The sequence below is a fragment of the Daphnia carinata genome, chromosome 4, assembly GCF_022539665.2.
Source record: "Daphnia carinata strain CSIRO-1 chromosome 4, CSIRO_AGI_Dcar_HiC_V3, whole genome shotgun sequence".
Lineage (NCBI taxonomy): Eukaryota > Metazoa > Arthropoda > Branchiopoda > Diplostraca > Daphniidae > Daphnia > Daphnia carinata.
This window is the reverse complement of record NC_081334.1, coordinates 173,376-241,230: the sequence shown is the minus strand read 5'-3', so window position 1 is coordinate 241,230 and position 67,855 is coordinate 173,376. Positions and strand designations below refer to the sequence as shown.

The window sequence follows — 67,855 nt, the reverse complement described above, 5'->3', positions numbered from 1 at the left end:
TTCTTCCTCCAATGTAAAACAGGTCAATACCGGTCCACTTTTTACTGTCTAAACGGCAGTTCCTCTGAATCCCTTCCGGCTCCTGCAGGAAGACTGCCGCTGCGCAGCTCTTCATCCTCCCTTTCCGATCGATAGGCTTCAGGAAAGGGCGTACACTGCCCATGTAGGGTGCACATCTTCGGGCCTCGTCGACGTTGAACTCGACGAACAGTTGACGGTCTGGCGATACTCCCAAGTATGGGGCCAAACCTTCGTAGGAGTGGGATACTTACTCCTCTTTGCTGGATGCTATTGGCATGGGAAACACACTGTAGATCTGCAAGGCGTAATTGAATTCGAACACCGGCAGATGAATAAACAATCGAACGTTCCCACTCACAAGCGCCGCCTCCACCCTGGCTTCCTGGTACGCTCTCCAGCCATTTCCTCCTTGTAATGCTGGTGTTAGTCCCCAGCCTTGGGGCAAAGCTTGTCGAACCGAATCCAGCGCTTGAGCCAGTACATTCGGAGGACAAAGGAGTGGTGACAATCTCCCTATAGCTGCATCCGCTAGGCCGGTTTGCCAACCGTGTAGGACTTCGGCCGTCCAGTCCAGCGCTCTATTTGCTTTCTCCACAGACCTTGTTACTTTTTGCAGGAACAGTAACTCTCGAGCCAGGTGAGTCCAGCTATCATTGAAGACCTTCCTCAGCTGTGCCTGTTCTCGACGCATCTGCCCCGCCACTGCCATGAGAGCACTGATTTCCGACTCATGCTCCGCCAGGTGTCCCATAGTCACATTTAACAAGGTCGCTTGCTCCTGGAGCAGGTGCACCACCTCCAGACCCCTCTTGTCGAATGACTCGAGCTTCGAGTGCACGGCTTCCAAGTCCTTCGTCGTGGCGGTTCCAAAGAGCCAGTTAAGAAGCTGGCCGCCCCCGTCGATCAATCCGCGCTTCCGCCGGGTTCCGTCGCCTTTCAAAGCTCGTTCTAGTTCTCGGAATTCCCGCCTCCGACGCTCCGCTCTTGCCTTGATTTCAGCCAAATCAAGCGCCGGACCTTCCAAAAACGGTTTTACTTCCATAGGGAAATTCCCCGTTACCGCTTTGCCGAAGGCACTCGACATATCGTCTATCCAAGCGGTAACCAATTTAATTACCTGCTCCACCCGCTTGGTGGGCACGTCGTAAATGACAACCCATTCTGAGTCGCCCAGTGCCAAAGTACCCTCGGGGTGAAACACTGCACCCTCGGTAACAACGAATTTTCCCTTCATTTCGTTCCCTTGAACCAATTGGCCTACGACACAGACCAATGTAAAGAACAGCATGTTCTTCATCCATCCGGGTGCCCGTTTCTTCCTGGTAGGACGACCCGTCGGTGCTTCCGCCGCCGAGTCCATTGCGGAACCTCCTTCGTCTTGTAGGCCTTCGTCCAGTTCGGCGATCGGCTCCAATGGACGGCGCCTCACTCTCCCCCTTTCTCTTTTCGCTGGCTGTTCCACAGCTACTCCAATAGGGTCGGTGTCAGGTGTCACTTCACTGTCAGCTTCGGGTATCGGCCCCGTGTCATTATCGGCACGCGCCCCACCCGCTTCCATTTCGGCACGTGCCTCTCCCGAGCCGGTGTCAACACACTCGACACCCGACTCGGTTTCGGCATCCACTACCTTCTCACTTTCTTCTTCGCTATCGGACTCGTCGTCCGATTTCACTACAAACTTCTTCATTTGAGACACATGCACTACAATAGTTTTTTTCCCACTTGGTTTCCGAAGTTCATAGTTTAGTTCAGTAACTTGTCTGACCACTTTATAAGGACCCATGTATTGATGCAGCAACTTCTCCGCGAGCCCCTTCTTTCGCTCTGGACGAAAGAACGAAAGATTAACACTAAATCACCAGGTTCGTACACTGGTGGCACACTCGCTCTGGCATCATATTGCGTCTTTTGCCGTTGCTGTACTATGGCCAGCCGGTCCTTGACGTCCTCTCTCAGCTCCATCATTGCCTTCATCAGGTCTTCTGCGTCGACGAGTTTTGGCTGGTTTGGTCCTGTCGCCGCCAGAAGATCCGCCGGAATCACTGCCTCTCTTCCATACACCATCATAAAAGGCGTATGGTTGGTGCTTTCCTGTCGGGCAGTGTTGTAGGCAAAGGTTACAAATCCGAGGAATTCGTCCCAATCCTCGTGGCTTTCATCCACGTACATCGCTAGCAAGTCGCTAGCGTCTTGTTCTGTCTCTCCACCAGGCCGTTTGCTTGTTGATGGTAAGGCACCGTCATGCGATGCGACAGTCGCAGCAATGCCAACACTTCGCGGGTGACTGCGGCTGTAAAACACTTCCCTTGATCTGAAGTCAACTCCCGTGGAAATCCATGTCGAAGCACGACATCCTCGACGAAGAATTTTGCGATTTGCCGGGCCGTGGCATCCGGCAAAGCCCGTGCTTCCATCCATTTTGTAAGGTAGTCTACTGCAACCACAATGTTTGTGTTCCCACTGCGGGATCGTGGGAATGGGCCAGGGACATCAATTCCGATCCTCTCGAAAGGTCCTCCCACCTGTGTGATCTCCATCAGACCCTTCGTCTTTCCCTGATCCGGCTTCCGCGTCTGGCAGCTTTTGCAGCTCTGGACATACCGGGTAACAGCTCTGTCCATTTTAGGCCAATAAAATCTTTGCCTAGCCTTTTCCAGGGTCTTTCCTTGCCCCAGATGCCCTGCCGTAGGTTCATCATGAACCCACGACAACGCTTCCTTCCGCCGCTCCGGAGGCACACAGAGGCGGTCGAATTCCTGACCGAATCTGATCGTCTTCAGGTACAGCAAGCCTTCCTTCAGCATAAAATTTCCAATAGTCTGGATGAGCAAGCTTTGCTGCCTTCACCAGCGCAGCTTTCAACTCGGCGAAACTGTTTCGTTCCGGTTCTCCCCAACGAAACACACCCTTCCCCTCCATTGTCGTAAGCGGGTACGCCACCTGGGCGAAATTTGGCACGAACTTCCGGTAGAACGAACAAAGGCCTACAAAGCTTTTGACCCACTTTCTCTTTGCCTTCTCATTGGCATTGAGGTTTGGCCCCGGGAACATTTCAATGGCCTTACAGTGGTCCGGATCCGGCTCTATTCCGGCCTTGCTTACCACGTGGCCCAGCATTCTCACACGCTTGTTCCCAAAGGCACACTTTTCTATCTTCAACTTCAGATTGGCCTTCCGGAAGCAGGACAAGACTTTTCCCAGTCTCTCCAAATGCTCCCCTGCGTCTTTTCCAAAGATGACCACGTCATCCATGTACACCAAACAATCGGTCTACTTTAATCCTGCCAACACCATGTCCATCAGTCGTTGGAAAGTGCTCGGAGCTGAGCATAACCCAAACGGCATCACTCGGAACTGGTAGAGGCCGTCAGGTGTAACAAATGCTGTCTTCGGCTTATCGGCTTCCGAAACAGGGACCTGCCAATATCCGCTTTGTAGGTCTACCACACTAAACAAAGCTGCTCCCTCCAGTTTGGATAGAGCATCGTCTATACGTGGGAGTGGGTACACATCCTTCGTTGTCACCTCATTTAGCCGCCTGTAATCAATGCAGAATCGCCACTTTCCGTCCTTTTTCCGTACTAGGACGACTGGTGACGACCAGGGGCTTCGGGCCGGCTCTATAACTCCCTGTTTGAGCATTTTGCTGACTTCTTCCTTAATCAATTCTCGCTCCCTCCATGCCCGTCTCCTTGGCAGCTGTTTAATCGGCGCTGCCCCACCTGTTGGAATCGCATGCTCGAGCACATTACACTGGCCCAAGCACTCCCCACTGTCCGCAAACACATCCTGAAACTGTGTGAGCAGATCAATTAGGTCGTTCCGATCCTGCGCCGCCAGAGTTGACGCTACACACTGATCAAACGCCGCTGGTTTCCACGGTTTTCCCGACCGGCCCCCGACCTCTTTAGCTGCATCCCTCTCCTCACTTTCTTCCAACGAGAGATTGCTCGCCTGGTCAATCGGCATTAGGTGACCGATGGAAGTTCCCTCGACGATCACGTGATCCACATGGTAAACATTCATCACGTGAACCACTGCTTCTGGCTTCGAGCAGTCGATGAGAGCATGGCCCGCCGAAAGTCCACTATTTTGCAACAGCTTCTTCGATGGTCTCAGTAACATAATAGCGTCATTTCCCGCTTCAGGGATGGACACTTTTACTGGCACCGCACTTCTCTTCGGCACCGTCACACACACACCGTCACTGTCACTTTCTTCACGGTTTCTTTCCCACCGCTTGCCTCCATATGGATGGCTCCTAGTTCCACTATTGGCAGGTTACTAAAGCAGATTTTCAGCTCTCGGAACAGCTTCAGTAAGTTTCTCCCCATGATAAATTCTGGTCCAAATGTCTTCAGGACCAAGGCTTCACCCTCCACGGACGCGTTTTTATTCGTGACCGTGAGGGAGACCTTCCCCCTCGGATTCATCGGCTGTCCATCGGCCGTCACGACCATCGGTCCTTCCCACGGGACTATTTTCAATTTCAATCTACTCGCCAACGATGGTGAGATAACTGAAATCACCGCTCCCGTGTCGACCAAAGCATCGACCGGCCGTCCACCAATCCAAATTTCTTCGGTCGGCTGACGATCGCCATTGGTCATTTCCGAAGACTGGTCTCCGCCAACCACCGCACAGGCTGCCTTAGGCTCCTCCCCCTCGGGCTTCTTGGGCTTCACCGCAGTCTCCTTCTTCTTTTCCTTCTGACAGTTTCTCGCGATGTGCCCTTCTTCATCGCAATTAAAACAGCGAAATGGGTTCTTCTTCTTTGGCTTTTTGTTCCAATCGCATTTCCCGCCTTCTTTTTCCTTTTTCTTCGAGGGATCCTTTGCCCGGGCTAGCTCGTCCCGCAACTCCTGGATCTGGCGCCGTAGGTCTTGCATTTGGTCAAGGTCTACTGCTCCCACGGCAGGCTTCTCCCGCTCTCTACGCCTATCCTCATAGCCCCTCTCGCAGGCTGTTTTGACGGCATCCGCGTGAAGCCTCGCCTCTTCCAAGAAATCTTCACACGTCTTGATGCCCAACGCGTAAAGTCTCTCATAAAGGGTTGGGCTCAACCCCCTGAACAGGTGATCTATGCGCACTTCCTCAGCCATATCCGGCTGGACAATGCGGCACATGTCCAGGACATCATGGTAGTACTCCGTGACGTCCTCGTCCTTGCCTTGGACCCTCATCCGCAGCTTCCTTTCCGTCTGCCGCTTCAGATTTACCGCAACGAATTGTTTGAGGAACAATGTCTTGAGCCCTCGCACTTCTCTGTAGTGCTCCGGTTCGTCATCCGTTTCGGCTATGCGAATCTGCTGGTCCTCCCAGTTGTCTGGTGGGGCGTTTCTCGCCTCAAGGCCTACAATCCATTTGTAGGCAGGCCCTTCGAGCGAGACGTCAATGGCCCCTGCTAGATCGTTATTGGACCAGCGATTATGGCGGCCGATCCTTTCAAATCGGTCTATCCACTCAATCGCATTCTCTTTCGGCGTGCCCCGGAACTTTTCGGGCTCCTTGTAGTGAAACATTGGACGTTCCGCCATGTCTTCCTCTTCTCCCAAGAATGGATCCCAATCTAGTTCGGGCTCCTCCAGAGACTGTCGGCTCGGCGATCCTCCGACGCTGAATCCGCTTCGTCCCTGTCTCACTGTTGTCGCTTCCTGCGGAGTACTGAACGCTCTAGGTCGTAGGCCTTCGCGCGGGTTTCTTCCTCCCAAGCCTCTCGCCTCCACCGGCTGGCTACTATGGGTACCCGACGAACGGTTGATGACCCCAGTGGTATCAGCTTCCACGACAACTGCGCTTCTTCCGCCGGTCACGTCTTCTGCTCGTGCCGACGACCGCCGCACGTCCTGGCTCCCGGTCAGTAACCCCTTCGTTCCACTGGAATTTGGGTCGCCCGACTTCCTCCGCTGCGACTGGGATACTTGATCGCCTTCGACAGTTTCCGCCTCCGCTGAGACGGCCTTTACACCGGTACCTTCCTGGACACTGGAGACTGTCACCTGCGGAATGAGCGACTCGCGGTCGTCAAACTCTGCTTGACGTGATCGTGATCCCTGATCACGATCAATGACCCGCCCTACTTGTCGCTCTTCGGCTTCCGCCCTGGTCCGTGCTTTTACTCCTCCTTTGTTCCCTACCTCCCGAGCCTCTTCGTACTGCCTACGTGCAGCTATCGGCCCGACTGCCTCTTCCGACGCACCACTCCCTGCTTCCGGATTCCCAGAATCCTGGTAGCCCTGAGCGTCTTCAAATTCCTCGCCCTGTGGCTCAGAATCTGACTGGAATTGCGCCTGATCTGGGACTTCCCGCGGTAGGGACTCTTCACTGAGCACACACGTACCTTTTTGTCCCAAAGTGAGCTCACTCACTCCTCCAGGAGGGCCTCTTGAGCGGCCCTTTGCCCGCACCGGTGCATCGTTTGCTCCCTGCAATCCCGCTGTCGACCGTGCTAGGGGTGTTGCCGCCCTCAAACCCGAGTAATAGGTTTGAATCTCCTTGGCTGCCTCTTCTGCCGCCCGTCTACGGCTTCTTTCTCCAGCGGCTGTGACCACTCTTCTCCCGTGTGACATTCACACGAGGATCCTCTGCGATCCCACTGCCAAATCCACGCTTTCCCCAGACCGTTGCTGTGGCCTCGTGCCCGGCAATAAATTGCCGAGTTCGACGTCCAAAGACCCCTCACAGCCAACGCCTACCCGAGTTAAAACGTGTATCTTAGCAGTGAAAAAACAGGAGCATCTCCACCATGTAACAGTTTCACTGGATTTATTTATTCGTAGACAGGTTACAGCTTTACACGACAGCACTACACGACAACAGCACTAACACAGCTTGCAGCTAAACAGACTTACTACACTGGACTGCCCCTTTAGCCGGCCTCAGACGGGCTCTTAAGGCCTATGACATCCGGCCAGATTGGCAAAGTCCATTGACATCGCACATTTAGGCCACTTAGCATCTGATGCTAAGCGCCAAAGTACATTGGCGCTACATTATCATAGGCATATTGCATTGAACGTTACCTCTAAATAATGCACAATGTTTAAAAATACTTTTTCAATGGCAATTCTAAAGTGAACTTCTTCATCAGGAAGAGAGCAGGAGGATCTTGGAAGAGAGCAGTTGTAAATAATCCCATTCATCTCTAAGTATATATTGTCGAAATCTGATATCTAAATATAAGAAAATGTCACGTTAACCAAAAAAAAAACAACTGTAAATGTAAACTTGCCTGATATCCTTTTGCTGCCTCACTCGTGCAGACGCCAACTGAATTGAAGCTTAGCATCGACAGGTTACCCAGTGTTTGCCATATTTTGTTTGGTGTTTTTTAAGTAATTCGCAATTATTATTTGAAACAAATTTTACAAACTAACAGTAATATTTTAACAATCTCCGTGCAAAAAACTGCTTCAATAATGAAAGTTGTTCTATAAAAGGATTTTTGAGAAGAAACCATTCACCGGTGTTTAGGGAAAGACTACTGAAATGGCAAATAATGGTAGTTTCGAATTCCCAATTTTCGCATGCGGACTCAGAATTTCAGTCATTGTTGAGTTGTATATGGTGAAGGTTATTGTTGGTGTTGTGTGTGTGCTATTTCAGGAGTTTTTGGTGCAACATTTAGTGAACTTCGCGTTAGAAACTTTTCTCGTTTGCAACTGATTTAGTGCATCTTTTATTCTGTGGGCTATGGCCGTCTCCCGAATCAGTGTTAACAGTGTCAATCCTGATTGTTTTCTCTGCGTAAGTGCTTCTGACGGACCTGTCCAGCGGTCCGCTCTGTTCCTGCCCAGCTGCCCGCCTCTGTTCCTACTGAGACCCCTTCATATTTTGGATTTTTCAAATGGAATCTCAAACCGTAAGTACATTATTCATTTTACTAGTGCTGGGCCGATCCCAGACACAGTGTATCAGGCTCGGAACGGATCGGCAACGGTTCGAGTGCTGGCATTGTTACTATAAGTTTAAGGGCATTGAGACTTGTCACCTCAATGGCCACAGGTACCGGGATTGGTTTCACAGTGTCGTCGTGAAACCTATTGTCTGGCCAAGGTCAGTGGACCTTCAGTTAGATAGATATCTTAGTCGGGACATAGGCCGACTAGGATTAGAAATACTTTAGAAAGAGTTATTTAACTATTATTTAAATTATGGGGTGTGTTACTTTTCCATGCGTGATGAATTGCTTTGTTTCTTCACTCCACTTAATGCTTTTATTAATTCTTTTCATTTTTTTTAACTGAACTTTTTTAAAGCCTTACTAATTTCTTTTTTTCTTTGTGGGTTTCGAAAGGGGGCTTTACCCGATAATTTTTTAAACTGTTTTTACCAGTCGCTCTAATGCTTCTGTTATTTCTTAATTACTGTTTTTGGCCATTGATCTTTGTTTTTGTCTTAGTCAACTTTCTTTTATCGTGAGCGTTCATAAGGGGTTTTGGCCAATGATGTTTTAATCCGTTCTTCAGGACGCTTGAAAGCTTTTACTATTTCTAATTATTTTTTTTGGCAATTGATCTTTGCTTACACGTAATTAAATTAATTTTTTTTCTTGGTGTTGACAGGGTGCTTACGATTCCGAAGAGGAGTCCCCACCTCCAACTTCTTTGCCCCTGCCGTCTCGTATAGGTAACTACTAAGTAAAATTCACATAATATACAAAATAAGACTTCTATTAGAATTCCCAGTTCCGCTTACAATTTTAAACTAACGCTCATTTTGGTTATTTTTTACAAGGCACACCAGTTGAGCGTTCGTCAAATTCATTACTTGATTTTCTACCTTACATAGTTACAATAATACAATAATAATGTATGTACTAACAAGGAAAAGAGGTTGAGAATGAATAATGGTAGTATATACTAGTCAAACTTATATATACAGTTTTTATGTTTTGGATTTTTATTTTTATTTTGTTTGTTTGTTTGTTATGTAGACTGCAGAGGAAATCATTGGTCATCAAATATTTCAAATGCTTCTGAAAATCACATTCCACCCATTTCAAACAGCCCATTATTGAAATGTAATGGAAACTGTGATAACAATAGACTGCACAGAACTTCCGAAAATCATGATGGTAAATCTATTAAAAGTATAATGGGTACAGTGATAGATTTAAATAGTGTCTAATATTTTTCATTATAGGGGCCGCGAAAAGAACTCAACCAATAATAACAGAACTGAATGCCATCAAGGTGACAGGCTTTACTGCGCAACTGCAAAGAAAAGAAAAAAATAATGCGAGGGTTGTTTAATTTTATGCAATTGATTGGTGTTTTTTTCTCGTTTGAAGTAAACAGTTAAATGTTATCTTGCGGTATTTATGTCATCATTCTCAATACAAAGAAATTTCTCGTAACAATACAATTGTTTTGTTTTACTTAATTCATTACTCAGTTCTTGGAAGCGGGGGAGGGGAGGATTAGAAGAGCCATCTGTAGTCAGGAATGCCTTCAGCTAGCAAACATTAGTGTGCTCATGAACCCTCAACTTCTTTCTTCGTTTGCGTTATTTGCCATTTTGGAATTATTTTAATTGGTAAAACAAAGGTATTTTTGCATAATTGATACATGTTCAAGGCTTGTCCTTTTCCCGCCCAGCAGGACGTCCCTCGGATATCCATCGGCATATTCCCGGGAGGTCTTGTAATATTCAGTCGGTATCCGATGGACATCCAACTCGGAGGTCAGGCAGTTCCACGGATGCCCTTAAGATGTCACCGTTATCCAAATAGGATATACCACGGATGTCCGTGGGACCGAATTGTGCTATGTGGGTCAGCTGTACGCCTCCTTGTACACACAACGAGAAAATGGATTTACAGGTTAGTTTTTTGTTTTCATCGTTTCGTTTCGTCTCAGTCATCGATTCGTGGTGCAATTTAACAAAGCTTAGCGAGTGACTAGTTACATGTTTAAACTCTGGGCGGCCATTTTTGAGGCACGAAGATAGTGGAAATAAGACGTTCAACACACATGTTATCAAAGTTCGTGCTTCTAACTGTTTCGTAAATCGAGGCGTTTGCCTCATTGTAGCCCATTCAATCACTAATGGTCTTTAGAATGTATTTTATCTACGTACACGATTCGGCATCGCATCGTGGGTTAATTTCTTTGTTTTTCCTTAGTTATTCGAGAACAGGTAAAAGTTAAATTTGCCAATCATCGCTCGTTATTGATCACATTTATGTCATGGCTTAAACTTTTTTTTGTTCTATTATGTCTCTCTAACAAGCATTGATGGTTCAATGGTAGAATGCGCGCCTCCCACGCGCGTGATCTGGGTTCGATTCCCAGTCAATGCATTTATATTTTAAATAGTAAATGTGGCGTTATTCCACATGTCATGGTGAAGTTATCTACAGAGATCTGTCAAATTCAGTATAGTAGATAGAGCGCGTCTTCAAATATTGCTATCTTGTGCATGTTTTCCCCATAATGATTGCAGAATATTTCGATGGGCCTTTGATTTCTAGGAGATCGCATTTTTAAATACCATTAAGGATGTGAAAGTTTGCTAGAAAACAAGCCTAAAAACATGGTGATGTTATCCACTATTTCATTGCTAATAATTGACAGAATTTCCAACCAATATTACGGCGAGTGTTACGATAAGTGTTTTTTACTCAAAAAATGTTCACGTGAATGTATGGGACTTAACGTTTTACGTTTGTTTCAAAATGCTATGTGCATCTGCCCAGGATTGAACTGAGGACTTGTTGTGTGTGAGACAACCGTGATAACCACTGAACTACTGATTTTGGTATTAAGTAATTTGCATTAGATGACTATCTTCTCACTTACGTGCAACAATGGATTACCCACTTGTCTACTACCTTCCCCCTTTGTTATACAGATATCAAAAAGGAAAACCCACGGAAGCCGTGCAGCTCTGCGGATACGGATTTACACTTTATTGTGGCAATGGTTGCTGTTGCTAGCAATGGTAACTTGGGGCAGTGATTCCTGCAGAATTGATGTGGAGACGGACACCTTTAACGCAGCCAGGCATTACACGTTGTAGTGCCTCATTTACTAAAAGGTATCCCGTAAAGGGCGGCGGCCCGCTGTCGATTGTTCTGTCAGAAATTGTACAAAAAAGCCTAAGAACTCTCACTTTGATTATCCTTACTTTTAGAACCTTTTGCTATAGATTTGACACAGATGACCATAGATTTGACAAAGAAACTTAGGAATTCATACCTTTTATTTTTGAAAAACGCTACATCTTTTATTTCAGCCGGATATCTGAAAAGGATGTAGAATCCGAAATCCATCGTGATCAAAATGACTAAGGACATTCAACTAAGTAAGAATTTTTTTAAAAAATAAATCTGAATATGAGGCAAACCGAAATGTCAAATGACCTGAACGTATCGCATTTAAGGTACGAAGAACGTTCAGCAGTAGGGCGAACCAACGGATTACACGATCATCGGGTATACAAATACGAACCGGAAATCAAATAGCTGCGAAGAGGAACAGAAAGAAATGGTCTAGCAAAACGAAATCGAAAAAGAGGTGTTGCAAAATAGAATTCGATGGTGGTCATACCACAGAGTACCCTTTTCCTTCAATTCGGGCAGGACGACATCATCCGAGTGACTTGTAAGGGGTTGTTGCGCTGCGTTGTACAACACCCATATTGTGACGGCAAACATCCCCAAATCGGACTTGGTTGAATGTTCATCCTTCAGCACCGCTTCGTGCGGAAGCCACCGCAGAGCGATGGGCAGATGTTTGAAAACAAAGTAATCTTTGTTGAACGGCTGTTTGTCCATGTCGTTTCTGCCGATTTTCAAAGAGGTCTGAATAAAATGAAAAATTTTATTCTCTTCGACAACGTGTCATCAAGTGAATTGAACATACTCGTTGATTATCTTTGCCGTGGAACCCAACCAGGATGTTTTGCGTACCGCCATCACGGTGAACGAAACGCTTTTGGGCCAGTGCGTTCATTCCCGAAGCAATTTGTAATGTGGCGCTTTAAATCTGGGCTAGGGACCACGGTTGAGAAGACAAAGTCAACAGCAAATGCAATTTCAAATTGAAAAGCTGGTGGTATTCCATCAAAATCATCTGAACGTCAGGAGAATCACAGCAACAACCCAAAACAGCCACCAGATTGGCGTGACGGAATTGATGCAGCATGTCTACCTTCCGGCGGAATTCTACAATCAGATCCTCATTTCGAGTTGCTAATATCCTTAGAAGAATACGAGTGGTGCTGTTTATATAATTAAGACCTATAAATAAAATAAGTCAGTTAATTTTTTAATTAAAACAATTGCAACTGGATGAAATCCTGACTATTGTTTACAGACTGGTACCCGTAACTAAGCCCTCAAGGATGTCTCGGAATCTTCCTTTGCACTGTAATGCTCCTTAGTAATGGTGGAGCTAGGAACGTTCAATTTGTCAATAGCCGGAGATTGGCGTCCATTTTCATCTTGGTCTTCCTTAACCAATGTCGTTGGTCAAGAAAAAGGACGAAATTAGTAAACAATGATCGGTCCAAACACCGAGAATGAAGAACTCACGTAAAACAGTTTGTATACCAGCGACTTGAGCTAAAGCGTTACCGCCATCATTGTAGTTTCCGTTGCGTCGTTTCAAACGGCATCAAATCAACAAACCGATGGAAAGAAAAGTATAGGCGATGGCTGCTCATAAAGTGATGACTGTAGTCTTCGTAATGGATTCAGCCCCTTCATAATCACTGTGTTGGTATTCCCAGACTGTATAAAAAACGATATCTATAAATTTTCGTATAATAATTAACATTTAAAAAATAGCAATTACCTTGAACCACCAATCGAAATTCTGCTCTTTTGAATCCGCCTGCATTGCCCTCCTGTGCATCTGTAAAATCCCTGATCGGCTTGCTGGGCATTATCGATAATTAATGTATAACCTGTTTCACAACCGTGACGTTGTTAAATTAAAATTTGGAATTTGAAATTTTGTATCGGAATAAGAAAAGGTCAACTGTCGATCGGAAGTAAATCCATCAATAGCCGAATCCTTGTCCCGCTGAATCGTGGGTATAGGATGACCGCTCGCTCTGCAATGTAACTCTACCTTTTAACCTCCTTATAGAACGTGACGTTGTTGGGCAGAGACTTGAAATTCGGTGACACTGCAATGACAACATTTGAGTTTATGCACGGTGATTCGAAGGAAAATACTGCCCAGTTACTTGTCACGTTGAACAATACGGAAGCGCTTATAAGGCCTTGCGAGTTAGTAGCAATACAGGTGTACTGTCCAGCATCGTCTCATCTTGTACTCCATGGAGGACGAGTGTTCCATTGATGTTGTCAGTGAGCGGCGAACAGATAAGCAACGGTTTTAAATCATATTTGACACATCGCACAATTGGAGCTGTACTGCCTTGAGGTTTACACAAAATTTTACAGACAGTGCCCAGCTCTAAACTCTTGGCCACAGGGGGCACCGTAACCTTTAACTTTTCTGTTATAATGAGATTTTTTGTGTAACTTGCTGAAACAATTTTGAATTCACAATAGAGCGTAATACCTAGGGCGTGCAGAGCAATAGTTTTTCAACCGGCACGCGTAATTGCCAACATGCCTCTTGGAAGCTGCAACAAAAGTTAGCGTTGAATTGCGAAGTCCGTGGACTGGTTTTGGTGGGTCGGTTAGCGGTTGTTCATCTTTTAGCCACTGAACGGTAGTAGCCGTTGAGGGCGATCCTGAACTCATCGATACCGTTTTATCTTCATTGACGGCGGCGCTTACGGGATGTTGCTGGATCGTCGGCGGAGCTGTTTAAGAAATAAATCCACCAACCAACAAAGCGGTCATACGATACGCTATTATTTATTTAAAACTTTTCCGTTGTACGGCATGCAATTACTCTTGACAGTGCCATCTTGTATTAAGCGTATGAATTCAACCCAATTGTTTCAATAAAGGTTCGACTTACGAAGAAATCGTTTATATGCAGTATATGGCAATTGTTTCCTCATAAGTTGATTGTGAGATGTTCTGTGAGTGAATTTAAAATGTTCCCAAGTATAAATTATTTTGCTCATATTTTTTTAATGCAAGGGTAGTCATTAAAATGGCTTCCGCCTTTAATCAACAGGGTATTGGATTTTGGCCAATCAAATCCGCAAAAAACAAAAAATCCGAAGCAAATCCAATTTTTTGCGGATTTGCATTGGATTTTTGAATCATTCAAAACAGCAAAAGTCCTTCAGTAACCTAACCTAAACTAACCTAAGCTAACTTTAACTAAACTAACCAATAAAATCCAATTTAATCCACATCCGCAAATGATGTGATTTGGATTTGATTTGATTTGAGGATTTTATTTGTTAAAATCCAATACACTGTTAATCAACAATTGTTTTGTAAGAAAATTTTCTTCTCACAACACTATGCGGGTAAAACTTGTAGGATTATCACCAGCTCGAGACAAATCTGGATACCTGACAATATCCAATCAGATTTGGCCATTCTTTTTCAAAGTGTGTGTCGTTTCTAGATGCACTGTATACTACATATGGTAGTATCAGGGTTATGGTCTCCAAACTTGTGGCAACAACAGTATTTGGCACAGTTTCAAATAAATATGACATATTTTAATGGTTGAATTACAGCACTAGCCAAGATAGTTCCCGCAAAAGCAAAAAAAAAATACATTAAATCAACGGAGCAGTGAACATTCCTCCAGTAAAATCCATGTGCCCTCCAATCACGTTAACAGTTCAAATTCGATACCATGATTGCCCGAAGCTTGTGTGAAATCAGTAACCATTAGGATATGGAAATGTAGGGGGCAGATTGCTCATTCAGAGATCCTGCGACTTGCTGGAAACCTGTTAACACGATTAGCGAAAACAAAAACGCAGAATGCACGAAAATGTGACAAATAAATTTTGAAAAACTTATTACCTGTTTCAGTAGATTGTAAGGTAAAGTCGCAATATTTAAAAAATGTCGATTTTACCGATAGACTTGATGTCATACTTGGGGTTGGTAACTCCCTGGCAATGTGTACTATAATCTAAATTTGGGGTTTAAATTCACAATAGTACTTGGCCCAAAATTCTCAATTTGGGATAACATTTTTACACAGGTTGTGGCCTAGATTCAACATTTTTTGACATGGCGCTCTTCGTACTTTGAACATTACACACAGTACATTTCTACGCCTTTTTTCAGATTAGCGAGAATGACGATTGCATGAGTTTCTTCCCTTACATCTGTCAGGTCCAAAAAGTTGCAAGTTAGCCAAATCGACGTTTCTGACATGCCCCGCTATTCTGGACACAAGTCCAATCCAGGATCCTTACCACTGTGGTTCTCTCCGTCAACCGACACTAAATCTACAAAAAGCGATGACACTGTGCAACCGAAATTATTATGGTGGTAGGTCTAATCGACATTTTCATCTTGACGCAATTGGTTTCTAGGGTGAGTCAATTGGAGCAACGATAAAGAATCTCAGTTAGAACTCCCAAGTTAGGCTACATTTCCTATAAAATTTGATTCTAAAATGCATTACAGCCTATTCATTTTGGCCACATTTTTAGCAAAATAGCAAACATTTACTTTCGGTTAACAGCGGGGTTTCATTGTCATTGTTTAGCAACCACAGACGAGCTGGTGACTACCAAATCATACCCAACAACATTAAATGGAAATTTTCCGGTAAAACATTAAATAAACGAATACCAATGCAATCATAACTGGGAAAAATTGTATCAAATAACGATTGAGTAAGCTGACGTCGATTGGTGGTATGCAACGTCATGCCTCGATCTACAGAAATAAAAAAATGCCGAAAGCGGATTGTATAACATCGAGGGATTGACAACTGACTCGAGTCTCGTGTACACGCAAGTTGACTAGAAGTGATGCTGAAATCAAGCTGTCTCTGTCGATGATCCCAAGCAACTCTCGGTTCATAAAATTCCGGTTTCACCCCAGAAGGACGATAATAGGTTTTCTTATTCGAATGAAACGTACCAAGACCAGGTAATCCTAAACCTTCGCGTCTTTGGTTATCGCTGTGGTAGAGACGCCAGGGTGGAGGCAGTTTTTTCATATTTCAACCCCTTGTTTTCAAACCTTACATATTGCTTCTAACATGAAAAAATTGCAGATATCTGTACACTAACAAACAATTAACTGCCCTTAAAAAAAATGAGACATTTATTTTCTTTGAACTAAAAAAAAAATTTTCAATGGAAAACCAGGTGAAAATGTTTTGCTCTGATCAGCATGATACTTCATTATAGTCAGTTTCCTTTGGCTTTATATAGACTAGCTTTGTGTGATGAGCCCTGCTCTGTAGAATTAATTGGCATCAGTTTGCCATAGGAGTTCAATTTTCATTTTTCATGGCGTGGAAAGCTAAGCTATTTTGGCTCTCGTTCTTATTCCGTTTTCACATGTCAGATAATTTGTGCTATCCCATGGCCATGGGTTTCTTCGCTGTCCAGATTCCACAGTAGTGCAGAACGTATTTTGTATGTTGAACCTTTATGAGGCGGAACTCAATTGAGACTTTGATGTAGCCTCTAATTTTACGATTCATCGTGAGACGTACCAGGTGTTGCATTCAATATCTTTAACCTCAAACTTCAGGCAATTTGTAGCCTATTTTGTAAATATTTTCAACTTAAAATGTTGAGGTCGTTCTTAAACAATAGGGTGTGGCCATTATATAGATTCACCTGTTGCTTTCACGCTCCTGAGAAACCAAATGCACTTGTCCTTGACACTTTCTTGTACGTGTTAATTGCGCCGCAGTGAATGTTATCAATGCGATTGCAATGACCGACGTGAATAACCTGGAGTCACTGGTTGTTGTTTGCTGCCATAAGAAAAGTCCTTATAAGCCTTCGCCAACCAAAATGGAGCCCGCTAGCGTTGGGCCTTTAAAATCTCCCATTGACTACTGCTTAACACATAGAATGTGGGAGGTAAGGGTAAAAGTACCTAGTGCGTCAAAGCCACTTGGATAGTAACTGGGCTCAGTTATCAGTTATTTGTGCGACGGTCAATCCAACTCGTCAAGTTTCCAAAACAAGAACCGTTTTCCCTTTTTTCACAGCAGCTATAACGACAGCCCAACCTAAGCCACCGTTTAATAAAAATGGTTTATTTTTACTCTGAAGTGTGAAAATGTTTTCACGTAGAAGTTTAATAAACTGGGATTCTGCTGAATTTGAAAGTGGGATTTAAAAAAATATAGAAACACTTAAGTACAACTGTATTTTTCATCGTCCTTATTTCGTTTACGCTTCTGGGCAACCAGTCAGACGTTCAAGGAAGTAGGTGTTCTCTATTACATTATTTTTATTGTTTTTATTTTTCTCCATTATATGATTTTAAAAATAAATATCTGATAACATCTCATTATTTTGTTATACCAGTGTCACGGAATCAATACCCTATCTGTAACTGCAACAAACGCTTTCAGCCAGTTTGAGGAACAGACGGGAAAACGTAGTCTAACGAATGCATGTTGGATCTCAAGACAAAGGGTTTGTGCGGAAACGCAATCATCTGTTACGAAGGTTAACGGCGGCGAATACAAAACAGCAGTCGAAACTTGAAGATCACAGGATTTTTTTTTCTCTGCCGTAAATGGCAACGTAAATGTTTAAATCTTTTGGTCTTCTAATTGAAGAAACGTAAATTTAAAAAAAGGGTGTTATATCTCCAAGTAAGCTAAACGAAACTGGATGAAATGCAACGATGCTGTACTACGCTTTGGCTTCACGTAACTCTAATTACGAAACGCGGCGAAAAAGAAACATGACCGTAAAAGATATTCGGAACCTGTTCCTTTGGCATAAAAAAAAGACACCAAAAGAAGTGCTTTAAAACGAAGACAAGCACTCTGGGGCGTGTAGTCTACTCGAAAGAAGATTAAGTTTCTAATTTAATGAAATTCCGATATTCTTGTTACTATGCGAGGCAAATACATAGCGGGTTAAATGTGAAAGAGGTCTGTTTCTTTTGTTCAAGACGTCATTTCGTATTCACTCTTGGCGTCACTCAACTATCGCAAGCTGCTTGCATTCAACGCCCAAGGGCCTTTTGGCAAGTTGTCAAAAACTGTTCATATAAACGTTTGTTTTCATAGACCAGGAAGAATTAAGACAATATGGGTATATCATTGGAACTTCTTGAATGATACCTACACAAATACAGATGCCATCTCCACAACTAATCATCCTATATGGACTTCAATAAATTTGCTCAATTTTCTCGTAAAATCTTGGCGGAGAAATGGTGTCGTAAACAAAATAAACGGCAATTCTTATTTTGAAACATGAGCAGCATGTTACTAACTTTCCGTAATGCGTAGCAAACGTGCATTCATTTTTAAAGTTTCCATTCGCCTTCTTCCACGCTAGACACACTGTGTGGTTTGTTTACTTTGGAAAATCTGCGGGCTTTTGGACGTTAATCGATCATAGCGCGTCTGGAAGGCGTAAACGTTCGTCCGACTTTTTTCACACTGCGCCCAACTTAGAAGATAACACGAGGCGATGTACCTTCATTCGGTTTTGCATATGTAGATGTTTTTCACTTTTATCATGTTGGCATAAGAGTTATAGCCTTGGGCTGAATTTAGTGTCTGAAACGTTGAAATCTCGGAGTACGCATCGACCTCCAAAACCAGTTTTCATTGTCATGCGATCCCAGGTTTTAGGAAAAAACGAAGTCGGATCAGACAAAATGTTATTTGGGGATTCAATAGAGACGACGAAGATCCAACTGCAACCAACCGATGCCAAAGGAGTGTCTAGTTTGTCTCCACTCCCTGGCCACTCTATTAAAAATATACATTGTGTATATACAGTATTTCGTACAGCATAATTCATAATTCTGTTCTTGTTCATCGGCGCACCACGTTTAAAAGTAATCACCAGGCTGTATCACTGAAAAATGCATTTTGTTGTGCACAAGTTTACGTTGAAGGCTTCCCTTTTAAGTAGTAGTAATACCAACATGGTCTCACTACATATGTACTAAGTAGTACAGGAGGTTGCAGTGAAATGTGTCAGGTTTGGCAAACAAAGGATAGGGAAGACCGCCACATTTTTCTGCAATATACTGTACATAGTTGCAGATGCACTTTTTCTTATGGGCTAAATGATAGAAGCGCAGGGCGTTAGTCAATTGTTTTTTTGGAATATTGTCTGCTTGGAGTTTTTCCATGCGCAAGTCGCGATAAAACGTAGTTTTCCACGCGAAAATTTGGAAAAAGACTCCTAAAATTGTAAATTAAATGAGAACCCATGAAATAAATTTGTTTAGCTTATCTTAATTAATTTTTAAGATTTTCTGTCAAAGACGGATATTGAAATTCTCTAGACACAAATGAAATGTAAATATGTACTTATAATTACAATTTTTTACACTTGTTTACACTTTAAAATTTTAACTTGGTTCGGTAAAAAAATGGCCGCCATAATGGTTTATCAAAAACCATTCTTCAAACGCAATTTTTGAGGTTAAAATGTAGCATCTTAAAAGTAATCGTTTATAACAACTTGTTCCTGGAATCACCAGCAACAAAAATATTACAATGATTTCCTGTTTTGACGAAGATTAAGCATCAAACAATTAATGCAAAATTTCGTCTTTTTCACACACCCCCTCCCCTTTCTAAAATCATGAAATCCTTTAATAATTATTTATGAGGAAAATAAACAGTCAAAATTGACAAATTTTGCATCAATCGATAGCTCTTATCAAGAGCTATCTAATTCTATGAAATTTGTGTTAAATTTTCAGAAAAGGAAAAAGTTTAAGCGTAACATCTATTTTTTTGTTTTCATCAGTTGCGTCCATTAGAATCTTAGATCGAAAAACAACAAAAACACATTTTGCCTTTGAGATTTTTTCCCTTTGAAAATGTTGATAACAATTACCCAGAAATAGATAGCCCTTACCAAGGGCTATTTACTGTAATTAATGAACTAATTATTGTAATTAATTTAGCTGACAAATAATTAAAAAATTGTTTTTCTTATATTCTTTTATTTCAATTATCACACCAATTGTACATATTCATTATATAAGTACAACATATATATAATACAGTATATATTACAGTATTGTATATATATAATAGTATCGTATATATATAATAGTAATATATATAAATATCTATATATAATTGTAACACATATATTAGTATTTATGTTATACATATTACCTCATTGGAAAAATTTACATCAACCGAATTCATATTATTCGCTTCAAAAAAATTTAAATGACATGCGCTACACGCATTATTGTTTAACTGGTTTTACTTGAGCGGTTTAACCACTAAAGCAACCAATCAAAGCCCTAGTGGCGACAACACACACTTTCTCCATATAGAAAACTGTAGGCGCGATTATGTACTAAGTAGTACATATTGCCTCGCGACCAGCCTGAGTAATGCATAATGTTGAGATTCACTACGCACCACCCCTCGTTGGCAGTGGACGTTACAACTAGTTCGTGAACGAAAAGTTGGGCAATGGGGCCCATCTCACATTGTTTCCCCGAATTGCCAATGCTGAAAATAAGTAACAGAAACTGTATTCATTTTCGGGTGATTACAATAATAAAACGTGGATTTTCCATTCTTGGGTTTGTTGGAAACTTTTCCTTGGGGCGCTGGGCGTTTGTTATTCAACGAGCACGAACGCCATGGCATCGCCATTTTGGGACGGCTATATATAAAGGTATCTGTTGCCACATGGCCTTTTCAGATTGTAAATTCCTGTCTTCCTTGCCACTCCTGTTATTTCAACTTTAAAACTTGAAAATGCGTCAAGTCGTCCCACTGGTACATACTCTTTGTGCGCAAACTCTCAAGTACCAAAACATCGCAAACGAATTTTTATTTCTAACTATAATACACGCAGTATTGTATTTTTGCTCATAGAACATTTTCAGCCCGGCTTTGGTCTTGATCGCCTTCATCGTTCTAACCAGCAATCAGCCTAGTGTTTTCGGAGGTACGATTTATTCAGGAAAATAAAAATTCCATTAATAAAACTCATAATGTTATAACTATGCAGCTTCGATTGATCAGCGAGACGGATGCTTCTGCACGGCACAGTATGATCCAGTGTGCGGTACGGACGGGAATACTTACAGTAATGCGTGTGCCCTCCATTGCCAAACAAAACAAAATACTGCCGTTGACCTTGGCATAGCTTATGACGGTGAATGCAAACAGGCGAAGGAAAGAGGAAGAAGAGGAGCTGCTGAATGCGGGTGTACATTTTTGCACGCCCCTGTTTGCGGAACGGACGGGAAAACCTACGACAATGAGAACTGCATGGAAGTTGAAATTACCAAATGCGGGACTGTTCTCGATTCAACGATTAAGAAGGCCTACGATGGAGAATGCAAGCAAGTGAACAAGCCGTCAGAAAAAATATGTGCTTGTGCCCAGAATTATGCCCCAGTTTGCGGGACTGATGGCAATACTTACTCTAACATGGCTTGTTTCCAAAACGAAATCACTAAATGTGGAACGATCAAGTCGTCTGTAACTGTTGCTCGCAACGGCGCATGCTAATAAATGGGGGCAACCAGCGAGCACCAGCTAACAAGTGATTTACTGTGACCCATATTTTAAAAAATAATTGACAAAATGCAATGTGAGAAAAATATTTTCAAGTATATTTCCATAGTCTAAATAAAGGAATGTATTGACTCCCTATATCTTATTTCAAAATTTTGCAAATCAAAATAAACTGCTACAAATCAGTTCATGTTGCTACCCTGTTTATATTTTTCAGCTTCTTGGTACGGAGTTTGCGTGAAAATGATTTACTATTATGTTGAAAAAAAAAACAAATTTAAAAACCAATAGGAAAAATGTATAATATATCAATGAACAGTAACATTTTCAATGCAAATGTCGAAAGAGGAATGGCTGGATAAATAAAAGGTTACGTGTTCCGGGCAGCATCAAATTTTCTCTTGCAATGTATTTTTTAAGTTCACTAAACAAAAAAATCCCATTTACCTAAATGAGGTCCTAGAACGTAGCAAAATCATGGAATGACGCAGTATGCAATTTCAAGTCATGTTTTCTCCATGACGCATTGAAGTAAATTAAAAGCGCCAGATGTGTGCAAATGTATATCTACGTTGTTTTCAGTGACGCAAAAAATCATTCGACCCGTTTACGAGACAACGTTACCGAAGACGAAAAGTTCCCAATGAACACAGGCAAAGGAACAGAATGCGACTTGAGTTTCCATTTTCATAACTTTTTTTTTTTTTTTACTATTTGATGAAAATAACTTCCAACACAAGTTGAAACACTGTTTTAATAACAAGCACGCTTTGCAAACACTCAGTACCTGCTTATATTATTAAAGCCAGCACGAAATCTTGAGAACACAAAATTTGTAGTTGGTAGCTACAGGAACTTGAAAAATTACGTAAAATCTAACTGGGAACTTGTAGGCAAGTAAATTTAATTTTATATCCATGGCTGTAGCAAACCGTGTAGCACTCGATGCAAAGCAACAACATATCGGGACTTTCATGGCCCTACTGAAAAAGGAATTCATAAACAGAAAAAAAAACGTTTGATGTGAAATAATTCAATAGCTTCAAGTGGTTGGGAAAATGTTTTCGATATTCATGAGGAACGATATTTTTCCTAAGAAACAATTCCGATTGACCACACGCAACACACTTGTTAACTTTGTTCGTAAGATAATATCGATCGTATTCTGACGATTGTCGTCCATACGGTTCAAAATTCAAACGAACTGTCATTGGGTTCTCGCAAACCACTTCACCTCGACCTTTTGCAAAGTACCTACAAGCAGTGTATAATTATTGAAACATTTTGTTTACATTTTTAACGCACTATGAATGTTTTTCGTTTTACCACATTGCTTTCTTGTAGTCACAAGTGCAAAGCTGTTGCCCGTCAGGGGCTTGTAAAATGCAATTATCGCAGAGAGCGGTCGTAGCGGTCTTTCTAGCTGCATCGGCTCTGGAACTGTTTTAAATTCGTCATTTATGCTGTACTTTAAACCACTATTTAAATTTTGTAAAAATAATACTTATTTGGCTTCATTGCAGTAAATTTCTTCACTTTGGAGTTACTGATCCCCATAAATTTATGGTTCGATGGCATTCGAAGTTTTGTATCCGGTACCGCACACGTGACAGTCCATAATGTATACAATTCATACATGTTGTTTATTGCCCAAAATCTGTAGCTCAGATTAGACAGTTTTCTTTCGGCTGTTAGCTTCAAACAAATGGCCACTGAAGCTAAGGTCTCTTGCGCTATGTATTTTACTTGCACTTCGGATAGATTTTCGGCTTCCCAATCACTACATCTTACTGAATAATGTTTGCTCAACGGTTTGTCTAATAGCTGTTTCGATAAGCCTGATTTTTTCAATTAAAGTTTTTGGTTTTAAAACCCATGGAACAATGTGGGGGATAGTCACCTGAAAGACCAGATTTGGTTGACAGCGACACCCTCTTTGGATGTCTTAAAATCAAATGGTGCACGTCGAATCCTCCACAAAACTGTATCCCAAAATCTTTTTTTCAATTTAGATGCATCTTCCCAGGGGACAACTCCCACTTTCAAGATTTTAGGATTGGACAGGATATCCTAAAATTGTTAAAATGCTGATTGATTGCAGCAAACAACAATTTATGGAGTGTAATGAAAAAAAAATTACTTTGAGAGTTTCAGGAAGTGTTGGAAGGCACGACACCCTCACAAGGGCACAGATCCCTAATTAAACATGTATAATAAATAAACTGCAAATAAGGGACAAGCAGAGACAAGGAAATGAAGACTTAACATGAAGCCGAATGTAAAATTTTACATATGATGCAAGTGCAAAACCGTATAGAGGATAGCCCCAAAAGTAGTCTGGTATCTATGACTTCTAACAGAACTGAAACATTTATCAATGCGTCGCTTGAGGTTTATGTCAACCGTAAATGCTTTAGCTTTTGCCGCAGATGTATTTGTTACACTGCGTACGAAAAAGACTAGATTTTAGCAGGGAAATGAAAAATGAATTTTCAATGGGAAATGAAAATTCAATTTAACACACGGTCTTCACAAACAAAATGAAATGGTAACGTTTAGTTGTGTTTATGCAATTTAGAATGTTTAACTTGCAGCATATTAATAGGCAATAGATCTATAGCCTTCATAACGTGCCAAAATATTATTTCTTACACAAATTCAGCTTGTTTTTGTTTTTCTTAGCTTAGGAATAAAAAATCTGTGAATTGACAAGAAATAAATTGTTTTCAAACTGCTACCATCATGTCTTACACATTGCCAGAAAACCAATTTTTGTGTTGCGGTCATTTCTAGATAAATAAATCACTATTCTGATTCCTTAACTAAATAAAGCAGGCAAGGGGCACATAGGCTTTCATTTTAAATACCTAATTGTCCTTTACACTTCATAAAAGCTATATCACAGCACCACCAGGCAACAGATAAATAACTTACAACGTTGATCCACGACAAAAAAGCAACTGCCGGAAAACCGGTGACATGCTAGAGGCAAGCAAGGTGACTAACATAGGTAGCCATCTGGCATTGATGGCACAAACAATAAGAATTTTACCAAGAAAGGTTACATTAGCGACTTTGCTGAAAGCTATACGACCACAACAAGCCATACCCTAATTCGGAGCAAAAACTACAGGAGTCCACGTGGAAATTGCATCCCAAATTTTCCGATGTTTTTTTTTCCAAAATAATCAATAATCATAGACTGCTGAAATGATGGTGATAATAGGCAACACAACATCGACAAATATAGTGAACTAGTCAGATTACAAGTGGCCGGACACCATCAATGGATAAACAGTAGCAGAATGATATTATGGGATTCTACCGATAGGATTTGGATCTTTGGTGGCATTCCTCTACAGGAATCATCCTTTGCAAATCAAGTTTCGTGAGCTATACTTTAAAAACAAAATTCGTGGATAGATTTGCAGAGACTACTTGCGGACAAAATTGGAGATTTCTGGAGCCGCCGTCAGAATGGTGTCAGCATCGAACATGCTAGCAGTAAATAGCCTATGTTCAGATATTTCCATTCCCCCCAGAATCTGGTTTTATCGTTTTCTGACACAACAATTTCTATCACGTAAGGTATGCTAGTTAAAATATTTTATATCTTTCTGCTGTAGAAAAATAGGAACTCTTAACAAATAACTGTATGTTGAGGAGGAATCACATGTAGAATCCACAGGGGTAAAAGTGGATCTTTACAGAAGGTTGCTCGCATACTAGCAGCATGTCCGTAGACAATCACCTGATACTATATCATGCAGTGACACCTGCGCAGGCCTGGATGGCACCACCACTCCACCCACCCCAATTGCTTTGTGTATAGGCATCCCCTTTATACAGGTAGTTATCAGCTGAAACCTCAGTACTGATCAATAGTGCTGCTTTTCAACCATTTTGTTGCTTTCAAATGAGCAATTAACTAAAAATCGATAAAACAAATAAATGAACTATATTATTTACATTAATCTTAAAATAGGGGAACATATATTTATTCTCTAAAGCTCAATAAATATTTATAAACACGTTAATTTGTGCAATAGAAGGGTGTAACTTTTAAGGGTATACACTTTGAAAGCTAAAAAATATAAACCAGGTCTCGGCAGGCGCTGGAGCTGGACAAAACTACAGAGCTCAGTCTGGAGCAGCCCAACAACAACAGGGTTACGGTGCTCAAACCTCTGCTAGCGCCGGAGCTGGACACGGTTATGACGCTCAGAATGGAGCTGCCCAACAGCAACAAGGCTATAGTGCCCAAGCCGCAGCTGGACAAAATTACGGTTCACAAAACGAAGGTGCCCAGAAGCAGCAAGGGTAAGACTGATCCAGCACTTGGCATAAGCCAACGAATATTTACAACAGCAACGGCAACGGCAACGGAAACGGAAGTTGTGACTGGATGCTACCGCGTTGCATTTCCCGATAGCCACACTCAAATTGTTTTTTACCGGGCTGATGAAAACGGTTACGTCACTGATGTCAAGTAAGAAGGTGAGGCCCAGTATCCCGCACCATCCACCGGCAACGGCAATTACGGAAATAGCAATTCTTTGGGAATAGAGGCAGCAACTATGGCAATGCCAAGCCGATTTCCAACAATAAACCGAATGTTTCATATTCAAACTTATAAAAATTATTGATTTTTGTATTGAAATAATGATAACTATTTCCGTTTGGCTTGCGATGAGATTCAAATAAATCTAATACATTTTAGGAAAAAGATAATAATGTTTATTCATTTTTATGTTTAATTGTAGTTATGACTTTGCATGAATCATTCAAAATTGGGTTTTCGAATGCCTCCGCGAAAGCTTTCATAGCATTCGTTTCAAATAATTATTTACACAGTCAATAATCGAATAAAAAATCTTTATCTTCAAGGTAAATTGTGAACAACGTCCATCTTCCAATTTCGGTGTATTTCTTACTAAATATCGTTCATGAAAGGTCTAGAATCAAGTTAGATAAAGCACCCAATATTACCTCAGAGGTAGGAAAACAAAGTAGAATGCATATTTCAGAAAACAAATTCATTGTTGCTCGGTTAACCCACGATAACTTCAATTTTTAACGAGAGCATGCATCACTCGTTTTTACCTTTTCTCACGCACAAAGAGGTCTTGGCCATTTAAAGATGGTACCCTTAAGAATGGAAATGATGCCTGAGAGATTGATCAGTACTCTCGATGCAAAGCTTCTCGCGAAAAGGTTGGAACCATTTGAAATGAGGTTAATACGTGAGCAGATTCTTTGGTGTCATGAAGAACCCAATTTGCTGAAATCACTGACTTTCTCTCCGCAACGTATGAGATTTGCAAAAAAAGAACGCTAAATGACCGATGCAATTTACCTGTACAACGAACATCTACACCACTCCTTTTGTTGCACGGTAGATTTCCGATCTCCATGCGTTTTGCCGCAAATTGACCGTAATACTAGGTCATATATGGAAGCCTTGTTTTGATGAAAGTGAAAGGGCGATATGGAACGGGAGGATGAAAGAAGAGGGTACCAACATCCTCCCGATTTGTGCCCCCCCCCCCCAATATGCTGTGCGCCACACATGGTCGTCAGGTGCCCAATGTGTTTTGAACGAGATGGCATGAGAAAAAAACAAGAAAATTTGATTGCTTTCATGCCTGTGTGTACGCAAGCTTCGTTTGCGAAAGTAACTGCCGCCCAGTTGAAATTTGAAGTAGTGTAGGGGAGACCGGACCCATGTTGGACAGGTTTGGTTTTACCCCATTATGTACCACCCTACTTACGCGAAATAAATAAAATTTGTTAAAACTGAATCTACAACGTATCCGCTACCCCCTTAATTTTTTTCAGAGATGTAATATAATTTGTTTAGAATTTATTACCGTTTTTATTTTGCGGTGAGTTTCGACGAAATCGGGGTGACTTTGTACGGACACCTGTACCACTTTGGACGTGGTCAAAAGAGGTAGATTGTGTTGGATGAAAATTTTAATTTTTTTCATACTATTAACTACTAAATTAGCGAACAATTTAAATGTAATTTTAATAGGATGTGACGTGAAATAAAATACTTTATTATTATACCTGAAAAATTTCATTTTACTGATAAGGAAGACATAGGAGGAGGTGGAGCCAAGACAGAATCGATAATTTGGTAACAGAAATTTTTCAAGTTTTTTTCTCTGATTTGTCTTAGTCATGTTATATTCTAAATGTTTCCTTAAATTTCAAAATTTTAAATTTTCGCGCTTAGACTTGGCCCATCCCATGCACGCCTATTTGGTGTCCAACATCACCCCTGCCGTTTGTACAAATTGGCCCCAAAAAACAACTTTCGCAGAATAAATGATGCTGTTGAAAGTTGAATAAGGAAAATTATTTTTCTTTTGAAATATTATTAAGAAAACTATGGTCTACTTACCTCTAATATCTATTAACGTATAACTATAGAATTACACTTTAAAAAATCATCGATTAAGAACGAAGAAAAATACAGACTTTTTTATATTTTTATTTTTGTTAAAATATTCAATAAATAATACAGATACGGGAATCAAATTTTTACACCATGCATAAAAACCTATTTTGAACATATCATGTAATTATTATATTTTTATTTTGATAACTTTATTTTACACGGCACTGTACAACTTGGTACAGTGTCCAAGATGGGTCCGGTCTCCCCTACAAGCGAATGGGCGAGAGGGGGTATATGAAGAAGTGCTCGCAACGGATGAAAATATCATTTGCTTTCCTCAACAAGATGAACAAGGTAGGATAAGTTTTACTGAGCTACGTGCAGAAAAGCTGCCTTGTATTGTAACATCACTTTCAATTTAGTCTTCCACTGTATTTTACTCGTTTGTTTTTTAATATTCAACTAAGATACATAATTGTTTTGGTTTTTTTTTTTTTTCAAACAGTACATTATTTTTGCTGCTTTGGTTGCCGTGGCTAGAGGGACAGGGTTATGGTGGCCATGCTGGGCAGCAACAGCAGAAACAGGCATACGGAGCTCAGTCCGGCGCGGCTCAACAGCAACAAGATTATGGTGCTCAAGTATCTGCTAGCGCTGGAGATGGACAGGGTTATGGTGCTCAAAATGGAGCTGCCCAACAGCAACAAGGCTATGGCTCTCAGGTATCAGCAGACGCCGGAGCTGGACAAAACTATGGAGCTCAGTCTGGTACCACCCAACAACAACAGGGTTATGGTAATTCAACGGTGTCGACTTTTCATCGTCGGATGACAACAACGGAGAACCGCAATACTTTTAGTATGGGAACAACAAAAACATGCACACTTGCCCATGCGAAATGTTAGCCAGTTTGGTGGTACCAACCAGCATGTAGAGCGGATGCCAGCGGGCCGAATTTGTTGGGTCATTACCTACATCGCACAGTTAGTTTAATAGTTATCATTCGATTGCCATCATAACAGTAGTTTCATACCTCCTTCAACTAGGAACGTGTACGTTTCACCCTTTTTTCGACATGGATTCCGGGAATTAGGAGATCATTAATGTACCAAGCGATACTCCAAGTTGGTTGACCTGCAATAAAAACGTGAATAGAGAGGCCCTATAGCGACAATAACATTTACCCGACCGATAGTCAATATTACTTGATCCAATTTTTCTTGCTGAGCGCCCAACGAACGCTGATAAGCAACGGTAGCGACGCCGTTTGTCCTCTGGATGTAAAGCATGCTAACATCATTGCGTCCTCCTACCGGCTTTCGGGGCACATGCAGTTAGTTCCATCGCACTTCCATCACAAACGAATATTAGAAAAAATAAAACAGGATAAGGTTGATGAATGATATATGATTAACACACCTGTGGTTTAGTATTCAAATGTAATCTTCGACGTAGAACTTGTTGTCCTTGCTATTGAAATAGGCGACGGCAACATCGGCGCCAATCATTTTCGTATGGCCTTCTGCGTCGCTTATCCCGAACGACATGTATTCGTTGTCGTCCATATGACCAGAAAGTCGGATGATGACTCCCTCTAAGATAGCTTCCAATTGGGCCTGCATGAAGCCGCTGAACAATTGGATGCAAGAGTCAAATTCGTGACCCTCTCCGACCATAGCGCCGGACTCGCCAGTTTCGCTCGGGATTTTGGTAGTCTACAATACATACGGGCGAAACGAAAAAAAAGCAACAAAAAAAAATACACATCAATTCGAATTCGTAAACTAAAATACTTAAGTTGAATATATTTTTAAAACGTGAATGAATTATCTTTTCTACCTGTTGGTACCACCAAACTGGCTAACATTCCGCAGTAGATTTCATACATGACTTCAGCTGATTGATTGGCTTCCGCTGAAGGTGCCAATAATACTTTGGCTGTCTTAATAATTGTTTTTTTAGCTCAAATAATGAACCTGCTAGCTCAATTATTTGAACAATACAGAATATTAAAAGCACCAAAACTACCCGCATAGCACCGGGCTGTCGTTAAAACATCCCGAGGATGTCCGGTCGTCCCGAGTGAGGAGATCCCGAGGAGCTCTTTAGGTAATATTTAAGACCCCTTCCATTCGTCCTAATGTCCGGGACTAGTAGTATGTTTAAGATAACTTTCAAGACAATCTGTGGACAAATTAAAGTTTTCACTTTGATGCACGAAAGACGTTCATGACGATGTTGTTTTACAAAGGCAAACTCCCAAAAATACCTTATAGTTGTCTTTAAGTCTTCTCCAAGATAGTTAAAGACACCTAAAGTAATAGATAAGGATGTGTTAAAGGATGGTTAAAGCTGTCGAAAAAAAACAGAAAATGTTGTCTACAGGAATCAATAAATACATCCAATAGAATACAGAAAGACTTCCGTAGTTATGGATCACGGCATCCAAAAGAATGGAAAATGACGCCCAAGTGCATAGAAAATGATATATATCCATAATATGGTAAAAGACATCTAACAGACGTCATAAGAAATGAATATGACGTGAAAACCTTGAGGAAAACATGAGGCCTAAAATGGAAAAAGGAGTCCACATCATTACATGTCAAGTAATATATTCTTGAATCTGGCAGTGTACATCAACTCATTGCGGGGCCTTACAGCCTATACAGGATCAAGTAAATATACAGGGACAAGTGAAACAGCATCGCGATTTGTTTGCTGTACTTTGCTTTAACCTATCGACTGGACGTCAGGTTTCAACAATTCTTCTTCGAAATGTTGGAAGTCTTCCGCCGTTTTCAAAGCAAGGCTGACATGTTTTTGAAAGACCGGATGGCGATTATTCAGTGCTTTCCAAAGATTGTTTACTTAACAAAAGCCAACGCAAATCCCGTTGTTCTGCTTTACTGTCAGCCAATTCCCTTGCCATCACTCGTAAATAACGTTTTCGTCTACAAAACAACATAGTGAATTAAATAAAACACTTTTGGTATGCAAACAATATTTCTTACTTGCAAAGGTTTTAGAACTTGTTTCTCAAAAGACGATCGTTTCTCAGGCAAACATAAAGATGTAAGATTCCACAGCTAAATCCATTTATGTGTTAATGTATTTTTGAAATATTCTTACCCAACAATGGTGTTTTTCGTTTAACATGAGGATTAGTTGTCTCTTGGGAAGTTAAATCCCTCGACAGCATTAATCGTTGCGACTCAATCATGCCCGATGCATTTCCATTTTGGCCACGGGAGGTTTGGCTACAATCGTTTGTTCTTGGCTGTATGGTTCCTGTAAGGGATAACATTTCGATTGATTCTAAGCATGATAATGGCCAATTAGACATAATTTAAAAACAAAATAAGTTTTTTTACCACACATTGGTCGACAAACTATTGTTGCAGCTAATGGCTCAGTAAACGGTCCAGCATTTATAGTTTCAGTCAAGCAACTCTCTTCTGTACCAAAATCAGAATTCTCAGAATCGACAGATGATAGGAAAAAGTTTGTATCCCGACTATCTTTCATTGACATATCACTAATGTCAATTGGATCAACTTCACTGCTAAGTCTTTCGTCAAAGTAGATGGATGAAGTCGGTAACGAGGATTGTGTGAGCTGTTTGGCTTTTTTCTGTTGATTTCGTATTCTTCTACATCCTTCTGATCTGAGATTTGTCCTTGAATTGCTCAAAAATATCCTTGCTGACTCTGACGTGTCAGACCCATCTTTTTTGTTCATGGCTTTTTCAAAAGAATCTATTGAAAAAATAAATTTATTAGTACATAACAATTGTACATATACTAACATAACTTACCGTGAATTGAAAGAATTTTGCAATTATAGCGTTTCCATGACATTTTCAAAATTGCAATACCCTCAGACAATTATCGGTGATTTTTGGAAGGCAGGGAACACTATCCACCATCACACCAGGTACTAGGGACGACTTCGTTTTCTTAGTTTTGTCTTGAAATTGCACAGTTAAGAATGTAGTCCTTTCCTTTTTCCATCTTCTGAAGCACTCTCTTTTGAAAATGTCGTCTGATATAAGTGAATTATGAGCATATTTTCATTCTGAAATATTATTAATTGATTACTTGTTTGTTACGTGCTTAAACATCAGAACATATGTTGTTTTTTGTATTGTGTCAAACAGAATGTACTTTTCTCTTCTGATTTAACCGGCAATGTTGCTCTCTGCCCTTTTCCCCTTCCAGTTAAGATTGCAGTGCGTAAAATAGTGTAAGCTCAAGTGTGTGCTCTTGGTCGTGTTCTGACTGATTACAATCTAGAATAAAAGTGAAAAACGTTACTCGCTAGTTCGGCTACTTTGTGAAGTTAATTCACAGGTTATGGGCCCAGGATTAACGACGGCTTATACAGATAAAAAGCTGTGAAAAATAACCCAAGAGTTGTACATCAAAGATGGCTACCGGAACGTTTTCTGCAAAGGAAATCTCTCACATTTCTAAATTCGACGGTACCAATTTCAGTTTTGGAAATTCCAATTGACACTGGTCCTAGAGAACCATGGGCTAATTGATACTGTGGAAGGTGCAGATATAAAGCCAATCCCAATTCAACTTCTCAATGATCAGTCCAACGCTGCAGCTGTAACCGCAAGAGACGCCCCAATCAAGAGCTGGAAACAACGTGATATAACTGCCCGCAATTTTATTGTGTCATCTCTTGATGAAAAATGTCAGAGAATTCTAATGACTTGCACACTTGCTTGTCAGTGATCTAGGTTCTGCTGTTTCTGAAAGTCAAGTTAAAACAAAAGTTACTATGAATCTTCCGCCAAGTTATCGACCATTCTTATCAGCATGGAATAACATAGATGAGACCAAGAAAACACTCGCTTTGTTAACATCTCGTCGTCAGGGCGAAGAAAATATTTCAAAAATGTCTGGCCTTGACGTCAACCATTCATCAGATGCAGCGTTCTTTGCTGTTAAAAAGAAAAAAAGTGGTAGCAAACCCCAGCAAGTCATACGAATCAAGCAAACTTAAAGAGTGAATACAAAGAATCCAAAAAGAGCCAATGTGGTTTTTGTCGAAAAGGAAACTTTCGATCATCTCACCGTGAAGAAGTTTGTTGGAGGAAAGAAGCATACTTGCAAGGAAAACGTGATGCTACTGAAGAAACAGCATTAGCTGCAAGTCTGCAACACAAACCAAATCTGATCAAAAATTTTCTGATGATGAGTACGCATTCAATTCATCCGAATCAATCATCTGCACAGGAAGCTGGTATGCGGACTCCGGCGCTAGCCAGCACATGACTGATCAAATATCTATGTTTACAACATTTCGTTCCGTCCAACATGGAGTGAGGAATGTTAAAGGTGTTGGAAAAGAAAATGAATCCCTGTACTTGGTGTTGGAGATCTCAAGATTCGACCGAGAGTTAATGACGTATGGAACGATGGCATCATCCAAGACGTTTTGTATGTTCCAGGTCTAGGAGCGACTCTTTTCTCCATTGGAGCTGCAACAGACCGTGTATTCCAGGCATGTTTTGACAATGATTCAGTCAATATAGTGAAAAAGGAAAAAGTAGTAGCTGTTGGCAAAAGAGTCGGAAAGAAACTTTATCAGATATATATCACGTCACAAGAATTATCAGACAATGATAATGCATTAGTTGCAAGTGATAAATCCCTGAAAACGTGGCACGAACGACTTGGCCATGTTACGATCAAGAAAATGGCTAGCATGAATATGGCTAACGGTCTCCTCATCCACAAGAACTCCAGCGTACCACCAATATGTGATGGACCACCAATATGTGAGGATGCATCATGGGAAAACACCATCGACTACCTTTTCCCAACCTTGGTCGCAATCGAGCCACTAAAATTGGCCAATAACTAGTTCACAGTGATGTTGCGGACCATGCAAACCCCATCTCTCAACGGATCGCGGTATTTCGTCACTTACAAAGACGACTATACGAGGTATGGAGTTGTTAAATTTGCCAAAAGGAAATCCAAAGTGTTAAACATTTGAAGAACTATGTTGCTGGGGTTCCAAATCAAACGGGAAATTCAGTTGTCACACTCCGCAGCGATAATGGTGGAGAATACATCGGAAACGAATACAATGCCTGGCTCAGTGAGAAGGGCATTCGCCATGAGATAAGTGCACCCAAGACACCAGAACAGAACTGTGTGTCAGAGCGATACAACCGCACAATTATTGAATCGGCAAAAAGTATGCTCCATTCATCAAAATTTGGTGTAGAAATGTGGGCCGAAGCCACAGCGTGTGCTGTTTACCTTCAAAATCGTGTACTATGTAAATCTATGGCAGACATGACTCCATATCAAGGGTGGCATGGACGAAAACCAAATTTGTCTCATCTTCGCATTTTTGGTTCAGTTGCCTACATGCATATTCCCAAGGATGAAAGCTTCAAATTTGATCGAAAAGGGCTAAAATGTCTGTTTGTCGGCTACTCTGAGACACAAAAAGCTTTTCATCTATGGGATCCAGTGTCAAGAAAAATAATTATCTCCAGAGACGTCATCTTCGATGAATCTTTCGAAAAACCAAAATCTATTTTAATAATCCCTTCATCCACTAACTACTTTGAGTGTAACATTGAAAGCAAAAATGGAGAGGCCGGGGGAGCATCAGTTTCCATCGGACGTGCCTCCGAGTCCATTTCTAATGCTATCAATGAAACTCTCGATCGTGATGAAGCTCAAAATACCGAACGACAACCTGTAATCGAAGAGCATATTGCCGATCCATTCCATGGATTTACACCACCCAAACTATCACCTAGAATCAGAAAGAAACCATAAAGGCTGATTGAAGATCCTAATTTTCTAAGCTTGACAGTGCCTGCTCGTCTCATTCATGAAATGGAAGAACCCCAATCGTACGCTGAAGCCATTTCATGTCACCAATCAAAAGAGTGGAAGCAAGCCATGCAGGAAGAAATTGATTCACTAAACCAGCATGGGACTTGTCGACTTGAAAAGCTTCCCGAAGGACGCCGCACAGTGAAAAACAAATGGGTGTTCAAAATCAAGTACGATGGAGAAGGCAAGGCGACTCGTTTTAAAGCTCGGTTAGTTGCAAAAGGGTACTCTCAAAAGGAAGGGATCGACTATGATGAGACGTATGCTCCTGTCGTCCGATACGAGTCAGTGCGAACAATACTAGCAACTGCAACAACACTCGACCTTGAAATCATTCAACTTGGCCTAAAAACAGCGTTCCTGCATGGTGACCTTTCTGAGGAAATTTACATGGACCAGCCCCAAGGATGTATTGTAGCAGATCAAAGTACTACTGTGTGTAGACTCATGAAAAGTCTTTATGGACTCAAACAGGCTTCGAGAACGTGGAACTTGAAGTTTGCCAGTCTTCTTCTAAAGTTTGGATTCGCTCGCAGCAATGCTGATTCATGTGTGTATTTTCGTCAAGATGAAAATGGATGTCTAATTTTGGCCTTGTGGGTTGATGATGGGCTTCTGTGCGGTTCTTCCAGGAATAAGCTCACAGAGGTCGTCAGTTTCCTACGTGACCAACTGGATATAACAACCGAAGAAGCAAACTATTTTATTGGCATCAAGATCACTCGAGACCGGTTAAATCGGACCATAACTTTGTCTCAAGAACAATACGTTGGTCGCGTTCTGAAGCGATTTGGTATGTCGGACTGCAACCCTAAGATTGTTCCTGCCGACTCATTCACAAATCATAATCATGGTTCTGCAGTCTATCGTGAAGCAGTGGGGACGATTATGTACTTGATGGTTTGTACTCGTCCGGACATCGCATGCGCAGTAGGACAAGTTGCACAACACTGTAGTCAACCTAAACCTGCTCACTGGAAAGCTGTGCGAAGAATCCTAGCTTATTTAAAAGGAACATCCAATTACGGAATCTCATATCATAATACTGGATCTCCTCATTCGCTTCTAGCCTATTCTGATTCTGATTATGCCGGTGACACGGTGTCGCGTAGATCCACATCTGGCTATATCCTTTTGCTAAATGGAGGGCCTATTACTTGGGCAAGCCGGCGACAGCAGTGTGTTTCACTTTCAACTACTGAAGCTGAATACATCGCGATGTGTAAGGCCACAAAGGAGGTGACATGGATGCGCCGACTGCTTAGCGACATTGGCTCAGAACAAACTGAACCGACAACTCTAAAATCAGACAATCAAGGCGCTATCAAGCTAATGTCCAACCCTGAGTTTCATCGTCGTCCGAAACATATTGACGTCAAGTATCACTATGTTCGACAACAATACCAAGCCGGAGTCATAAAAATTGATTACGTTGGGACGAAGAACCAGTTAGCTGATCTACTCACCAACATTTCAAGATATGCGATACCAAATTGGAGTTCAAACTTTACATGCGGTTTGAGTGGGGATGTTGTTTTTTGTATTGTGTCAAACAGAATGTACTTTTCTCTTCGGATTTAATCCGGCAATGTTGCTCTCTGCCCTTTTCCCCTTCCAGTTAAGATTGCAGTGCGTAAAAGAGTGTAAGCTCAAGTGTGTGCTCTTGGTCGTGTTCGGACTGATTACAATATAGAATAAAAGTGAAAAACGTTACTCGCTAGTTCGGCTACTTTGTGAAGTTAATTCAACAACTTAAACCATCACTATAGGTAGGCTATATATATCAGGAAAAGTGTTTCTATTGTTGTATTTTGATTTGACATTTTTAATTATCAGGGTAATGACAGATAGAAATAAAAGAAGGCGAAATCAGGAAAATGTATCATACTTGCAATTTTTGTGTGAGGATGACAGCAACTACTCGTATGACTTGTCAGAGTCAGATGTCGAAGTTGGTTCGATTTCCTACCAACTTGATGTTGAAGTTGGTATTTTCCCTGATACACTAGCAGAAACTCAAATCCAACGGATACCTGCATTAGACGTAAAAGCACATTATCTTGAATAAAATTTTTTGAAGACTGAAAATAACCTTGCTTTGGTAAAAAGGGGCCCACAACACCTGTGGCAGTGTTCCTGCAAGTACCAGACAGTAGTGGTAGTGATAGTAATCTTGAAGAATCGTTATCTACAACAATAGAAGAATTTGATGTTGATGAAACAGCAGCAAAAAAACGAAGTGTCAACTGGCGAACTTGCCCTAGGGCGCAGTTAGCTACGGGGAAATAGAAAATCGCATAGACTTTTCCAAATGTGACCAACTATTGAAAATTTTGCATCCCTATCATCCTGATCTTCTTCTGTCAACCCGAACTCTTGTAAAAACCCCTCGGAAAGCGAGTAAACATTCCAGGAATTGGACACTTAAAATCCGATGATGAGGCCGATAGTTGTGTTTTTCTTAAAGACATCTCCGTTGTTGTGATATATGATTTTGTAAATCTTCGTGATAATGCGGTTGTAATCGCAAAAAGATATGCAAACCAACGAGATGGCTATACGGATCGCTGTCGTTCGTCTGTAATCCAAGAATATCTTGTGTCATCGCTGCCTGCTAACGTTCAATTGTGGACATAAAAGACATTTTGTGTAAGGTGTAAGATTTCCTACTTCGGCGTCATTGAATAGATTCGCAGTTTTCCTATTAAAGAAACAATTAATTTTGATTTTTTGTTCATTTTCGCGCAATAACTGATGAGATGTTTTTTATGCTGTGTATACCCCTTAAAAATTCACTGAGTGAAACGACTTAAATTTTCGGGTATAGGCGTCTTTAAGACATCTTAAGGACACTCAACAGACGTGTAGAAAACACCTGCCTTTTGCCTTTAACTTCACTGATAAAGTTGTTCGAAATTCGCCCTATGTAGAAGTCGTATAGACACCTTCTTTTGATCCCGTTTTTCTCTTGAACGATAGTCCTGAGATAGTACGATCTTGGACGTCTTAGGAATATCTTATTCTAATCTTAGTCCCAAGTCACGAGTTTGTCTTTCTGTGGACATCCTTACGACATCTTTTTTTAGCTTCGAATCTCCTTGTCGTTAATTAAGCCTGTCTTGACATCTTAAAGACGTTACTTTTTAGTCTTCGTAGTTTAAATTTTAGTTTCAGGGCAACGTACTTTTCCAACTTGACCCGCGGGGCATCGCGAAAGCGCGGTCGTTTTCGGGGTGGAAAATATATTTGATTTTTTCAGCGGGGTGGGTTTTCGGGGTAACAGCGGGAACCCCGCTATTTTCAAATTCCTGTCGTTGTTCCTCAGACAGAAAGAAATATGCGATCAACACCAGGTCTAAAATCCGCAACAGTTCTGAAATTAAATTTATTTTTTGCTAAAAAATAATATTGTTTTACAAACTGTCAAATGAAATTCATATGAGAAAAAATGAAATGGATATGACAATGTTCTAAACGGGTTTTACAAAATTAAACTACTTTGTGGACGAAACGTTAATGTTCTTCAAAATATACACACCTCAGCCCACTCGCTGCCCGTGGATCCCCTCTCTGCCCGTCACCCCACTCGCTGCCCGCCAAAACGCCTGCTGTAGTGGCCCATTGACTTTTTCATTTGCTTTTGCCCGTTTTTCCCTCGCAGTCCCAGCCCAGAAAACGCCCGCTGTAGTTGCCGTCCAACCACTTTTTCCCTCTGCCCGTCTTTTCTCGAATAGTTCATGCCCGTCAACCCCCTTTGCCCACCAAAAAAACCTGCTGTGGTTGCCCGTCGACTTACGTACTGTAGCGCCCACTCGTTTTAAGCCAAGCCCGTAGACTAAAAAATTGCATTTATCCGACCTATTGTACAGTCTCTGCCCCTCAAACGGCCCATTTAGTTGCCTGTCCACTCACTTTTTGCCTCTGCCCGTCAACCCATTTTGCTCGCCAATTCACAATTCACAGAACTCGCCGTTGTTGCCCAACGACCCTCCTCTCTGCCCGCCAAAACGCCTGCCGTAGTGGCCAATAAAAATAATAAATAAAACTAATAAAATAAAATAAAATTAATTAAAAATTAATTAGAATAATAATAATAAAATGCCCTGCCCGTCAGCTTACGTGCCGTTGCCCACCCGTTTACGCAAAGCCCGTAGATTGAAAAATTCCACCTGCAGTTTAGTTTTCCAAAACCCCATCCCACCAATTCACTGTAGCAGACGACGGTTTTGGCGCCAGCCAATCACAGCAGCCGGCGGCGGTTTTGACGCCAGCCAATCAAAACAAAAGCACAAAGTCACAGACACAGGCTCCACCTCCAATTTCCTTGTTTTTTTATAGAGTATAGATAGTGCATACTGCTCTTGTCAGTTAGATAGTTAAACCAAAACATTTTCCCGGAATTTTGCAAAGTTTTGTGATGCCTGAAATACTTTTCTGATATATTAATTCTCTTTAACAGATTATCAGTTCAAAACAGATTTCAAATCAGCAGAACGGATTTTCCAGGGGATGTCCTAATGGCGTTTATTGATAATTAGATAATAAACGTACGGGACATAAAGAACGATTGGCGTTAAGGAAAAAACAAGAATAATATTGTGGACAGCACGTGAAAAAGCATTTCAAACATTGCCTACCTCCTGTCCAAAAACAAGATTACCTCATCAATTCTGATCACTTAGACTTTGCCGCGTGAAAACATTGTGTCACAATTAACCGTGGTCGAAGTAATGATTCATTTTCTCTTGAGTGGCTATGTTGGCAGTGCATTTTATGGAAGTGAGTTTATACCACAGTACCGCCCATGGTTTTGTCATGCATAATCAGTATTACATCAAATCAGTACACCCCTTTTTACTTTCCAATGAGAAAAACATGGGGACGTGATGGGAATACAGGAAAGCTTTTTGGATTGTAATTAACTTCGAATGCCTTCATTTACTTGAATAGGTTTATTTCTTTTCAATTGGCTGCGCACAATATCGTTAAGATTCTTATAAAATTTGTAGAAGCCGAAATCAATGAATTTGAAAAACATTAATATGATGGCTTGTTGCTGTTCACTCGATCATTGCCGCTTCCGTAATTGTTGTTGCCGCTGTTATTACCATTTCCATAGTTTTTACTTCCATTTCCAGAGCCATTGCCGTTCCCGTAGTTCCCGTTACCGTTGGACGGTGCGGGGAACTGGGCCTCACCTTCATACTTGGCATTAGCGACGTAGCCGTTCTCATCGGCTCGGCAAGAAACGATCTGAGTGGGGCCACCGGGAAGAGAACGTGGTAAGATCCGATCACAACTTTGCTATCGCTCTTGGCTTCATGAGCGTAGTCGTTCTCGGTTGGCTCATTCTTGACGGCCCAAGCGAATTCGTATGGCATCGGGGGTTGCTGTTTAATAGAATTTCGATAGATGTTAGAAAACATTCTCGCAGTTAAGTTAAGAATGGTGTTGCATCAATACCTCCTGTTCATAGGATGAAGCAGATGCGGAAGGTTTGTTTCCGTTTCCATTGCTGTTGTAAGTATTCGTTGGTTTCTGGGGAATGCTGGATGCGCCGTAACCTTGTTGCTGCTGGGCACCTCCGTTTTGTAAACCGTAAGCTTGAGCGCCATAACCCTGTTGTTGTTGGGTGGCACCAGAATGAGCTCCATAGTTTTGTCCAGCTCCGGCGCCTGCTGATACCTGAGAACCATAGCTTTGTTGCTGTTGGGCAGCTCCATTTTGAGCACCATAACCCTGTCCAGCTCCAGCGCTAGCAGATACTTGAGCACCATAATCTTGTTGAGCCGCTCCGGAATGAGCTCCGTATGCCTGTTTCTGCTGTTGCTGCCCAGCTTGGCCGCCATAACTCTGCTACCATAGCCACGGCACCAAAGCAGCTAAAATAATGTAATGTTTGAAAGAAAAAAGAAAAAAAACCAAAACAAATATGTATGTAAGTTGAATATTAAAAAACAAACGAGCAAAATACAGTTGAAGACTAAATTGAAAGTGATGTTACAATAGAAGGCAGCTTTTCTGCACGTAGCTCAGTAAAACTTTTCCTACCTTGTTCATCTTGTTCCGGAAAGCAAATGATATATTAATCTGTTGCGAGCACTTCTTCATAAAAGAAGCTTGCGTCCACACAGGCATGAAAGCAATCAAATGTTCGTTTTTTTCTCATGCCATCTCGTTCAAAACACGTTGGGCACCTGACGACCATGTGTGGCGCGCAGCATATTGGGGCGCGCACATGTCGGGAGGATGTTGGTACCTTTTCGTTCATCCTCCCGTTCCATCTCGCCCTTTCACTTTCATCAAAACAAGGCTTCCGTATATGACCTAGTATTACGGTCAATTTGCCGCAAGACGCATGAAGGTCGGAAATCTACCGTGCAACAAAAGGAGTGGTGTAGGTAAATTGCATCGGACATTTAGCGTTCTTTTTTTTGCAAGTCTCATACGTTGCGAGGAGAAAGTCAGTGATTTCAGGAAATTGGGTTCTTCATGACACCAAAGAATCTGTTCACGTATTAACCTCATTTCATATGGCTACAACCTTTTCACGAGAAGCTTTGCATCGAGAGTACTGATCAATCTCTCAGGCATCATTTTCATTCTTAAAGGTACCATGTTTGAATGGCCAAGACCTCTTTGTGCGTGAGAAAAGGTAAAAACGGGTGATGCATGCTCGCGTTAAAAATTGACGTCATCGTGGGTAAACAGAGCACCCTATGAATTTGTTTTCTGAAATCTTCATTCTGCTTTGTTTTCCTACCTCTGAGGTAATATTGCGTGATTTATCTAACTTGATTCTAGACCTTTCATGAACGATATTTAGTAAGAAATACACCGATATTGGAAGATGGACGTTGTTCGTAATTTACCTATGAATATAAAGATTTTTTATTCGATTATAGACTGTGTAAAATAAGTATTTGAAAGGAATGCTATGAAAGCTTTCGGAGGCAATCGAATACCCAATTTTGAATGATTCATGCAAAATCATAATTACAGGTGAACATAAAAATGAATAAACATTATTATCTTTTTCTTAAAATGTATTAGATTTATTTGAATCTAATCGCAAGCCAAACGGAAATAGTTATCATTATTTCAATATATAAATCAATAATTTTATAAATTTTAATATGAAATATTCGATTTATTGTTGGAAATCGGCTTGGCACTGCCATAGTTGCTGCCTCTATTCCCAAAGCCATTGCTATTTTCGTAATTGCCGTTGCAGGTGGATGGTGCGGGATACTGGGCCTCACCTTCGTACATGACACCAGCGACGTAGCAGTTTTCATCACCCCGATAGGAAACAATTTGAATGCGGCCATCGGGCAAGGCAACGCGGTAAGATCCAGTCACAATTTTGCCGTCGCACTTAGTTTCACGAGCGTAGTCGTTCTTGGTTGGCTCATCCTTGACGGCCCAGGCATACTCAAATGGCATAGGGGTTTCTGTTTAATAGAATTTCGGTAGATGTTATTGAGTGTTCGCTAAATCAAGAAAGTGACTACTTCAGTACCTCCTGTGCGTTGGATGAGGCAGATGTGGACGGTCCGTTTCCGTTGCCGTTGCTGTTGTATGTATTCGTTGGTTTCTGCTAAGTGGTGGATGAGCCGTACCCATGCTGCTTTTGGGCACCTCCGTTTTGTGAACCGTAATTTTGTCCAGCTGCGGCTTGAGCACTATAGCCTTGTTTGCTGTTGGGCAGCTCCATTCTGAGCGTCATAACCTTGTCCTCTCCGGCGCTAGCAGAGGTTTGAGCACCGAGACCCTGTTCTTGTTGGGCAGCACCAGACTGAGCTCCGTAGTTTTGCCCAGCTCCAGCGCCTGCTGAGGCCTGATTTATATTTTTTAGGAATAAATTATAAATTTATTTTTTTAATTGGGGTCAATATTCAGATTCGCCACGATATGCTTTTTTTCATAACATACCACTAAATGTCGAAATAACGAAAAATGTCAGAAAACGCAAAAATTCTTTCTCATCGACGATCTGACGCCTTCGTCGCCGATTTCTTTCTATCCCCGAATTTTCTTGACTGCTTTAGGCGAAGATGGTGCGACGGGTAAGGCGAAAACGAGGCGAAGAGCGAGGTACAGACCGACCATGAAGCGAAGAAGAGGAAAACTTTGAATTTTAATATCCAATTTTGCGTGGGACTGAAGGAGAAGATGATATGGTTCTAAATGATAAATTTGAGGGAAACATGTCACTACTTGGGGAATATAAGGTTATTGGCGTAATTATAACGAAGAAGGCAATTCACTTACAACTTTTGTCCCAAGACTGCAAGAATTGTAGCGCAGCTAACTTTGCTGAAGAAGGAAGAGGCTTGAGAAGTCCTGCGATGGAATACTAAATTCGAAGTAAAGCAACATTAGGCAAGCCTAAAATTTAAAATACCAAAAGAGATTGGTTCGACTTCCATTTTTATGTATATTGGCTGGTGGTAGGATTGGCGATGAAATAGGACTGAAACGGAATAGGACTGGAGAAATAGAACTGAAAATTTCCAGTCCTATTTCTACCAGAGAAATAGGACTAATGCCGAGGAGAAATAGGACTGATGCCATGGAGAAATAGGACTGTCCTAAAAGTTTTTAAAAGTCAGTCCTATTTCTCTCAGTCCTATTTCTCCAGTCCTATTTCGTTTCAGTCCTATTTCACCGGCTACCGGTGGTAGTCAGACTTACCGCGATCGCGATCAAAAATTGATCGCCGATCCCATCTTTTGAGAAACGGATCGACGATCGGATCGCGATCAATTTTTTGGGATCGCCGATCCGATCGTTTTTAGCGATCAAACTTTTCGCCATCTAGCTGTAGATTTTGCAGTCGCATGGTTCTCTTTCATTACTCTTTTTGCGAATGCCAATTGAGGGAAACTGTTTAGTGTTCTCCCTGAATGGCCGTCAGTGACTGTCGCTGTGACAGCCAATGCTACATTCGTTAAACAGTGTGAATTTTCAGCTTTAAATGCCGCACAAAAATTATCGGTAAAAATGATCGGCAAAATTTGATCGCCGATCCGATCTTTTGCAGTCTGATCGGATCGGGCGATCCGATACTCCTGCCAGCAGTAGAGCAACAAGCAGCCCTTTGCCGGACATTGCAGACGACTACCAATCGTCTAAAGACTCCCCGCGGTAAGGGTAAGTCACTTAAATGTCAACTGAGGATTTAACAGTAGATATATATAGACCAACCGCCCCAGTGGAAGAACCTTTAGAAGTAATACAACATCCCAGTAGAGTGAGCCTAACAGACCCTAAACGAACAATGCAAAAAGTATACCCCACAGTGGAAATGAACAAAAGAGTGAAATCGCAAGTTCGAATAGTACCATTCAAACGGACAAGAAGCGCTGAAAGAAGCCCTAGAAAAAGTGACAAAGAAAAACAACTAACAAAATACAATCAACAGAAAACCTACCCAGCAGAAAGAAGAATAAACCAGTAGAAGAAAGTGACTTTCTAAAAACCGCATTAATAGGAATTCATCAGTCGATTAATCAGTATATGTTAGAATTAGAATCTGCTAAGGATAAGGCAACGACGAAACAACTTAAGACACGATTAAAGGAGAAGGATTTAGTATAGAAACGAATTTCAGAGAAATTAATGGCAGCTGAAGCGAAGATCCAAAAACTAGAAACCGAAGGTTTAGCCTTATTTCAAACAAGTACTATACAGCAACAAGCGATTGATTACTAGGCGACCAACTTAACCCAACAGTTAGAAAAGACACAGAAAGAGAAAGCTAACCATATAAAAGACCCAAGAGTACAAACTTTGGAAACAACTATACGCAAAATAGAAACAGAACATTCATCCGTAAAAGCTAAATTAATTAAAGACAATTAAAGATAAAAACCAAACTTCGGACAGAAATAGAGAGACTAAAACAAAGGGAAGCCCAACTCCTTGCAGAAGGAACCAATGTTCTTGAATAAATACAGCATAAGCCAAGCTGGACTAGAGAACACACAATTGACTTACAAAGCCCTCGAGACGAAAAGTATAGATCAGGAAAAAGAGATCCATATCCTGCAATCAAAACATAAAAATCCAATTGTAAACGTAACAAGTAAAACCAGGAAATTTTCCATCTTAGTGACACCATAAAAGTGAAATTAGCAGGGTTAGAATCAGTAAAAAAGGAACAATTAGCTCAAACAAACAAATTCGTAAAAATACAGGGAGAAAACAATCGACTTAAACACGACCAGAACGTAAGTCAAATTAACGCGACAACCCTGCAGCAAAATCAAATCCGACACATAGAAGAAATTTCATTGCTACAGAATACAAACCAGTCTTTGGAGGACAGATTGAGAAAGTTACAGCAAAATATTGCGGTCGCCGCAAGCACGAACGAACTTGAATTACCACAACATAACCTTGCGCTGCTAAATCGGAAAATCGTGTCATTAGAAAGTGAGATAACGGAACTAATACAAGCACCCCAACAAGAACGACAAGCGGCCGAGAGAGCAACCAACCTAGACACAGAAAACAGACAACTCAGACAAAACTTAGAAACATTGTTCCGAAACAATCAGGAAGTAGGAGAACAATGAGACGAAGATATCGTCGAAATCGATAGCAACCAAACAACCACTGGATGACGACTAACGACGACATCAGAGCACTAGAAGCAGCTATTAGTCGAAGAGATCGTAATAAATTAAGCGGTAACGTAAACGACCAACCAATAGGAGTATGGCTACGCGACGCAGACGCAATAGTGACGATACATGAATGGCCAAGAGAAGCTAAAAAGATTTGAGCCACCTGTTGAAAAGGAACAACACTACAATGGCATATAGATCGGCTACGAGGATCACCGAGAGAACCGTGCACAGAGTGGAGAAACGCATTAAAGGAACATTTCTAACACCCAGCAGATAGAGCGAAACACAAAACGAAATCGTAGTCAGTAAAACAGTCCCCAAATCAACCAGTAAGGCACTTTATAGACAAAATCACACAGGCGTATAACGCAATCTATAAATAAGGAGGAGAGGAAGAGCAGGATCAAAGCAACGAACTACAGCTCTTTTGAACGACACTTAAATAAAAATGTTGTTAGGTGGCTTACTTCCATCCATCAAAACGATATTGTTCCACAGCAAATATCCCACCACACCAAACTGCCAAAATTTCAAACAAGCATCTCTCGAAGCAGAAGAAATCGCCTAAAACACACAGGCTTTTGAACTCAAACCTTTATTTAAGATAGAGATGCAGAAACCACCTAGAGACGTAGAAGCGGAATTAACTCAGGCAAAATTGTAACTAGAAGAATTAAAAAATAGTCTAACGGACCACTGGAAAACTCTCGTGGACTTAGAATTTGAACAAGAGTCAGAGAGAAACAAACCTTACCAAACCATTTCGACAAAATCAAAGATCCAACAAGTAGAATCCAAGAAACAAGAATTTAGCAAAGAAGCAAGCAACGCATTGCAATTGTATTCCTATTAGTTATTAGAACAAACTTTACAAGTACCACAAGGTATAACAGCAGAAACCATAACAAATACCACAAAGACACTTAAAGACCACGTAGAATATAGTGAAGAGAAAGAATTCCTGTTCAGTACCATCAGTGTTTTGCAAAAAGAAGTAGTGCTTGCGCAGATTGAAGAGAAGAAACATTTGTCTGACCTCAACTCTAAGTTACTGAGCCTGCGAAAGCAGCTTGATAGCAACAAGAAAAGGGTAAGAGTTCCAAATACACCTTAAATAGTTCCCTCGAACAACTCCAAGAAAGTACCGAAGCACTCAAAAACTTGCTTGAAAAGGCCAATAACCAAATCAGCGAGCTAGAACGCAGCCTTGAAATTACCAGAGCAACAGAGAACCAATTACAAAACCTTTTGAGAAAGAGAGAAGAAAATAATGCATTTGTTGAGAGAGAAGGGCAAGAAATAATTAGCAAGCTTGAAGATAAAAGGAAACAACGAATTGCGAGGTTTGAAAACACAGAACAACAGACAAAAACAGCCTTAGAAACAAACAAACAACTTCAGAAAGAAACACAGAAACAAAAGAAATCCTTGAAAAGACCTTAACTGAAAAGACTGGGCTGAGGAGAAGTCTGATAGATATTACAGCAAAAAATAAAAACATTGAAAAGGAGTTACAGGAGATAAATACAGAGACAGGAGAACGAGAAGAAAAAATAAAGTATCTGGAGAACCGAATAAAAGATTTTAAGAAACAACAAGTAACATTCGTTGAAACCGAAGATTTCAGCAGCGCAAACAAACCTGGAGAAATCACGAAATTAGTAAGCGAAATAAATGACCTAACTTTGCCAACAGACAGTGGTGACCAGTCTCTTTACTACGAGCTTGAATCAGAGCAAATCGCCGAACTCCAGCAACTCAACGACGACCTAAAAAATCAAATAGAGATCCAAAACAAAAGCATCCTTCAACTAGAGCAGAAGAATCAGGCTCTAAAACAAAAAATCAAAATGGGACTTTCGCACAAGGAAACTTCGAGGATTGACCGCTACATAACAGATGCCGATGACACCGGTATAACCACAACTCAACCCATCGCAAAAGCGCTATAGGAGAATTATTCTCGAGAGAAGACAAGAAGTCAATACCAATTTTCAAAGGAAAAAGTAGTGATAAATTAATAACAGAATGACTGAAGGACGCAGAACACGTAGCACGTAACAACGACCGGGATGACAACCAAAAAAGGGTGACGAGTTAAACTACGACGAGTGGAAAACAGCCATCATTGCAAGGTTCCAGAATGCATACGAATTACCAGCACTAAGGAAAAAGTTGTTAATGCTGAAGCAGAAACCTGAAGAAAAATGCAAAGCCTTTATCCCAAGAATGAGCAGCGCATACGACTCCATTAAAGGGAAAGAAGAAAAGTCGGATCAAAACCAAACCATCGTCGAAGGTCGACTCATAAACACAGTCAAGAAAATGAGAGACTATCAATATCAGGAATGCTGATATAAGGCATTCTATCGAAATTCAAAACAGAACTTATATTATTAATCAGAACTATATTATTTCAGAATGCCCGAAGACCCTGAAGATTTCGACCAGATACGTAAGCAACTGATCATATCCGAAGGCATTCTATATAGTGCAACAATTGGAAGTTGCATTTATTTATTGTTTCGGGGTTTCAAGTTTATTTTTTTTAAATCGGGACCAACACGTAAAAAAAAAATTCACTCAACTAGTACTTGTGGCGACTACAGGAGAACTCTGTCTTTTGGGAAGCTCTGGTGGGGGTTTTTATACCTCGCCTTAGCTTGGGGACGCTAAGGTTAGCGTGGGCAATAGAAGAGCGAAATAGTGTCAAAAAAGGGTGACGAGGTTAACAGATGAGCTTGGTGTCGCCGACATCTCGGTCAAGCGGAAGAAAGTAATAAAAGGGAAAATCGTAGAAATTAGGTCGAGTGGGGTGGAGAAATAGCAAGAGGCAATATGCGAGTCTTCCAACTAACTTAATCTTAGCTTAAAGTTCTTAGAATAGCAAAGACACTGCAGACGACAAAGAAATAAACGCATTAATCGCAGGGATAACGCATCACGAGAAACAACAAGATAACGAACTTTCACAGCAAAAGACAGAAATCGAATCACTAAAACAAAAAATACGGGAACTGGTAAATACTAATAAGAATCGTGAATCATCACAGGATAACGATAGAACCGTAGCAGCAGCAGATCGATACGAACAAAGAACTTCACGATTGGGCGAACGCTATCCCAGACCACAAAGTTCGCGAGTACGATTTCATGAAAGGTCGAACAGCAGAGGTTCCAGTCGCAACAGAAACTCCAATCGTAGCAGAGAAAACAGCCCATACCGCACCAACTGTAATTCACCACGAAGAGAAGGTACCCCACAGTGTATAGACAACCCAATGATACAACCTATCAGCAACCATCTCAGATACCCTTCTACACAAGCAGACCTGCACACTACAGTCGACCAAACTTTCAACCACACACCAATCAACAGGTGCATCGTCAAAACCCAGCTTACACAAACTCTCATCAATATCCACGGCCACGACAAACCCAACCAAACACCCCGACACCCATGGGAATAGGGTTATTATCTGCCACAAGTGCAATAAAGGGATACATTGCACGAGAATACTGGACAGATATGGCACGTATCAACAATTCCAACCAAAATAGCAACAACAACGACCTTACAGAAGCAGATTATCGCAGCCTAGAATCTTTCTCTTAATCAGGCAACAACAAAAAATCCAAACGAATTAAGCCAACCCAAGAAAGTGAAGCGACCAACATCTCTGATGAGATACGCATTAAAATCGAAATTCTATTGAAAAAACACGAAGCCCTATTCGCAGAAAAGGAATAAGATTTGGGTCTAGCAACTGATGTAAATAATGTGAGGCAGTCTAGTTTTTTGGCCGTCTACAGGAAGACCTACAACAAGGTGCCTTGCGAAAGCTGGCTTCCTTCGCGTATCGTGTGTGTACCTATTATTCCCCTGTGTTAAACTGTGTCTGCGTGATTGCGAGTGAAATATACACCTTGTGACTCGAACTCGCCGCTCGGACCATCTTCTTTTTTATTGAGCGGGTGTCCCCATTACACCAATTGGTGTCAGAAGAGGGATTGAGTAGGATTGAAGATCGTGGATTATCACCTTCGCCAGGCCATCGAACAACTTTTTTTCTTAAAGTTGCCTGCAACGGACCCGCGTGCCGCCCACGCGAGAAGGTAATTTTCGCGTACTGGCCGCTGCCATTGTGGATTATCCTTACCTGCGCCGAAGGGGAGTGAATCCCATCCCGCCGCGACGTCTTTGTTGAAGGGTGGATGAACGGTACAGGTAAGTATTTCAACCCTTGTTACCTGTAGCCACGGGCTGTTAAATAAACAATTCCAGCGCATGAATTTTTTTTGTACTGTGTGTAGTTAGAAATTGTATTTTTTTTTCGGCGTGCCTTTTGCCCGTTCCGCTTTGTGTTGTGCTTTCCGTCCTTTTTTTTTTCTTTCTTCCTATTTTGGGACGCCCACACGTTTTGGTCGAGAGACATATTTTTTTATCTCTCTCTTTGTCCGCCCTTTTTTTGAGCGACCATATCGGCGGGACGGCATTACGTTTTAAGAAGTTCTTTTTGGTTGCTCTCCTTTTTTTTTTAAAGGGCAAGAAAAGAACTTTGATGCGGAGCCGTGTCGTGGGGCTTTTTTTTGGCTTATGGCCTGTTGCTCGATCTTGACCTCATCGTTTTTTTTTGTGTTTCTCTCATGTACAGAGGGTACTTTTTTTGACATTTTCTTTTTTTTTTTTTTTTGTTTTGTTGAGCTTTGCTCGCAATCTCTTTGTGCTCAACATCTTTTTTGAGGTGGTTTGACGATCTTTTGGTCTTGAAGTGGGATCCGTTGAATAAGTGCTTTTTGTTTGCACTTGTTCGGACCCCGAGAGGAACTGCTCGGGATCCTTTCGTAAGAGCTCATATCGTCCGCCCAGTGCAGCGGCCGCCTACAACGAAAATGAGGTATCAGAAATCGGAATTTGTTCTAACGAGAGCAGAGCCAACACCGATAAATATGGCAGACAACGTTGAGCTGATTGTGGCTCTTAATCGGTTTGCGGAAGTCGCAGCGGCTGATGGTGCGGCGAGGCAAGATCAAGTTGCCCAACTCGTCAGCATCATCAACGCACAACAACAACAAAACAACGAGGCTATCCAAGCCCTTGCTGCCGCGATACCAGCTGTGCCAAATGCCCGCCCGTCGGCAATTGCTGTCGGTTCGATACCGCGCTTTTCTGTTCCTGTAGGTGAGGAGGTGCAGGGCTTCATCGACCATGTCGAGAGGGTAGCCGGTCTTGAATGCTGGACCGAGGAGAACCGTCTCCTAGTGGCTGTGACCCGTCTTTATGGTACCGCCTCCCAATGGCACGTACAGACGGGCTATCTTTATGCTACCTGGCCGCCGCGTTGGTGACCAATTTCACGCGTGCACTCTCGTTTTTAGAGTGGAGCTCGCTTGTGGAAGCAAGAACGCAAAAGTGGGGAGAGTCGTGTCTTGAGTACGCGTTGGACATTCGTCGGCTTTGCCTTCGTTGTCCCGTCCCACTACCTGAGGCGATTGTCATCAAGTTGTTGTTACGAGGTCTCGCAAACTCCATCTACGTCGCAGCTCTAACGTCACTTGTACCGGTAAGCTTCACGGCTTTCCTAGCACGACTACGGGACCTTGAGCAACTTGGTTTGACTCCCGCAATGCCAAGCGTTCCCGGTTGGTGAGCCAAATTTCGACTTCGTTATCACGGCTTACGGTTAATTCGAGCCCTAACGTTATGCGATTGGGTGGTGGGGGATTTGTCCCAAGAGGCCCACCACCGAGGTTGTGCTATGCCTGCAATCGGCATGGCCATATCGCCATAGATTGCCCGGCAAAAAACGACGGGGTAGTGCGTCGAGGGCAGTGGCGCCCTTGAAGGGATTTTTTGTGATTGCAAGTCGACCAGCCTTGCCTCTTATCAAGGTGTGGATAAAGAGTGTAGGTGAAGTAGCAGCATTTGTCGACTCGGGCGCTAGCGTCAGTGCCGTACGGCTAAGCGTCGTCCGTAAATTTTTAGATCCGCTGAAGAAAGCCACAAAAACTAAGTTAAGAGGAGTCGATAACAAGGTTGTACGAGTAGAGGGGTCCTTACCATTACCCATCAAATAGAAGGACAGTTTTATAACCCTATCGTCCGTAACTGTTCTAAGGACCGCTAGGGAGCGGTCCATGAGTGTCGACTGGATTGTAAATAGTAAAACCAACATTGTAGTAAGGGGAGGGAGAATTGAATTAGTCGGGGAAGGGTTACATGAAGAGGAAATTAAGGAATCGAAGGCGCAGGGAACTAGGGAGGGATGTAAAATAGGGGGAAAAAGTAATGTAGAAGAAAAGGATGTCAAAAGGGAGGATATAGGGTTAATCGAGGGAGATTTAAATAAGGGGTGCAATGAAATCGAAGAAGGCAAAAGGAAGTCAAGTAGAGGAAGTTTGGGCGAAGGAGAAAAAGAAGGTGCGATGGTCGGAAGAAGTGTGTATGATAACGGGGAGATGGGGAGGGAGGAAAATTTGTTGGAGGAAGAACGGAGGAATGAGGAATATCTTGACGTTAGTGATGGGCTCACAGAGTCCTTCGCGGAGGAATCGCCATCCAAACGACGGGACTGGATGCCGGTAAAAGCGGATGGATTCCAAGTGGTCCCATCCAATTCGCTCGTTTTCGTAAGGGGGGGGGGGGTTTCGGCGGATATATCCGGGACAGCATATGTCAAATTTAACTGCTGCGCGAAACCCGGGAAAGAACGGGTGATACCCGCGAGCGTCGTCTCTGTCAATAACGGGCTGACGGAAATTCCCCTTGTCAATTATTCCACCGTGGAATTGCAATTGAATTGACGGCTTTTCTTTTGAGCTGAGATGGATGAAGGCACTATGCTGTCTACAGTTACAGAAAGGGTATCGGAGGAATGCGCCACCGTGCATCCGGAAGAGCGAGAAGTAGAACTAACCTCGCAAGTGACAGTCGGGGAAGCATTAGATACGTCCCAATGAAATCGCTGCTGACAATGCTCGAGCGTAAGCGAGCCTGCTTCCCGCCGTCCAAAAGGGAGATTCGTCATACCACCGAGGTTGTCCACCACATTGACACGGGAGGTGAGCGTCCCATCAAATCCGCCCCATATAGAGTGTCGGCGTTTTGAGCGCCAGGTTATTGCCGAAAGTGGAAGAAATGTTGGAAGACGGTGTGGTGGAGGGATCGTTTCGTCCTTGGATTTCCCCCGTCGTTCTAGTCCGCAAGGCAAAGTCGGGAGATATTCGGTTCTGTATCGATTTTCGGCGACTTAACGCGGTAACTAAGCGCGACGTCTATCCGATGCTTCGGATTGACGATATCTTGGACAGACTCGCCGGCGCTCAATTTTTCTCATGTTTGGACCTAGCCAGTGGGTATTGGCAGGTGCCCGTAGCCCTAGAGGACCGGGAGAAGACAACGTTTGTCACTCCCGATGGTCACTACCAGTTTACGTGTTTGCCGTTTGGGTTGAGCAATGCTCCCGCGACGTTCCAAAGCTTGATGGATCGTGTTTTGGCCGGCTTGAAGTGACGCATGTGTCTAGTTTATCTAGACGACATCTTGGTGTTTGGCCGAACGTTTGAGGAGCACTTGGTACGCCTATAGCTGGTATTAACCGCCCTAGAGAGAGCAAATTTGACCCTCAGCATCGAAAAATGCGTTTTCGGAGCCACCAAGGTGTCCCATTTAGGACACATTATCGATGCGGAAGGAATCCGCCCGGAAGGAGAGAAGGTGCGCGCCTTGACGTGTATGCCCGTGACGAATTTGAAGTCGCTACGAGGATTTCTGGGACTCGCGTCGTACTATTGGCGTTTTGTCTCAGGTTTTGCGGCATTAGCTCACCCTTTGCACGTACTCCCCAAAAAGAATTTTGAGTGGAGGTGGACGGAGAGTCATGAAGGCGCAAAGAACATTATCATTGAGCGTCTCACGACTGCTCCTGTTCTGGCTCATTTCGATGATGCTCTGGAAGTCACCAGTCAGACCGACGCAAGTTAGACTGGACTTGGAGCAGTATTGACACAAGATGCTGGTAAAGGACACCGACCTGTGACCTTTATTAGCAGAAGGCTGTCGGATACTGACACGCGCTATCACGCCAGTGAGTTGGAGTGCTTTGCGGTGAGGTGGGCGCTGAAAAAGTTGCGCACGTATGTCTATGGCAGACACTTTTTTTGTCAAGCCGGATAGCTCCGCCGTCAAGTGGATGATGGGGAAGAAAGATTTGAAGGGGAAGTTTGCTAGGTGAGTTCTCGAACTACAGGAGTTCAATTTACGATTTATCACCTGAATGGGACCGACAATATCGTCGCAGACACGCTGTCTAGGAATCCGGTCGAAGTCTTGACAACAGCCCTTGATTCCGAGACACTCTGTGCGACCGTAAGAGAGCCCAAAGTGGGTTTTTCCTCACGAGAGCTCGCCCTCTTGCAGCAGAAAGACGGCCAGCTGAAATTTTTTTTTGAAGCATTAGACATTCCTACTCCCTGTAATATTTCCCAAGAGCTCATTATTCGCAGTATAGTTTTATTTAAGAAAAATAGGCGCTCTGGCAAGAAATTCCTCCTTGTCGTTCCCTCCATCCTCCGTAGAAAGGTTTTAGAAGCGTGCCATGAGCTCCCCTCATCTGGGCACCAGGGTATTGAAAGAACTTTAGCAAAAATTAAGAGTAGGTTTTGGTGGCCACGGCTGGGAAATAGTGTTAAAATTTTCGTGATGTCTTGTTCTTTCTGTAGCGTGGGCTCGCGTATCGTGTGTGTACCCTATTATTCCCCTGTGTTAAACTGTGTCTGCGTGATTGCGAGTGAGATATACACCTTGTGACTCGAACTCGCCCCTCGACCGTCTTTTTTTTATTGAGCGTGAATCCCCAACTTACAACACGATTGTAATGGTACCCGAAAAAGATGGGGAAATGTGTTTGTGTATTGATTATAGGGCATTAAACAAAATAATCGTCAGAGATAAATATCCATTACCAAGAATTGACACCATTGACGCATTGAGCGGATGAGTTTACTTCCGTTTACTTTTTTATGTGTTTGCGACAAACACAAAACCGCCTTCATTTGTGGATTTGGACCATACGAATTTAATCGAATGCCATTTGGTTCAACAAACGCACCAAGCACTTTTCAACGAGCAATGAATAACATCTTGAAATCGGTATCGTTCAAATTCGTATTGGTTTACCTCGATGACATAGTGTTCAGTAATAACATTACAGAACATGTGATGCATCTGGAAACAATGTTTAAGCTTCTTAAAGACGCAGGACTCAAGCTAAGAAGAAAGAAATGTAAATTTTTCAAAGAAGAGTTAGATTATATAGGATACATTGTTTCGAAAAAAGAAGTAACACCGAGCACGAAAAAGCTAGAAGCAATCAATTAATACCCAGCCCCCAAAAACGTGAAAGAATTGAGCTCATTTTTAGGTTTGACTAGTTATTACAGGAAATTCATCCGGGCTTTTGCCGATGAAGCCCTCCCACTGGCGGCGCTCACGAGAAAATCAGCCGAGTAGAAATGGGGAGAGGAACGAAGGGACGCAATGGATATTGCGGGTCCAATTCAAGAAAGCGCAAAGTGATACAGGTATATTTCAGTCCTATCAGATTATGCCAGTCGTTTTGTTTTTACACAGTGCCAATGAGAGATCAAATTGCCCAAACAATTGCTAGAGTCTTGGTTAATCAAATTTAAACCAAATGCGGCTCCCCTGAAGTCGTCCTAACAGATCAAGGAACTAACTTTCTGTCGAGCTTAATCCAGAAATTTGCAAATTATTCAAAATCAAAGAACTAAGAACAACTGCTTACCATCCCCATCATCATACCAATAGACGGATTAGTAGAACGATTCAACAGGACCCTATGCGACATGTTAGCTTGTTATGTTACGGACGAACCCGAAAATTTGGACAAATATCATCATTCGTCACTTTCGCTTATAACACAGCAAAGCAATCAACGCTGCAACACAGCCATTCTTCCTATTCTTCAGGAGACAACCTGTGCCCACAAACGACATCAAAATGGACAGACGGTACGAAACAAACGAAAACATCAGTGTAATGTACTCACGTCAATGGAAGAAGGCTCAGCAATTGGCGAAAGAACACCTATTCCGGGCACAGACAAAACAAAAACGATACTATGATGAAGGAACAACAGCGATCAAATATAACATCGGTAACTTTGTGCTATTGAAAGCCCCGCTAACTGCCGAAAAATTCATCAACAGGTGGAATGGACCATTCAAAATCACCAAATGTTTCTCAGACATCATCTACGAGATCCAAGACGTCAACAATAAAAAACTAAAATCAGTATTACACATCAATCGCCTAAAACTTTACGACCCAAGAAACTTAAAAACAGAAGGAACAGCACATGTGGCAAAAACACCGAAAAATGAAATAATACGACGAGGACCAGGAAGACCAAGAAAACACTTCAATACCAACGAAAGACAGATTACCGCTGGAACGTGTGAGCATCGAGCAACAAGAAACAGGGAAGAAGCATATACACACGTCGTACCAGAGTCTTCCTTTCCCATTCCAAATGAACCTGCATACACTTGAATAACGAACGAGGAATTTTAGATATAAAAGCACCATACTACTGCAACAACAAGAAAACTGATACATCACACTTACCCAAGAAATCCACTTTATACACTTTAACGACGAAGCAGAAACCAGCAGTTTCTTGGAAAGGTTGGACGTGTAGACAATGGACCAATACGAAGAAGATAACGGGATCATTTTGGATGGGATCCTTCGACGCAGTGTATTCCCAAGAAACTAAACTAATAAGCCCTCTAAAATGCTGGAAAATGGTAAACGACAAGAAGTGTGGTGATAATAACATGCAGGCCGGACCATCGGGCTGGAGTTTCACAGCAACTCCGTCAGGCGAAGGGAAATGGTATGCCATAAAGAATACCATACCCTCAACTGTGTAGCGGATCAAATCACGCTACGACAGGAAAAACCAGACGACCCAATTGAAAGCCCTTTCGGACCGTTGAACACCACCCAGCAAGAAGGATACTTTATCCAGAACCAAAACACAACTGTGTGAGGAGACAGAACAACGAATAATTCATACTCGCAAACGTTGATTAAAAGAAACGGATACCTAGAACATCCCAGAATGACGGAACACGAAAACACCAGGCGTCTTTACGACACCAATCGACAGATCAAAATCTCGTTCCTCAACAAACCAGACCGACACATCACTCCACAAGGTTACAAAGTTGTGGAGATACCACTCACGTACCTAATTTTTCTTCCGGAAACTACAAGGATAGTGTACGAGATGTTCAAACCAACTAGAAATACATGCTTACAAAATACCAACCTGGATACATCAGTGTGCAAGGACTATAGAGAACTCCAACAATCGAAGCAAAAATGATCAATTCAGCAAGAAGTTGCATGTTTGCTGAACACTTCTATCGAAGACGCAGACACTGGTAAACGTTTATATAGCATTTCGTACGCCTGGAGATAAATAAGAATGGGACATGAACAAGCAATCGGAATCGAGGAAAAAGAACGGTATATAGTATACAACGCAACGATATACATAACCTACAAACCTGGAGAAAGTAACCCATTAACTGCTCACTTTCGTCTCAACAACGATGATCCACTTCCATCAGGATCAGAATTCGAATACATCGTTGACCAAACGATACGATTACAGAACAGCGATATGTGTATCACGGAATCATTCGAGCACACAGGCGAGCTCATGGCAACAGATAGAACTGGGTTACATTCACCTGCATCAGATAGAAAGTGTCTAACACAGAGAGTAGGTCGAGTGAGTCTGGGGCATTGCCACGGCTCCAGTCAAAAACAACACTTTAGCTTCGAATACCGCAACCCACACCAAATACGGACGCTATCGGCGGTAGCAATCATAGCACTTCACACTCAACAGTCATTGGACGGGAAAACACTCCCATCTCAACCGCCACTAATGAAAAGAAAAATCAAAAACCAATCAGAAAAGAACGAAACATTAGCCACACCCCCTGCCCCGCCTACAACGGAAAAATCCACGCCCACAACGGAAAAATCCACAACAACGACAAGCACTACAACGACTACAAAGCCCACAATAAAAACAACATTGGAACAACGAAAAAAAAACGACGGTAAAAACCACGACAACAACTAAGCCAATTACAAACACAGCAACCACAAAGCCGACAATAACTCACTTAAGCTACAATTAAGCCCTGTATAGCATCAACCTCGACAAAACCCCCTTCAATTACAAAGCCGATAATCACGTCAACAAGCACTAACCCGCCACTACTACTAGATCTACGACAACCCCTAAAGTAACTTCAACTTCAACAATCACTACAACTTCTAAGCCTGAAGCTGACAAAGGCAGTTATCTTAGCACAAACCAACGGAATGTTAGCTGCAGCGTCGTTAGGTTTACCGATCTGCACGAGACTACAAGGTTTCGATCAATCAATGGCACTTCCACAATGCGAAGCAAAAAGAATTTTTATCTCGGCAAATGAAAACAAATGTGGATTTCAACCGCTCTTTACTTACGAAGGAAAGAACTGTGCCATAGGAACAGACAGATGGTCAATTCATCCTAACTCCGATTGTTTTTGGAAAACACCTTTAGTAAATTTAAATGGAAATCCACACACCTGGGAACATAACTCCACGGCAGGAGATTGGGTACGTCAGAAACCTAGCATTCACATGCCTAACCTAGACCTTATTACGGAATTTGAAGAACTCTATCTTAATGATTTCGACTTCTCGCTTAAAAGCCATCCAGTACACGAAACAATGGAGATGGAGCAATTGAATATCCAGAATGACCTAGTAAGTAGAATGCATGAAAGAAACTCCAATTCTGTTGGAGATATAGTAATGTCAGAACAGCAAGAAAATCAAATGAGCCACATGTTCTCATGGTTCGACAAATTGAAAATAATAACCATCAGTGATTGGATTCGTACTCTTCCTAGTATGTGATTGGCGGTGAAATAGGACTGAAACGAAATAGGACTGAAAATATCAAGTACTATTTCTACCGGAGAAATAGGACTGACTTTTTAAAACTTTTAGGACAGTCCTATTTCTCCATGGCATCAGTCCCATTTCTCCTCGGCATCAATCCTATTTCTCCTTAGAAATAGTCCTATTTATTTTATTTTATTCCAATAGGAACGATATGCCTCCAATTCGGTAGGCAACATATTGCGTAAGAGCGTCGGCTTATATCCATTTCCCTTTGTAAAAAGCCGATGGTGTTAACTCATAACTTAAATGGTTCACCAAACATTTATCGTTTATCCTATTTTAATTTAAATTGCAGGGGACCATTAAATATGTTATATCTAATATAGTTCATTTAATAAAATACTACAACGGCCACACCAGAAATATTTATTAAATTTTTCTTACTTTTTAGTGCACAAATAACTTTTCCAGTTGCACTCATGTTGTACTTGCTCATACAATTATCAGCAACGAATAACAAGCAAGTCTTACCATATCGGTAGCGCTCTAACCTGTGACATGTGTAGTCCTATGTTCGATTCTCCGTGGTTGCATTTCTTCTGAGGTTTTTAATAATTGTTCTATGAAAGAATTTTTGGGAGAAAACAATTACTGGCGTTTAGGGTAATACTCCTGAAATGGCAAATAATGGTAGTTCTGACTTCCCAATTTTCACATGCGGTTTCAGCATTTCAGCCAGTCAGTATTTAGATCTTCATGGTGTAGGTTGTCGACGGTGCTTCGAATGTGCCGTGAATGTGCTAATCATCTGTTGTTCGTGTCAAGCGGCCTGCCCAGTTCCTGCCCAGCTGCAGATTGTTTCTAAGGAGTCGCAAACCGTAAGTACATTTTCTATTTCACTAGTGCTGGGCCGTACCCGGACACATTGTATCAGGCTCGGAACGGATAGGCAACGGTTCGAGTGCTGGCATTGTTAATTTAAGTGTAAGGGCATTGAGACTTGTCACCTCAATGGGCACAGGTATCGGGATTGGTTTCACAGTGTCGTCGTGAAACCAATTGTCTGACCCAGGTCAGTGGACCTTCAGTTAAATAGATATCTTAGTCGGGACGTAGGCCGACTAGGATTAGAAATATTTACTATAGTTATTTAATTACATCTGCAAATTATGGGTATGCTACCTAACTATACTTCACGTCACTTAATGCTTTTACTTTTTTTATTGTGTTTCAACTGAACTTTGCTTATGTTTTACTAATTTTTTTTTCTTCTTTTTCTTCTTTGTAGGTTTTGCGTGGCAATTTTTTTACAGTTTACTCAGGCCGGTTTAACGTTTTTTTATTTCTTAAGTTCTTTTTTTGCCTTTTTCATTAATTTTATTTTTCTTTTTTCATAGGGAGCTCTGATCAACGAATTCTTAAACCGTTCTTCCGGACAATTGAAAGCTTTTGCTTTCTCATATCACTCGTTTGGTAAATGGTTGGAAGGATTTAAACATGCAAGGTAAATTCATTTATAGTTACATGGAGTACACTGGTATAATTATTGCAATTTTATTTTTTTTAGAACAATCATCTTCTCGGGAATTGTGGCCACGAACCAAAACCATCAATCGGCACATTAGTCGTCGCTTGCACAACAAGTATTATCGTAATAATTCAAGCATAATGTATTACATTATATATTACATTAAAATAAAAAAGTCAATTGAGATTATGTAAGTTTATTTATAAGGTATGTTAATTGGTAAACATTCGTCAAATAAAATACATGTTACAAACAAACAAATGTTATTCAATTATAGACATATCTAGTTCATCATTAATATTATTTATAGCAACATTAAGGGCATGTGAGGAAACAATAGCGGGAAAAGATGATCTAAGCTCTAAAACTATTTCTTCTAGTAGATCCATTGTAGATAGCTGCAAAAACAATGATTAGTTATAGGGAAATTTTTTTTCTTGTAAATTTAGAAAACATAGCTCATTATTTTGATAGCGCGCCCAAAGCTGGAACAGTACGGGTCTCTTTCTTCCGGTGAGCCCTTATTTTGTCATGGCAGAGTAGCGTGCTAGTAAGGGAAACTTCTTCGGCCAGTTTCCGCAATACCATTGTAATCTTGTAGAATTTTAAATTAGATCCGCCTGCCAACTACAAACATTTTTGTTATTAATTATTCATTACATATTATTGTTCAAATTTAAATTACCTTGTTCCATTGGTGGTGCATTCCTTCACAGTCCTTATTGGTACGCGTTAAGATGTTGAAGCATGACCAGTTCTCAGGAGTCCACAACTTGCCCCGAATCCAATTCCGCTCCATATAATCCATGAGTGCTGGAAGTTCGCTAGGTGCTGAGCTCTTCAACGCGTCACACACACCAGGAATTTTACCAGCTACAAAAAGTTCACAAATGTTATTCATGACAATTAAATATAACATTTATGTGCTATTTACCTGGAAGATATGCAAGGCATAGCAGGCGAAACACAAAGTCTCGCACTGGATTCGGTCCCTTGTTGTTGTAGAGGGTGACAAGGTGAAGATCCCGGACCTTTTTCAGAACGGCTTGGCACCAGTGGAAATTGCAGCCAAAGTGCTGGCAATCCACAAAGTGCCTGCGGACAGCCGTAAATATAGCACGTTCGAAATCGGTCACGATCCGCTGGACTCTAGGAAGGGGGATTATATCCTATAACAATATAAAATTTATTATTTTTACATAACAAACTATTTGTAAATGAGATAGTATCTATACCTTTATCTTCTCGAAGACAGCGCTATAGTCGGCTGCTCTTCTCCTGGTCATGCAAAAAAACAATAAGGGTACTTGCTTTATTTCATTCTTGTCGTTTTTGATGAACCCATTGATCGTGAAGAACTATATAGAGAGAAATAGGTTAAAATTAAATTTGGTTACATTATCAAGATAATTAAACGCACCTGTTTGATGGGTTCATCAACAAAATAGAATGTTGCGTCCATAAACCATGTCTTGCAGTCTTCTAGTTGGCGCTTCATGGTAGGGGTAAAGAACAGAAGGTGCCGGGCACGGTCTTGGGCCGTTCCAGCAAAGATGGCGCCCTGATACCAGTCGGGTGGGAAGAAATTCTCCACTACAGGAAAGAAAGGGTCATCTTTCCTGGGATTGGCGGGCATAACCTTCGCTCTCTTGTAACTGGAATATAAAGTTTAATCGTTAACCATAATCATGATATAATTTATTTATTTAATGTACCGTAAACGACGAGTGGCCAAATCAACATCCGGCATGTGTCTTCCCTCTATGGACTTGCTTTTCTTCAGTTCGGCAAATAAGATCTCCCTGGGGTCCGTAAACTGTTGATCGACGCAGGCTTCCTTTGATTCTCTAAAGATGTCAACCTATGTATAAATATTGCAAGTTACACATTTAGAAACTCAAATTACTTTTTTCTAAAAACACTTACCCTTTTCTGGTTTCCAATGTCTGGTGGGTGATTGTGGGTGTTCTCTTGATCGTGGGGAACAAGAGTGAAGTCAGCATTACTGTAATTAAGCAAACAATCCAAAAGGGGGGTTTTCTTTTGTTTCATGATCGCTTTACATGAGTTTCCAGAAGGTCGGGAGGTACAGCGCCATGTATATGTGCTCTTACTGATGGCTTTTTTGCTGAAGCAAAATCCTATAGTAAGAAAGGAATTCCTCTTTTAGTCTTATTCAATTAGCAATTATATTCGAATTATTACCTAATCCATCAGTAAGCTTATGGAGTCCCTTGTTCGTTCCCTCGTCATGAATCTTGTAGGATGGCTCCGTCGGTTCCTCATACGATGATTGCTAACAAAAACGTTTAGTTAATAAAATACTCAGACATGTTGCGATAAAGACGAAATATATACCTCCATTGTCGATTCGCTGGGTTCGGCAAATGTTTATTCTCTTCTTCCATCGCTTGCATATGAACTCCTTGGGATTGCAGCTTCTGTAGACAGGTCTGGTAGCTGAGGATGGGCCCTGCGTCTTCGTCGTGGTGGTGGAACTGGAGGAGTTGACCTAAGAAGAGGAGACAACATAAAAAGAAAAGGAGATACAACAAGACTCACCAAAGGTGACATTGTCAACGGAGAAAGTGGGGAGGTTGGAGAAGACGGAGTTGCTGGACGATGCGGAGAATTAGTCTGAGGAGATGTGCGAGGAGTTGATCGCTGTCGTGGTGATGAGGGACGACGTGGATAAGCTGGAACTAGAGGCTTTTTCTTGCCTACGTCGGAAGGGTCGAAAATGCTCCTTGGCTTCAGCAATCTCTTAGGACGACCACCTTCAGCACCAGCAACAGCAACAACAGCTACATCGCCTTTTGATCCCCCAGCTACTGCACCATTAACATCCGCTACATCTTCGAGTCTTAAGTCTAAGACGAACTATTAAAGTTGTATGGTATTATTGTATCCATATATATAGTCGGCCAAAAAGGGGAGGAGCCAAACGCCATTACACCTCTCGGGAAATAGGAAGGAAGCACTTCTTGCTGTTGCGGTGAGTGAAGATTACCTGGATTTACGTAAACCTTTTCTTTCAATTCGCCGCAGGCAAGCGTCATCAGCTTCCGGGATACAAGGTCGTATGGAGTAGTCATTAAATGTGGTGCAACCATAAGTCTTAAGCTGCTTAGTCCGAAGCTCTCTGACCTTCCTAAATCTTTGCTTTCGATTCGCCGCCGGCAAAAATCTTCGACATCTTCGTCTTAAGCACCCATAAGTTTTAATCTGCTAAAGCCGGTGATCTTTTACTTCTGCAAATCTCTTCTTTCTATTCGCCGCCGGCAACCATCTTCAACTTCCTCGGCTTTAGCACCCATAAATCTTCTTCATCAATTTTATTTCAAAGTCAATATAAATATTAACTTAATCCTTTGGCATACGTCACTTGATGAGTAATGCAATGTCATGCTCGGCCATCCACTTCGGTGGTAGAATCCTCTTCTTGGTAAAGAAGTTGAGGAATTGTTAAAATGTTAAATTACAAATAATTTATTTTTCGCCCATCTACCGTTATCTTCCATCTCCTCTCTCATCCACTCTCTTGTATCTCAACAGTTCTTCTTCCTCGTGGTGAGGAACTAACTTTCATACAGGCGAAGATTCATTAACATTCTTCTGCTATTCATAGTTAACTTAACCTCAAATGTTATTAAAAACCTCAGAAGAAATGTAACCACGGAGAATCGAACATAGGACTACAATTGTCACAGGTTAGAGCGCTACCGATATGGTAAGACTTGCTTGTTATTCGTTGCTGACAGTTGTATGAGCAAGTACAACATGAGTGCAACTGGAAAAGTTATTTGTGCACTAAATATTAAAATAAATTTAATAAATATTTCTGGTGTGGCCGTTGTAGTATTTTATTAAATGAACTATATTAGATATAACATATTTAATGGTCCCCTGCAATTTAAATTAAAATAGGATAAAAGATAAATGTTTGGTGAACCATTTAAGTTATGAGTTAACACCATCGGCTTTTTACAAAGGGAAATGGATATAAGCCGACGCTCTTACGCAATAAGTTGCATACCGAATTGGAGGCATATCGTTCCTATTGGAACAAAATAAAATAAATAGGACTATTTCTAAGGAGAAATAGGATTGATGCCGAGGAGAAATAGGACTGATGCCATGGAGAAATAGGACTGTCCTAAAAATTTTAAAAAGTCAGTCTTATTTCTCCCAGTCCTATTCCTCCGGTAGAAATAGGACTGGAAATTTTCAGTCCTATTTCTCCAGTCCTATTTCGTTTCAGTCCTATTTCACCGGCTACCCTAGTATGTTTACGGATCTTCGTTGTGAGCAACCCTTTTCCGAAAATTAAAGAGCGTATCCCCAGAAGCCGAAGGTCGAGAAAATTCGATGATAGCGTAGAGGAAGAACATGAACTCACCTCGGTGATACCAGTACGAGAACCAACCTATCATCCAGACATGGTTATCGAACAACCGTTCATAAGAACGTCCGCTCCTGCGCCGCTGACAACAGAAAGGCACGGTCAAGTACGCCCACCACGACCAAGCGCACCGGATCAAGGAATTTATCCACCTATTGAAGAAACAGAATCATCAAAAGGATGAACGGGAAAACACACTACATGCACTTACCTCGTGGGATATGGCATGGTCTAGGAAGATCTATGCCGTTGCATGCCAGAAACGGGCAACACTACACCAACCAAAAAATAAGGCCCCAAGATCCTAAAGAAAAAAAAATATTTTTACTCACCCATAACCTAAAACTAAACAAACAATGAACAAATACTACCCATTAAGTAGATGCAAAACTCCAGTAAGGTTACCATTATCCATCAGTTTGAAAAAATAAATAAATAAAAAATAACCACCAAATAAAATTCAGATAAGAAAATTGTATTCCTGACTAAGCTAACCAACAAAACCAAAAATAAAAATAAAAGCACAAGAAAATGCAAAAAAAAAAAAAAGAAAATTAGCCGCCCGAAGAATCACGCTCAGGAAGAGGTTCACCATGGAGCAGATAGTTGTAGATCTGGGCTACATGCCGGATGGCTAGACGATCATCATGGTCTTCCTGGAGAAGCTCACTCATCAACCGAGAAGAAGTCGGAGTGGGGTGATAAATATACTCACCCGACTCCAGCCACCAAAGGAATCGGGCGAACCTGATTAGGTAGATGTTGCGATGGCGCGCATACCCAAGATGATTCCTGAGAAAAATGGATTATTGTTACAACAAACCGGAAAAAAAGAGAAAGTAAAACAAGTCCCGTGGCGGTGAATCTGGACGTTCGAAGGCAAGTTGAAATAAGCCTGAGGAATAGGCTTCGATCTTCGGACCGGGATCTACAGAAAAGACTTTCAGGAGAGTGATAGATCGCGGCATCAGAAGCCTACAATGCAGTATCGACTTGAGATCGATACCGCAAAACATACACATATTCAAACAACTCCATAGAAAACACGACAAGCAAGAGCAACAGAGCAGGTGGTGTGACCTCTACAAGAGAGCGACAAAGACTAATTCAAAGCATGGGATAAAGAAGAAGAAAATACAAAAACGAATCGAACAGACAATTACACTAATAGCCCTAGGCTAACTCATATGTAATCTCAACATGAAAAATAAAGGAAACAAAAGACTCTAATCAAGGAGAATAAAAAAAAGAAGCAAGAATGAAAAAGGGGTCAGGTTAAACACCTGAAGAAACTATAGAACAAAGAGAGAACAATGTAAGGACAAAGAGAGAACAAATTGATACCAAAGGATGAACAAAAATGGAGAGCTTTAAACATGCAAGTTTTTGCAAGTTGCAAAACCACGACTCTTCTCAGTGCTTCAATGGCATAACCTCCGCAAAGTCTCGCTAAAAAGGCGCTCCAAAACTCAAACAATTCATCTCAACAATGGCAAATAACTTCAATGCCTAAGTTTTAAAGAAGAAAGTGGCCATCCTACCACGAAAGCTATAGAAGGTGTACGAGCTGATCACTATTAGCGATACCAAAAGTGAAGATAACCATCAGAAATGCGAAGCAAAACCGGATGCGAATAGTGAACCAAGTGCAAAGGAAAACAACAAAATAGTGCGATACACGGCGTACAGTGAAGTGGAACCAGATATGGAAAGTGTCAGTTCCGAAAAGATTCACAAAGAAAAGCTAGACGCACGTAGTGAATAAAATGAGGACGATGACGCTAAAATAATGGTACCGTTTAGTGGAATAGCACCCGATAAGGAAAGTGAATACAGTGTCGACTTTACAATAGGATACGACAGTGATGACAATCTGAAATGTACAGCACCTCAAAAACGTAAAAAATCCTACAGCCAATCGTGGGAAACGGATAAATGCAAAAATTGCCGAATGAAGACAGTAGCGTCTGTATCAGTAGCCAGAGTGTTACATAGAGTGAGGGAGCGCATCCTCAACAAATTAAAAACTCACCGGGGATGGCCAAGACAACGAATGGCCACCGAAGACAGATTTACACCCCTCCACACAAGTGAACAAAGAAGTAGGTGTGATGACTGATGTAACTGATCTCCTATTGTCCTTCGGGGCAAATCCGGAAAAGATGCAGAAAGGAAAAACAATTGGCCACATCGCAGCAGCCAGTAACGCTTTGCTTTTAATACGGATACTGATAACGATTTGCTATTAATACGGATACTCAAACACAACAACTGCGAATTTACAGCCCGCAACACAAAAGATGAAACCCCGTTAATGGTGGCGATTGCGTATGAATATGAGTAATGTGCGAGGATGATATGGACATCAACCAATATCAACATTGCGACAGTGGGTGGCGATACCGTCTTACATTACCTAGCCCAGTATGGCTCAGAAGATCTTGCCATACAAATCTGTGCACAAAGAACAATCAACATAAACAAACAAGAAGAATCAGGCCGCACCGCCCTACACTGTGCAGTCGCATACAACCGCATTGATCTGATGTCACTACTTCTTCGACATGGAGCAGATTTAAGAATTAAAGATTCCCTATGAGGCACGCCTAAATCAGGTACACTAAATAAAAAAGTAAAAAAGAACGAAACACTCTAATAACTAAAGTAATAAGGGTAATTTCCTAACCAAGACTAGAAGAAAAGAAGGCACAACTAGAATATCACCGCAAGGGAAATACCGTAACGGAGAAAGAGCAAGAATAAAAACGAGAAGAACGAAAACAAAATCACCAGCAACTCTTTTTAATTTTATATGTAGTAATACTTTTAGCCAGTGAAGAAAAATACGGACCAATTCTTTTCGGTGGAGGAGCAATTTATATTATTCATTCGTAGCAGCAACTGTAACCGGTGATGGAGAAACCAAACACAAATTGGTGGACCAATTCTTTTATCGAAGAGGGGAAGGAGTGTAACGAGCCCAAAGGCTAACCAAAGGAAGCCCCGCCTCTTACACCCCTCAAGCATTTAACAAGTAAAGGTGAATGTAATCCCTCCCATTTTACCTTGATATTTGTGTCTTGTCTTAGTATAAATACCGCATGTTTGTACATTGCAATTCGGAGTTGTCTGCAACTCACTCGAAATATACGGGATTTGAAACTTGTATAGTAGGAACCCATCCAGATATAATACTGTAAAGTGGGAGGATAGACAACCGTCAAGGAATAACTCGTATAATAGAGATCACCGGGATCGCTCTTATAACCGAAACAGATTCTACGACAGAAACCGCTCCGAATCACGAGACAGATCCTATAGTCGGGGAAGATATCAGAATAAAACATGCCAGGATAGAGATAGAAGCGAATCCAGAACAAAGCGTTACAGTGAAAGACCAATATC

The 67,855-nt window shown here is 41.6% G+C and overlaps 2 protein-coding genes, 1 non-coding gene and 3 pseudogenes across 3 annotated transcripts; 3 read left to right on the top strand and 3 right to left on the bottom strand.

Moving 5' to 3' along the window:
• Window positions 1-10,253: 10,253 nt before the first annotated feature.
• Trnag-ccc (transfer RNA glycine (anticodon CCC)) lies at window positions 10,254-10,324 on the top strand. Its single transcript has one exon. It is a non-coding gene; the product is annotated as a tRNA-Gly (tRNA).
• Window positions 10,325-11,566: 1,242 nt separating this feature from the next.
• On the bottom strand, window positions 11,567-13,913 carry LOC130695354 (tyrosine-protein kinase-like otk; annotated as a pseudogene).
• Window positions 13,914-20,784: 6,871 nt separating this feature from the next.
• Window positions 20,785-21,737, top strand: LOC130695145 (ovoinhibitor-like). Its single transcript, XM_057518276.2, has 3 exons — window positions 20,785-20,852; window positions 20,952-21,024; window positions 21,088-21,737. Exons 1-3 carry the CDS (start codon window positions 20,832-20,834, stop codon window positions 21,591-21,593), a joined length of 600 nt encoding a protein of 199 aa, XP_057374259.1. The 5' UTR covers window positions 20,785-20,831; the 3' UTR covers window positions 21,594-21,737.
• Window positions 21,738-22,474: 737 nt separating this feature from the next.
• LOC130695355 (exonuclease 3'-5' domain-containing protein 2-like) lies at window positions 22,475-24,706 on the bottom strand (annotated as a pseudogene).
• Window positions 24,707-25,094: 388 nt separating this feature from the next.
• Window positions 25,095-28,910, top strand: LOC130695356 (fibroin heavy chain-like). The gene is made up of 3 exons (XM_057518476.1): window positions 25,095-25,103; window positions 25,702-25,919; window positions 28,511-28,910. Exons 1-3 carry the CDS (start codon window positions 25,095-25,097, stop codon window positions 28,908-28,910), a joined length of 627 nt encoding a protein of 208 aa, XP_057374459.1.
• Window positions 28,911-39,917: 11,007 nt separating this feature from the next.
• Window positions 39,918-44,992, bottom strand: LOC130695417 (pro-resilin-like; annotated as a pseudogene).
• Window positions 44,993-67,855: the final 22,863 nt, after the last annotated feature.

Bases quoted from the DNA above. Each gene is read 5' to 3' on its own strand.
- LOC130695356 (XM_057518476.1), top strand. The intron at 25,920-28,510 runs GTAAGACTGATC...TTTTTCAAACAG, and splicing joins GGTGCCCAGAAGCAGCAAGG to TACATTATTTTTGCTGCTTT.
- LOC130695145 (XM_057518276.2), top strand. From the start codon at position 20,832: ATGCGTCAAGTCGTCCCACTG. The intron at 20,853-20,951 runs GTACATACTCTT...TTTTGCTCATAG, and splicing joins TGCGTCAAGTCGTCCCACTG to AACATTTTCAGCCCGGCTTT. The intron at 21,025-21,087 runs GTACGATTTATT...ATAACTATGCAG, and splicing joins TCAGCCTAGTGTTTTCGGAG to CTTCGATTGATCAGCGAGAC.